Source organism: Sander lucioperca, chromosome 9, assembly GCF_008315115.2.
Source record: "Sander lucioperca isolate FBNREF2018 chromosome 9, SLUC_FBN_1.2, whole genome shotgun sequence".
Classification (NCBI taxonomy): Eukaryota; Metazoa; Chordata; class Actinopteri; order Perciformes; family Percidae; genus Sander; species Sander lucioperca.
In genome coordinates this window covers 36,480,535-36,552,112 of record NC_050181.1, presented here as the reverse complement: position 1 = coordinate 36,552,112, position 71,578 = coordinate 36,480,535, and the positions used below count along the sequence as shown (strand labels likewise).

The 71,578-nt window shown below is 41.7% G+C and overlaps 3 protein-coding genes and 2 long non-coding RNA genes across 15 annotated transcripts in view; 1 reads left to right on the top strand and 4 right to left on the bottom strand.

Annotated features, from left to right (window-relative positions):
* Positions 1-14,843, bottom strand: part of LOC116037213 (rap guanine nucleotide exchange factor 4-like) — a 35,433-nt gene extending 20,590 nt beyond the window's left edge. For 2 of the 3 annotated variants that reach the window (XM_031280998.2, XM_036005783.1), the window contains exons 1-7: positions 14,653-14,843; positions 9,527-9,669; positions 7,958-8,046; positions 6,539-6,685; positions 1,559-1,631; positions 995-1,050; positions 1-58 (exon numbers count right to left, since the gene is read on the bottom strand). The exon at positions 1-58 is cut by the window's left edge and continues 49 nt beyond it. In XM_031280998.2, the coding sequence (XP_031136858.1) occupies positions 1-58; positions 995-1,050; positions 1,559-1,631; positions 6,539-6,685; positions 7,958-8,046; positions 9,527-9,669; positions 14,653-14,720 (634 nt within the window). In that variant the 5' untranslated portion in view covers positions 14,721-14,843. Of the gene's footprint in view, positions 59-994; positions 1,051-1,558; positions 1,632-2,287; positions 2,565-6,538; positions 6,686-7,957; positions 8,047-9,526; positions 9,670-14,652 lie in introns of those variants that run through there. The other variant, XM_031280999.2, reaches the window with a different exon arrangement.
* A 2,156-nt stretch (positions 14,844-16,999) lies between these two features.
* On the bottom strand, positions 17,000-23,637 carry LOC116037216. The gene is made up of 3 exons (XR_004101817.2): positions 23,338-23,637; positions 22,881-22,951; positions 17,000-17,794 (listed from the first exon to the last, which is right to left on the bottom strand). It is a non-coding gene; the product is annotated as an uncharacterized LOC116037216 (long non-coding RNA).
* LOC116037211 (neurabin-1-like) lies at positions 22,717-42,580 on the top strand. Of its 9 annotated transcripts, none has more exons than XM_036005779.1 (21): positions 22,719-22,968; positions 23,444-23,489; positions 24,222-25,622; positions 25,662-26,346; positions 30,480-30,612; positions 30,933-31,053; positions 31,229-31,333; positions 33,345-33,432; positions 33,533-33,676; positions 35,009-35,062; positions 35,576-35,676; positions 35,904-36,032; positions 37,034-37,130; positions 37,220-37,289; positions 38,232-38,362; positions 38,461-38,693; positions 39,005-39,070; positions 39,225-39,429; positions 40,112-40,204; positions 40,365-40,553; positions 41,851-42,580. In XM_036005779.1, the coding sequence occupies exons 3-21, from the start codon at positions 24,508-24,510 to the stop codon at positions 42,103-42,105; spliced, it is 4,014 nt and encodes a 1,337-aa protein (XP_035861672.1). In that variant the 5' UTR covers positions 22,719-22,968; positions 23,444-23,489; positions 24,222-24,507; the 3' UTR covers positions 42,106-42,580. The 9 variants fall into 9 exon arrangements, with proteins under 9 accessions (XP_031136850.1, XP_035861672.1, XP_035861670.1 ...); XM_036005778.1 differs by having other exon boundaries at positions 22,720-22,968; positions 24,222-25,612; positions 25,652-26,346; XM_036005777.1 differs by having other exon boundaries at positions 22,719-22,962; positions 24,222-26,346.
* On the bottom strand, positions 31,552-37,563 carry LOC118495967. The gene is made up of 3 exons (XR_004898428.1): positions 37,553-37,563; positions 33,911-33,913; positions 31,552-31,832 (listed from the first exon to the last, which is right to left on the bottom strand). It is a non-coding gene; the product is annotated as an uncharacterized LOC118495967 (long non-coding RNA).
* Positions 42,581-43,880: 1,300 nt separating the features above from the next.
* Positions 43,881-71,334, bottom strand: itga6b (integrin, alpha 6b). Its single transcript, XM_036005782.1, has 25 exons — positions 71,059-71,334; positions 63,344-63,471; positions 63,152-63,231; positions 60,312-60,573; positions 59,626-59,757; positions 59,138-59,351; positions 58,632-58,825; positions 58,411-58,508; positions 57,753-57,880; positions 57,580-57,669; positions 57,409-57,470; positions 56,646-56,809; positions 55,429-55,572; positions 54,157-54,272; positions 53,882-54,038; positions 52,671-52,754; positions 52,502-52,581; positions 51,094-51,171; positions 50,330-50,432; positions 48,801-48,967; positions 47,254-47,359; positions 47,025-47,135; positions 46,388-46,486; positions 45,254-45,379; positions 43,881-44,450 (listed from the first exon to the last, which is right to left on the bottom strand). The coding sequence occupies exons 1-25, from the start codon at positions 71,232-71,234 to the stop codon at positions 44,286-44,288; spliced, it is 3,264 nt and encodes a 1,087-aa protein (XP_035861675.1). The 5' UTR covers positions 71,235-71,334; the 3' UTR covers positions 43,881-44,285.
* Positions 71,335-71,578: the final 244 nt, after the last annotated feature.

Below are 71,578 nucleotides of genomic sequence, written 5' to 3'. Positions count from 1 at the left end.
TGGACAGGATGACGTTGCGGAGAACCTTCCCCGCTCTCTGCAGCTTCTCTGAAGAGATCTACAGAGCACACAGGAACAGCAGGCTATTTTGGTGAACTGTTTGTTAACTGTAATCCAAGGGTCAATGCATGCAACAATCATTTTGATCATTAACCCACTCTGCATTGGATGTAAATATGTGCATTTCAAACAGATGTCAGTGCTTTTAACATACAGCACCATAGAGTGCTCATACCAGGAAAACTGTATCAAAGAACACAGCGCATACACGCAAACACATCCTCTACAGATCACACCTGCACCTTACAAAGAGAGGTAAAGGACAGATGTGTATACACAAACACACAGCTGCTGTTGAAAACAACAAAGAAAGGCCTGCTAATTGGGCAGATGGGATCTTTTTTTTCTATGTGCGTGCATTAGCTTTGCATTAGCATAACTACAGAGGATCACAGCTGTGAGTCATCACCATCTCTTCTCAGAACGCACACACCTCCAAAATTCATTCTGGCATTCGGATTCATTCACAAACATGAAAGTATGCAGCAGTGCACAATGTTATGACACTGTGGTCTGGTTCACCATCTTCTCTTTGCGCTGATTACAACAAAAAGAACAGCGTCTTTGTTTTTCGTTAAGACTGAAGTACCTTTTGATTTCAAATTATAACTACAGCATTTTCTACTGGCCAGCTCTATCAAACATACAAGGCTAAAATATAATTTTTTTTTCCTCAACCCTGAATGCCCAGTCCACACAGATATTCTGACACAAGTAGTGAGGCGAACAGGACTCCAAGATAAACTGAGATTGCCTGGCCCACAGCATATTGACTGTGAGTTTGGTTCATTCATGCTTTGTGTGTCGCGAGGAAGGGCACAGCTCTCCAAAACGTGCTGGCAGTTTGTTTAAAGGATTAAGTTCCTTCCTACTTCCTCCACGAATCCAAGACGGGCCTTGAGGTTCCAAGCAGTGAGCCAGAGAGAGTATTTACCTTGTTGTGAGCTTTGTTTGCAGAGTCCGAGTTCATGTTGTCTTTGTCTGCGAGTCCTGAGGAGGAAAGAACTGTTGTCAAGCTAGTTCAATTAAAGATTTTTACAGGATGCGGATACTTTTCATTCCAAAAACACAACCTATTCATTGTGTGGCTTAGATGCTAGATCATGCAGGGAGGCGTGTTCTAGTGCACAAGATGTTTTGATAAACAGTAGGTGGGAAATGAGTATAACATCTATAGAAGGAAGCAGGAATACTTGAATGAAAGATCTTCAACAAAGTCTTTACTCTATAAAAGAAAAAGACAAAAATAAAGTGCCCCTTCTTCCTTTACGAGTTATAACACTTAGTTTACCACATTATACTCAATTATGAATACAACCTATTGATTATCTGACCTGTTTCACAATGCTACGTTATTATTTGTATTGTTTTATGTTGAACTACACAGACACACACACAGTTTCTTTCATTTCACTAGTGTGTGTGTGTGTGTGTGTGTGTGTGTGTGTGTGTGTGTGTGTGTGTGTGTGTGTGTGTGTGTGTGTGTGTGTATACTCACTGTCATTGTTGGATCCACTCTCCATAGCTCCATAAGGAGGGGCCAACAGTCCAGCCAAGCTCTGACGATACTTCTACAAGATAAAATACACACACACACATCACAATTTGTGTCAATCTGTGTCAACATTTATCATCATCTGTTAAACATCAAAACCCATTAATTTGTTTCTGTCTCACACACACACACACACACACACACACACACACAGTGTTAATTTTAAAACACACAAGTGCAAATGCTCCTCAAAACAAAGCCCTTTGTACAACCAAGATCATTTACATGCAGTACAACTAACATTACATAACACACACACACACACAACAGCAGCATTCAAACCAGGGTAAGAGAGCATCCAACGCTGCTAAATGTGTACAGATGCTGCTCTTACAGCGGTTAAGAACAATAAACAGTTTTTTCATTTCTATAGCGGAGACACTGAAACACACATAGCAGGTCATTTTGATCCTGAATGTGCCATTAGTCTTTATGCATACAGAGAGAGAGAGACAGAGAGAGAGACAGAGAAAGCATCTGTTTGACCTAAAGATACACCCACATCCCTGTCGAGGTTTTTCTTGCACACAGACTAACATAACAAGAACAAAAATTGCTAAACAACTTCCTTTTGTGAAAAACTAAAATAAATATAAGAAAACATGACAATACTATCCAGCCCCCATGCACACCACAGACTACACAGAGGTACAGTCGAGGTGACACACTCACCTGATGTAACACACTCAGACGCCTAATGCTGGAGGGATTGAAACCCCAGAGAGCTGCCCTCTGCTCCTTTACAACTCACACACAAGCCACTGGATAGCATCCTGCTCAAAACAAGCTGCTCTCTTCCTCCCTCTCTCTCTCTCTCTCTCTCTCACACACACACACACACACACACACAGTCGCCCCAGTGTCTTTCTCAGTCTCTCACTCTCCCTCTCTCGCTGTGATCCAGCCAAGAACCAAACCACTTCTCTCTCACAGGTTACCACGGTGATCTGAGTCTCTGTACGACTGAGCTACTCTAGTGGAGGAGGAGAAAAGAGGGAGGGAGAGAGACATAGAAAGGAAGCAGAAGAGGGAAAGAAGGAATAGTGAGGGTGGTGATGGAGAGGGAGGGAGGGAGGGAGGATAGGAAGGAGGCTGGCAAGACACACAACATGGCCAACAGAGGAGAGAGGAAGTGGGCAGGAGAAGTGCAGAGCAGGTGAAAGGGAAAGAAAGAGAGAAAGACTTGCAATACCAGCCTGCCACAGTACAGGCCAGGCCAACCAATCCACTGTTTGATATGCTGTATGTTTACACATATGGGCCAGAAACAACATGCTGTTCAACGTTTACTCCGTGTTTATTTATTCATCCCACTTTCACTCAGTGTTAGTGTTTTTTTTTTTCTTTCATCCTTTTATCAAAAACATGACTGCATTAATCCTTTGGCTTTCTAGTCACACACACACACACACACACACACACACACACACAAACAAAAGAGGACAACCTCGGGCTATGTTTTATGCTTTATGGCTACTGTCCTAAAATAGACAGCAGATAGGGAGACTAAGTGCACTTAGTTGCAAACAAACACACTACAAGCCCAATAATAAGACAGCACACACGCTTTAATGACCATTGTCTTGTTGTCTTATCTCACTTTTATATCCTCCTGTGCCATTAAATGGAGCTATCACGTTTTATTAAACCCAATTTCTATTTATCTAGTAATAACAGTACTGAAGAGGGTCATTATTTTTTTCATAAATCGCAACAATGGATAGATAAATCTGTTTTATAATGACACCGAGAGCACAAAATTGAATCAAAATAGCATCTATTTTTAGAAAAATTGTCAACAGGAAAAACAATTTAAGATTCTTTTTTTGGGCATTTTAGGCCTTTATTTGTGACAGGAGAGCTTAGACATGAAAGGGGAGAGAGAGAGGGAATGACATGCAGCAAAAGGCTGCAGGTCGGAAACCGCATAGGCCACTGTGTCGACGACTAAGCCTCTGTATATGGGAGCGCGCTCTACCAGGTGAGCTACCCAGGCGCCCGTGCCTACATTTTTTTATGCCGTTATGTCTTTCACATCTTAGGACACTATCACTTAACAATGAGCTTCTACAAATGTTTACCCGTGTATAACACATGGACAAAGTCATCTACTAGAAACTCAGACCAAAACAGCATGATTCAATCAATATTTAAAAACACTGAAAGTCTGTGTGGTTATCTGTCCACAGTGACTCATCAGAGCTGTAGTTAAAGTATTATATACTGTGGCTGGGTTGGCTCAGTGGGTAGAGCAAGCACACATACAGTATACTTAGAGGTTTATGCCTCGACGCAGAGGTCCAGGGTTCGAGTCCAACCTGTGATGTTTTCCTGCATGTCTTCCCCCTTCTCTTCATCACTGAGGGGAAACTCTGTTCCACATTACTGTAGCTAGTAGAAACAAAAGCCTACACTTAAAAAGAGTACTCCATTGATTTAACATTGCACTCCTGTAACATTGTCAGACTCGCGATGGACGGTGAAAAAAAAAAAAAAAAAGATCAAAACTGATGCAGCACAACCAGATATCACCTAAACGCCAAAACCTGGCGCCTACATTACCCACAATGCAACTCAACCACCGACAGTTCGGTCAAAGATTCCAGTGTGTTTTGCCAGTAGTGGCTAATGTAGCCTTGGGCCGCTAGCCTCGAAGCAGAGATTCAACTGACATCACTTAAGGACATTTATCAAACTTCACACAGCTTCCTCTGGAGCCACAAAAGGCTTTATGCAACTTTTCCTGAATGTAGTCAGCAGACTCTGATGTGTAAAATCTGTGTTGTAAGTCCAACCGGCAGCATTTCTAGTCAATAGTGTGCATAAAGTTACAATTCAAAGAGCTCTGTTTTTTTCCTTTTTGCAGTTTTTGCAGGTGGGTTTTTTTGGATCTCACCTTCCCTTTCAACTGTTTTTCAAGTTTATTTGTCTGTAGCAGTGACTGTCAATATAGTCTGCAGTCAGGACTCTTTTGTTTGGCCATAGTAACCGCATGGCTAGCAGAGACCGGAAAAAAAACAGTATGCCGCTGTTGAAGAGTGAGTGTGCTCTGCCTACCCTCTCTGGTGTACCAGCCACTGCGGGGTAGGGGTGGGGGAAAAAGTCGATACAGCATAGTATCGCGATATTTTCTGTGGCAATACTGTATCGATACACAGACGCCAAATATCGATCTTTCATTATATATGTGTTGGTCAGTTTGTCTGCTTGACAATCCCATGTTGCAGCAATACAATTGAAGTGAGATGAACAGACAGAGAAATTTATCTTTTTAGATAAAGCAGATGGTGACAAAGTTTCCTTTTGGGGACCTCATTTGAAAGTGGGAAAAATTTGAAGTTGGAAAAAAGTTAATAATTGCAATATATCGCAGAATATTGCAATATTTGTAAAATCGCAATAATCTTGTATTGTGACATAAGTATCGTGATGATATCGTATCGTGAGGCCTCTGGTGATTCCCACCCCTACTGCGGGGTGATGAAAAACGCATCACTAACTGTGCGCCGCTTGTGATTTTCCCCCAGAAAGTTGCCACAAACACCTAGCTGGTAATACTGCAAATGAAAGGGCTTAAATCATAGGCTCAATCACCATTGTGTTACCTCATTCGGCAATAGTGACTTAACAGACATTTATTTAAATAAAAAAATCTTCAAGATTATTACGTTAAGGCAGTAAGTGTCCTTCAGCGATGTGGACCAAGACACACAGTCCTTCCAGAAAAATGCGGAGTTTTTTTGTGATTGTTGCGGGCAAAAATCCTTGATTATGCGGCACGTTTTCTTAAAAAATGCGATGGAATATTTAGGATATTTATATATTATATTTATTTATTATGCATTGAATTATGCGATCGCATAATTGCGTTTTTCTGGAGGGACTGGACACTCAAAATATTTCTGTAATTTGAGCCTGGCCTCTGAGCTAAAAATGCTCCTACAATTAGAAATAAAATGCCCTGACAATTCTAAGTACAGTATGACCCTAATGTGTGTATAAAAAAAAAAACTAGAGAGAAAAACTAAATTAATTTAGAATCTCACTAATTTGGATTTGACATCACAAAATAAAAGACAACAGGGCAGCCACGTCTAGTCTTTGGGTGCCGACTGTGAAGCTACAGTAAACTCGACTGTGAATGGAGAGGGTAACCTCGACAAGGAGGCCCACGAAGAGGCAACTACTACAACGCCAACTCTCAAAGAAGACACCAGCGTCCAGGTCAGAGCCATGTTACTGATGCCGAGTGCTGATTCTTCCAGCTTGTATCATACAGTCTCTGTTTGCAATATCGGATATATCTGCAGACTGTGACTTTTTATGTTCTGGTCATCGAAGTCATAATTCCCCTCCTAGGTGAGATGTGTTTTAGTGATCTGCAGCATACCAATATTAGCCAGAAATATCAATACTCCCAGTGTATGATCTTTTCATGATTAAGCCCAAAAAGGAGAGGTGATTGCTGCATGATTGTTTTTGCATTTTTATTTGATGCATATGTACTGCAAGTTAATCCCAATGCTATCACCAATCTCTATATGTCATATATTCATGAATCTGAATCTCTCTCTCTCTCTCTCTCTCTCTCTCTCTCTCTCTCTCTCTCTCTCTCTCTCTCTCTCTCTCTCTCTCTCTCTCTCTCTCTCTCTCTCTCTCTCTCTCTCTCTCTCTCTCTCTCTCTCTCTCTCTCTCTCTCTCTCTCTCTCTCTCTCTCTCTCTCTCTCTCATATAGGTGGAGCAGAAGGCACTGTTATGGTGGACAGCCCTCTTGTGGTTAAAAGCACAATTACAGTGGAAGGTTGTCTGGAAATTGCAGTCTCAATAGGGAAACATTTTCAAAGACGGAACGCTTTAGGCACGCTACTCAGACAGCGTTCATGCAGAATCATGCTGTTCCAGCTCATACAGTTTGTGTCTCACCTCCCAGAGGCTCTTGAATTCCCTCTGCTCGATACGGAGCAGCTCGCTGGTCTCTCTGCTGACAATGGTAGCGTGGCGTGGTGTGTTGTCCAGGATGGACTCCCCGAACGCTGTCCCGATCCCCAGTGTGCAGATAGTGACTGCATCCTGCACACAAACACAACAGATTTGTTTCAAATACTGCTTGTTAGAGCACTTAATGTGTGGGAGTCAATAATGTGCTCAAATAAGCTCAAATGAGTCCTTCCACGCAGGAGTAATGGTCAAATATACTGCTGTGACACTGCTGGGGCTGCAACAAGCCATTCTTTTCATAATCAATTGAACTGCATTACATATATGATTTATTGTTTGGTCTGTATAAGATCAGAAAACAGTTAAAATGCCAATCACAGTTTCCGAGAGCCCAGGGTGATGTCTGACTAACAGTCAAAAACCCACAAATATTAAATGTACTAACATGTTAAGACGAAAGATGACGAAAACAATGAATCGGTTATCAAAGTTGTTGATTCATTGTCTGACTAATCGTCACACTAAAGGTAAACACAACACAGCAGTAGCTAAGAGATATATCAAACGGTTTGCTTTATAAAAACAGACAAACATGAAGAGCAGACAGATTAATATATGGTAAATTATGCAAATAGATTCAAATATGAGGGATTGGTGAACGAAGGAAAATATCTCTGGGTGCTGTATATAATTGGACAGGCTAGGTGCGCACACACACACACACACACAACTGGTTTAGACTAGTATTCTGCATGCTATAGAAACCTTTTCAGCTGTCCAAACTGACATTTCAAATATAGCCACAGAAACTGGGCCACCAATGGCACTTTAGAGCTACATACTGTACATGAAAAGGACGTTTCACAATAGAGGGGCTTCTTATCTCCGTCTTTAAACTGGAAACAAAAATATCTCTCTCTCTCTCTCTCTCTCAGAATGACCCTATTTCCACACTCTGTCATAAAGAGGATGACATGCAGCGGAAAGCACAATTCTCAGTGGACTTGTCTTCTGTGCTGCGGCAGCTTTGCTCTGGCATATTTAAGCAGGGAGACAGACATGAGCTCATGTACTGGGACTGTACTGGTCAGCATGGAAGAGAGTCGTACAGGACACGAGGAGCACTTGTACAGTAGAGCAGTCAGGATCCTGACAGACAAGGTTATGATAAAAAAAATAATACAAGAGGAAAATGGTAGCCATGAAAAATAACGCATCTTCATAAAAATAGAAAGGACATTACCGAATGCACCCCGTAGTGTCCATGATTTAAGATTCAATTCATTATTCATTCATTTGTGATTCACATGATTTACATGCAACACAGAACAGACACACAGCAGCACAAGTGAAACTAAGCAAGTAGTTATGTATGAAGCTCCAATCGGACTTAGACTCTCTTACCTGGTGGTTGGCAGTTTCTGACACTTTGACATCCAGAGAACCAGACAGGACTGCATACCAGCTGGTGCCTATGTCTCCCTGTCGAAACACTGTGGACAGAAAAAATACATTAAACACTATAGGGGGCTGAGGAAAAAACTGTTTACTCAGACTTATATATTGGTTTGCTCCAAGTTGTATTTCTTAACACACAAAGTTTCTTTTCCAACAATGGAAAAATCTTTTTCAAAACGTCCTTGTGTCCTTGACATTCCACTTCAGGGACTGCTCCGGTGCCGACGGATGTCTCCGGGCCTTTCTTTGTGTTGGCATTCTAAACTCCGGTGGATTTCTGAGGACTATGGTTAACTGCTCCTCAGATCTCTGCAGGGTAAATCCAGACAGCTGGCTAGACTATCTGTCCAATCTCAGTTTTCTGTTGCACGACAAAAACAACTTTTGAACGTACACATGTTCCGCCAAAACAAGTTTCTTCCCGAGGCTATTTTGTAGAGGCACCGTGGCTCCGTCCGGTGCTTAGCACCGCCCAAGATGATTGTGATTGGTTTAAAAAAAATGCCAATAAACCAGAGTACGTTTTTCTCCCATCCCGGAATGCTGTGTGGACTAGCCTCCGCAGCGCTGTGGAGGAAGGTCTGGCAAAGCGAGACTAGTGTGACTCGAATCCAAAAGGTCCTAAATATGTGGCCGGTTGGCTCAGTTGGTGGAGCGGGCGCACATACGTATCAGTATGCTGGATAGTCCAGTATATTAAGGAGAATTTAAATAATGCTTTATATATCATGTGGATAGTCACTTTTTCCCAAGTGGTAGACTTTTTTATTATATATGCTCAACTAAAAAGGAAATGACCACTGTAAGTTTAAACAAAAACAACAATGGTTGCAAAGGTTTAGCGCTGAAACAACTGGTTTATAACTGGTTTATTTATTGATAAATTGAACAATCTCTGTAAGTCATTTATTAAGCAAAAATGCCAGACATCCACTGGACAACAAAAACTATTTAAAATAGACAAAACGATAAAGCTAAAAAGTAATTGACAGATTAAGCGTTAATGCCGTAATCATTAGTTTCAGCCATACAGAGGCTTCTCATCCATATACTATGAACATGTTAAAAAAAGGGATTGCGGTTCGACTCCGACCTGCGGCCCTTTGCTGCATGTCATTCCCCCTCTCTCTCCCCTTTCATGCCTTCAGCTGTCTAGGCCTAAAATGCCCAAAAAATTATCTTTAAAAAATAGGAAAAAAAAGGGACTGCATGATTTGTGTGGAGTGGTGTGTACACATGAGTTACAATGATAACAGTACTTTGCAATTAGAATGCATCACATTTTAAAGAAACAGGAAAGGGATCTTCTGCAGCACGACTGTCATATAATAAGAACATATACTGTATACAGTACTGTATAATGATGCTTTGCTATAGAGAGCTAATCTGAGCATGACAGCATCAAAAGCAACCATTGTCCTACACAAATTGTTTTATAATCCAAATGCATTGATAGGTTAGAGGGTTGTGTGTGTGTGTGTGTGTGTGTGTGTGTGTGTGTGTGTGTGTACATACACGTGATGCCTTTCTCCAGGCATTCATAGAAGGCACATGCACAGATCTGCAGTAAGAGCGGAGGTGGGAACCTGTGGAAGGCTTTGACCTCTCTCAATCTGGTCAGAATAATGTCCACATCCTCTCCCGAGCGCTCCGAGGGCCTGGGCAGAGAAGAACCATCATTAGATCTAACATTAGGTGTTGAAGAACCATTTCAGTGGTTTTTCATGTTCTGGCCAATTAACTGCCAAACTATTTTAAACAAAATGAATTAACCACATGATGACTGTGATGGATTATCTATCTCAAGAGAGTCCCTTTCAGCAGGAGGGTAAGAAATCAATCAAAACCCTACAGTGTGCTTTGAAAATGGTTAACAGTAATGTTAAATATTTGTAATTAGCGGTTAATGGACTAAAACATGAAAAAAAAAAATTCCTATGTATTTGTGTGTGTGTGTGTGTGTTGCTTCATTGTTCGGCCTTGTGTCTTAGTGATGACAGTGGAGAGCTGCAGGCGTTAATTCTCTCGGCTCAGACTCCCCACAGGGTGTTGATGCAAGATCTCATTTGTACTGCTACTATTTCTAATACGCTTAAATCTGAACACACACACACACACACACACACACACACACACACACACACACACACACACAGCGTTTCACTATCTTTGTGGGGACCAGTCACTGACATAATGCATTCCCTAGCCCCTTACCCTAACCCTAACCATCACAACTAAATGCCTAACATTAACCCTTACCCTAACCATAACCTAATTCTAACCCTAAAACCAAGTCTTAACCCTCAAACAGCCCTTTGAAGTTGTGGGGTCCAGCATTTTGGCTCCACAAAGCTGTCCGGACCCCACAAGTATACTGTATTCCCGGTTTTTGGACCCCACGAATATAGTTAAACAAGAACAACACACACACACACACACACACAAAGACAGCGAAGCACAGCGCACAGACACAAGAACCCACAGAAGTTTGATCCGAGAGCTTAAACATTCTGTTCTGCGATGCGGTGGAGGAAATACAAAGCCAAAATGTCTCAGAGTAACACACTCTGCAATTAGCACCTTTCATTTACTTATTTTCCTTTGCTAGTGACTCATCCTGCACATGTGTGCGTTCATACAGAATAGCTAATGCACTGTGGGCTTCTTCCTTCACAGACGAGAGGCTGTCTTCCCTCTCTCCTCCTTCAGCTCCTTCCTCTTCCCTTGCTCCCAGCTCTCTTTTCTTTGACTGCCTCCACTAAACATTTCTCTAATCTCCATCCACTTTTCTCCTCTCTCAAGACTTGCATGTTCCTCTCAGGAACATGATAAGCAACATGGAAAAGAACAAATGACACTCTTTCTGCTTTAAGCTACCCATTTTCTCCTCTCCATTACTGGCACCTCCACGTTTGCCTTCATCCATTAAGTCCCACCACTAACACACCCGCACTCACCATCCTCCCATTATTATCCCTTTATTTCTGCTTTGCAAGCTCACAGGCAACAATGACTCCCCTTTGACCCACATGCACATGTACACACAGAGGTAAACACACATATATTTGTGTCCCCGAGCAGTAGTAGATTGTCCTCCGTAGCCAGTACTCCCGGATAAACAGACTTAGCATAAAGGGCTGCACTGCACAACACATCTTCCAGTCCCACATCTGCCACAAGCTCAGGGCCATTACAGATGGGTCTATGCTTTCTCTCGGTCTTTTTATCTCTGACTCATCCTCCCATCATCCTCCTACTGCCTGCGTGTTGGCCCTCTGTGCGAGTCATATCCCAGTGTAGGCTTGGTTTAATGGTTTAGACAGGTGGACTCCCACACACTGCAATTGGGAGAGACAGGGAGGTTAACTCTGCAGGGTTGAGTGGGCAACCCTGCAGCATCACCCTTCACCTATCCGTCCACTCGAAACTGTTAAGATCCGTCAGTTAAAATCCCCTGGTTGAATCCTTGTCCGCTCGCCTGTTCTCTTTGTCACTGTCCTGTGCTTGCTCGCTCCCCGCCTGTCCAGAGGAATCTGCCTCCCCTGTTGGTGGGAGACGGATGTGACCTAAGAGCTGTTCACCTTATCCCACTCTCCCTCCATCCCTCTTATCTCTCTTCCCCTGACTCGCACTCTGAAGAGAAAACCAAGAGACACCAGAAGGTTCTGCAGATCCATCTGGGGGGGAAAAATCACTGTTTCCAGACAAATAGTTAAGAGGTTAATTTGTGGCAGCCAACCAAAATGTAAGACAGCCTCAACACAAACAAGGTTTCCAAAGCTGGCAGATTAACACGTTACTGTAGCAGAGATACCCTTATTGTATGTACACAGCTCAGGGATGTGCACAGACATTTTGAGAGGCTGTTGCTCTAACCTGAATGTGCAAGGGAGAAACATTTGTGATAAAAAGAAGCTCTGTCAAGTTCTTCAAAAAACAACCAAATTATGCAAATATTGTGCCAGAGCCACATGACATGTGCACAGAGTCACATGACAGGGGCATAGGACATCACGTTTGTTTTTTTTCGACTTTGGGCCGCCCCATCTCTGTGTCCAGCGGAAGCATGCCTATCAAGCAGTGATAAAAGTGTGGATGATATGGTGATTATTCTAGAGCAATTATGGGCTACTCCTATTTATGCAAACACAACAGCAAAAATAAAACATTTTTTTTTTTCCTCCACAGGGGCAGTTTAGCCAAAAATGGCAAATGGGCTTGGGCCTGTTGCTCAGGCAACTTTATCCCAACCTTTCAACTCCTATCTGCATCACTGCTAAAAACCTGAGATCCTGTTAGAAACACTGAATATTAAATTAGCGTAAGCACAGCTCAGTTTACAGCATGTATGTGTGTGAGTGAGTGAGTGAGTGAGTGAGTGAGTGAGTGAGTGAGTGAGTGAGTGAGTGAGTGAGTGAGTGAGTGAGTGAGTGAGTGAGTGAGTGAGTGAGTGAGTGAGTGAGTGAGTGAGTGAGTGAGTGAGTGAGTGAGTGAGTGAGTGAGTGAGTGAGTGAGTGAGTGAGTGAGTGTGTGTGTGTGTGTGTGTGTGTGTGTGTGTGTGTGTGTGTGTGTGTGTGTGTGTGTGTGTGTGTGTGTGTGTGTGTGTGTTGACTATGCCGTCTATAACCTGCCTGGCCCAAATCAAATCTGATCTCATCTCACATACTTCACACTCATCGGCAATAAATGTCTTTGGACAGATATATTAAAGACAGTCGTAGCTCAACCTCTGTCTTTCTTTTAGCGTCCCCCTCTCCTCGCCTCTTACCCTTAACATCAACAGTTACTGTAGATGAAATCTCCCAAACACACTCACACAAACACCCACACTAATGGATATTGATTGAATGAGGAGGTGCATAGCTGAGGAGCACTGAGTGCTCTACAATAAGATCCTGTCCAGTCTAACTTACGACCCTGGCTGCCCTTACTGACACTGCCTACTGCTGCATATCTGCTGCATTGGGTTTAAGGTAGGGCTGGGCAATATGGAGAAAATCAAATATCACAATATTCTTGACCAAACACCTCAATATCGATATTTACACAATGAGATTTGTGACAAATAATCAACAGTAATGTGGACATAATGACTAAGAGGGTAAAGACAAATGATAGAACAGCTAGAATAGTCTGGTAGGTTCAGAAAATGACATCACTTTACTGTAATGCAGCCTTTAAAACCAGGAAAAGACAACACTTATGCCATATCACAATATCCAAAATCTAAGAAGATATCTACTCTCATGTCACAATATATATATATATATATATATATATATATATATATATATATATATATATATATATATATATCCCAGCTCTAGTTTAAAATATACAGTACAGTAGCGTGCGGTTTAGGTTGATTGCAGTACAGTAAGAGTCACACCCCTCTCACAATGACTTTGTCATGTGTTACCCAATTCTTAACATTCAACATCAAATTACACTCCACTAACGCTGAAACAATAAGTCAACTAATCGATTACTCAATCAACAGAAACTTAATTGGCACATTTAAAAAAAAAAATCAATTCAATATGATTGAATATGACCATGAATTTAATATGAAAATAATCACTAGTTGCAGCCCTATACACTTTACTTCCACTAATGACAAAATACAGCAGCACACTGTATTTAGACCATGCATCCAGTCTTCTTACAGGTGAGGATGGGAAGACAAGATGGTAGTTTCAGGTTGCCAATAGTAACATGGGGATGTGTCATAGTGAGGTGTGTACACTATGTGTGGGTGTGAGCTGTGGGGCGCATGTCTAATGAATTGTTGCTTGTTTTAGGTGTGAGGTGCATCATCTATACAGCAATTAGTGTATATCTGCCCTTTCATCGTCTATTTTTATTCAAGACCTCTCCCCCCTACTAAGGCCTGCTATGTTTTTCTGGCACAGTATGCACGCAGCATGGGACTTTTAATGCTAACTGGCATAACTGGACAGATACAGTATGGACTGAAAGGTTTTTTTTGCAGCTTCTGGATTGTGAAGTGTTGTTAATAGGCTACATATTCTGTAATTGGCTGTCCAGTTGTTCTAACCTGTTCAGTCAGATCAGACAAATATAGTCTCACATGCAGCACTGTGGCAAAAAAATGGAAGTGGGGGAAAAAAAAAAAAAAAACAATGCACTGACCTGCCTCTCATTTATTATGAGAACATCACTATAACATCCACGCCATAGTAGTATTTTAAAAATGTATGGCAATTTGAGTTCTGCAGACAGACATAAACCATGTGCGTCTCATCAGGCATTTATCAGACCCATGCAGTGCAGAGACATCCCGGTGAACCTCGAAGCCACCAACGCCTTTTTGACCGTGCAGATACACAAAAACAGGATCTTTATGGGTGTATCCTATATTGTTATGCACTGCCGCCTTTACTATCACTGCATGAAGGGTATATACATTCACTGAAAATGACAGTAACCTATCATAGGCTAAAAACAAGGCGTATCATGCTATTATTGCACACTCACACACACAGTGCACGCGCAGCGATCGCCGGTTGCGATGGATCACGTTGCCGCGGATGAATGAAAGAGAAATGTTTGAGAAAACACAATCGTTGCTGTGTGTGAATGCACGGCGTGGAAGTGTCTCGTGGAGTGTATTCACCCACCTTTTATCCAGACAGCAGATCCACTCCGCGGACGGAGACGAATTGGGCGACGTGTGCACTGCGACCATCTTCCCCGGTCGTGTGTCGGTGAACGCCGTGATGCTACCGGAGGAGGCTTCCCGGTTGTGTCGGTGGTCGTTAATGAATGTGAGGTCCGACTGCGCCCCCTCCCCGCCCCTGTACTCTGCTGCTGCTGCTGTCGCTGTTGTCATCATGGCATGCAGATGACTTGTGTCAGTCTGTCTGCATGTATGGGCTTTTTAAGGGCAACAGGAACTGCCTGTTGTTGCAATTATTGCAACAACATAGAACATTCTAAGGATAGAATAATATAATATATGAACAGGTCAAGTTCATTCTAAAGATAATGTGTTTTCATAGAACATGGGAGCCTTTTATGTCCTACATTGGAATGGATATTTCCACTACTCTCACCAGGGGGTTTATGCAGGACTAAATTCTGTATGTACGTCTATGTCTATATGTTTAGGTTTATATATATATATATATATATATATATATATATATATATATATATATATATATATATATATATATATTATATAAACCATAAATATATGTACATGTATATGTATATGTACTGCAGGGTACAACATTAACTTTGTCCATCAGCCAAATGGCTAGTGAATGTTCAAATTGGACCAGCCACTCAATAGATTACCATTGTTTTTTTGGCTGGTGAGTGAATTAAATCTACTGGCCACATGCATATTTCACCAGCATTTGGCTGGTGGATGGTGCTAATTTTGTACCCTGTATGTATATAACATGATGTAACACCTGAGTCTACCTGAGTCATTACGTTTTGTCTATTTCTGCTTGTTTTTTGTTCAGGAATGCCACTGAAAGTGTAGAAAATCAATAAACATATTAAAAAAAAAACTAAAAATATAGGACATATAGTGCTCATAACTACAATTTAGGCCTGCTGTTGGGTATTCAGTCAATCACATTAAAGGTAGACAATATCAACAAACTAAACTATATTGGGTCAAATATTTCAAGTGCTTTCAGAGAATATGTATATGGCCTACCATTGGTGTGCACATGGGTGGAGAGTGCAGGGCAGCTTAAACGTGCCCCCTGTCATTCTGGTTAGCCCAAATGCCTTTCTAGTTAGCCCAGATGTAGTCTTGCATTGCCAGATCTTACTCTACAGCGCTGTGCAGCAACGTTGGCTCTGCAAGATAGTCTCAGGAAGGAACTTGTTTTGGTTAAACATTTGCACCCCACAAAAGAAAACGCCACATACAATATTAAATGAAGTTAACTGTTCACACAATATAGTAATGTGAGCTATTTAAAATAGCTGGATACACGGTTAAACATTTACTCTTACCAGTGTATCACCGTGTATATTTTGCCCATAGCAAATCCCCGACAATCAGTCCCAAAACGTCCCAGTTCGAGTAAATGCCGTAAACATATTCTTTGTAAATCTTTACAATCATTCACAGAGAGAACCAAGCAGGCCTGCCTTGTTGCACCATCCACATTTTCTTCAAAACTTGCCATTTTCAGCATGTAGCTTGCTAGCCTAAAGTTTTTTGTTTCCCGAAGAGAACGGAGTTAGACAGCGGCAACACACATCGTAACTGTCGTCGATCCAGACTAGCCCAGGTGCTTCTCTAAGTGTGACTCTGGGGTGAACATCCAACAGAGCCGCTAACTAGGATGCTACAGAAAACATTGGAATGTAAAAAAAAATAGTGGCATCTCCTTTTTTCACAAATGACTGTCACTCACAAATTGTAGATAAATCCCACAGGGCTCATGCTGTATGTATGGCATTTGATTTGATTAGTGATACATGTCAAAATGAACAGATGAGGAAAATATCTCATATTGCAAATCGCAGCTCGCATGTTGCAAATTTGGTGAAAAGGGCCCCTTGTATCCCCATCTTCTCTGAAGTCCTGGGGGGGGTCAAATAGTAGTGTAACACAACTCTGGGGATTCTTGAAAATGCTGCGTACTCTGGGTCAAAGTTCAACTAATTTGCAAAAAAATTGGCACATAAATCAGAGCAGAGCTCACCACACCACATTGAAAGCAGAGTTTCACTTCTGCCCCCTACAGTAAAAACCCACCCAGTGCAATGCAGTGCAAGGAAATCTCTGTTCCTATTCAATTTCAATGAGTGTGAGTCACCTTGCAAGGCATTGTGAGATAGCACACAGCACAAAATTGGCATGCAATATTAGGAAAAGGGAGGGATATAAAAATAGACATTTTTAACGTTAGGCAAATACGGGGAACTGGGTCAGGAAGTAGCAAAGTGATCTACCAAAAGCTCATTAGTTTGGCCCTTCAATTCAACACTGTCTGACTTATTTACTTATTTATGCAATGCGTTGTAACAATTGTTTATCTGCATAATTAATTGACACAACCACTGAAGCAAGAGAGGATCTGCCAGGATGTTGCTCAATTTCTGCTTAAAGCAGGCCTTTTTACTTAGACAGTGTGTACACACAGCTGATTTAAACCCATATGATCATTATTAATGTGGATATGTTGACCAACAGGACAGTCTAACCAGTAAATGGTATTACAGAATAAGAAGACATAACCAAATTCAAGATATGTTCAATTCAAGATAATATTTTCTACTATTTTCTTCATTTTTTTTCTTCACTATTTTCTTTAAAATATTCTTAACCAAATTATTATAATGATAACGGGATTTGGTAAGACCAAAATCTTGATATTAGAAAGAAGGAGAGGAGCCAAATCAGAGCATTGTCAGTATTAGTCATCCATATACTGTAAGGCAACTAGCATGAACAAGCTGTATCTGGACATTGTTTCTGTATGCAGATGTTTATGTGCCGAAATAAAGATCAGTGCGAGATGCGACTGCTGTGATCTTGAAGGATGCCTCATGTGGAATGGTGTATGAACAGTAACAACGTAGTTAGTTTCACTTGTTTTGTTTCAACCCAAGTGATGACAGAGAGAGAGGCGACGGCAGCAGCAGAGATGCAGCTTGTCACCAGGATGACCGCAGCAAAGGGAGGAAGGGAGTGAGAGAAGGAGGGTGGATGAGGAGGAGCAGGGAGGGTTTGAGCATCCAGCACTGCCGAAAACCATCACATACACTATGTCCCATGCATACTCTCTGTAATAAATAGGGAGAGGGCAGCAGAGAGAGGAGGGAGAACAGAAGATGCAAGAGGAATTTAGGGATTAGCTCTGTGTTCAGTGTCTGCTCTGGTAAAGCATGGCAGGTCAGATAGAAAAAGGAGGACAAGGGGTGTTTGTAACATGACAAATGACTCAATGAGACCCAAGGGAGGCAGGAGAATCACTGTTGTATCTCACTCTTCCAAAGTAGAGTCTCTTTGTCTCCCTTCATTCTGCATGCTGACATCATTAAAACCATTAGTTGTACTGCATCAGGTGAATAAAAGTGTGTGTGTGTGTGTGTGTGTGTGTGTGTGTGTGTGTGTGTGTGTGTGTGTGTGTGTGTGTGTGTGTGCGTGCATGCATGCGCATGTGTGAGTGCGGATGCTTACGCTTCCTTTACTGCATCTGTGTGAAATGGCACTTTAGTATGCTTGACTGTGATACTGGAGGGTGATTGAGCAAGTTTTCACCATATTGTTAAAACAAAGTGTGTGTGTGTGTGTGTGTGTGTGTGTGTGTGTGTGTGTGTGTGTCTCAGAATTGGTAACGGATTTTTAAGATGCTCTTTCGGAAAAATGTTGAGAGAAGAAAGCTAAATTACTAAACTATAGCATGAAAGATAGTAGTAAAGTAAAGCCTTATCTATCAGTATTCAAAATGTGTCTTGCATGTAATGTATATTTGTGAATCCATGTGGAAGCTTCTTTCCAAAGCACATGACAGTGTGATGAAGATCAGTTTTTATCGTGTTTCACCCTAAGGAGAATTGAATCCAAACTCTGTCAGTGTCAGTGCAAAGCTCTACATATTAATCTACACAGATTTGCATTATTATTGCTGATGTTGTTAAAGTAATACATGTGCAGTACACACATTTAGACACAAAGTGGCAGCAACATTGTTTATGGATTCATAGATGCACCAACACTTGAGGTATAAACAGTGCAGTTTAATGGACATGTCAGACTGATTCACAGCAACCAATAACCTAACTGGGCCGAGCTGCAGAACTGCTACATCGTGCTTTGCTCATTTAAACTGCTGACTTGCAGTGGTGGAAATGTAAATAAGTACATTTACTCAAATTTGTAAGTACAAATTTGAGGTACTTGTACTTTACTTGGGTCTTTTCTTTTCATGAACTTTCTACTTCTACTCCACTACATTTCAGAGAGAAATATTATACTTTTTACTCCATTACATTCATCTGACAGCTTTAGTTACTAGTTACTTTTTACAAATCATGATTTTTGCATACAAAACACATGTAGTTCATAAAATATATTATATATAATATAATAAAATATATGTTTTATTATAAATTAAAATATATATGTTTTATTATAAATTAAACTATCCAACAATATAAAGACCCACAAATACAGCTTAAATGATTAGATGATTATTGGATCGTTTCCAGTTTCAAAATGTGAGGGATTTTCTGCATTGTGTGTGTGTGTGTGTGTGTGTGTGTGTGTGTGTGTGTGTGTGTGTGTGTGTGTGTGTGTGTGTGTGTGTGTGCATTTAAATGTTCAGAGGATTGAGTGCAAATCCCTTCTGAATCTTGGAAACTCTAAATATGGTTGACTGAACAGATAACCATATGGGGCATGACTATGACTGTCTGCCAAATGCAGCCTACATGACATGACACACACACACACACACACACACACACACACACACACACACACACAGAGCTAATATCATCAGCTGTCAGACAGTATCTCAGCTTAAAGAAAGCATCTGTCCTTTCCAAATAATTTTACTCTTTGAATTGAACAGTGTTACTGTAGTAGCAATTTATTAAAGCAGGATTGAAAGCTATAATTAAAAAAAATATATATATATATAATTATGTACAGATTGATCTTTTTTTAACATAAATATGGAACATAAACATTTTACAGGGGTCCCTTAAATGAAATAATCTTATGTGGGACATTTTACAGTTCAGAAATAAAGTTGTTAGTGCTCTCTGGTGGACAAACTATGTAATGGTGACACTAATCTTAAACATGTTTGTGTCTTGTCATGTATCATCTGACATATACCTGATACTGATATACAGTGTCTGTGATGAGGTGATATCAGCCAATATATCTGTGAGGTTCTAATAAAATCAACAAGAGGGACAGCAAAATGTGCTAGTGTGTCATCAGAATCAGAATACTTTATTGATCCCTTCAGGGAAATTGTTTAGGTGCAGTTGCTCAAAGTCAGATTCAAGGTAAAAGTAAAAGTAAGAGTAAGATAAGAGCTAGACAATAAGTGTATAAAGTAACATAAAGTAACATAGCTACAGTGCAAGAAATAAAAAGGTAAGTAGTTAAGTTAAGAAGTAAAGTAAAAGTAAGACTGGGTTAAGATTATGTTGCTAAAACAATGGATTGTAAAAATGCTGTGTGAACATAAATAGGTACACTGTCAAGTGTCAACATAAATAAAGTACAGTATGAACATATATAAAGTACAGTGTGAATACAAGTAGCAGCAGTGAATAAATAACAGATATTGCACATGTAACTGATCAATTATTGCACCGAGTAATTATTGTACATAATTGTCAAAGGATATTGAGATGCGATGTGAAAGCTACGTGCTGTGAATCCTAGTTTTGACATTTGTCATAGATTTGTGTCTACTAGATATGTGTAAAAGCCACAAATACTGATTTATTTTGATTTGCAGTCATTAAAAGGCTTATTAGCAAAAGGTGAAAACAGTTCATTTCTACAGGCACCCCCAACATCCCGTCACCTGCCCAAGCATCTTTATCAAGCTCAACACTATGACTGTCCACTAGTCCGGATCAAGGGAAGTACATTTCCAGGATAATTGCCTGACATCCGCCATTTGTGTCACTTCCGCTCTGGCAAGTTGGCAAGTTTTGAAGAAAATGTGGATGGTGCAACAAGGCAGGCCTGCTTGGTTCTTTCGGGGAATGATTGTAAAGATTTACAAAGAATATGTTTACGGCATTTACTCTCTAAGGCTACATTCAGACTGCAGGCAAAAGTGGCCCAAATCAGATTTTTTTTGGGGTCAAGTGATCAGGTCAGACTTCTTTAGAAGAAGTGTGAACACTCAAATCTTGCCCAGATCAGATTTTTTCAAATCAGATTTAGACCACTTCCATATGTGGTCCTGAATCACACCCAGGTCTGATTTTTTTTTTTCAATGCGACCGCAGTGTGAACAACCAAGGCGGATTTGATGTGACTTTTACGTCAATCTACATCGACATTTGTCACAGTTATGCGCCGGCGGGAGTTAGCCCTAGACACAGACAGTAAAATTAAAAACTTGACTAGGCCTACAAAATGGAGAACAGTGATGGAGCAAGTCAATGGAGGGAGAGGGAGATACTTCAATTCAATCAAAACTAGAAGGATCATACCGTAACCGCTCCGTTTCTGAAAAAAATAGCAAAATGGAAGAACTGGGACACAGGAGAACGTGACGAATTTGGCTCTCTTTCTCTTCATTCTTCTCCTCCTCAGCACCTGCTCATTAATGTTACGGCTGCCATTACACACACATTTTGAAATAAAAGCAAAAATGCTTACTTCCGCCATAACCTCCCTAACTTTAGTGCAACAGCGTGCTGCGTCTGATGTCATTGTTCTTTTGCGCATGCGGGTCAGTTCGAAACCGCAAACAGTTCACACTGGAATCTGATATAGGTCACATTTTAAAAGGTAATGTGAACAGCCAAAAACAAAAAATCGGATCTGACCAAAAAATCTGAATTAAGCATTAAGACTTGCGGTGTGAACGTAGCCTAACTGGAACGTTTTGGGACTGATTGGCGGGGATTTGCTACGGACAAAATATACACGGTGATGCACTGGTAAGAGCAAATTACGTTTAACCATGTATCCAGCTCATTTAAATAGCTGCCGTTACTGTATTGTGTGAACAGTTAACTTAATTTTATATTGTATGAGGCATTTTCTTTTGCGGGGTGTAAATGTTTCACCAAAATAAGTTACTTCCTGAGACTATTTTGCAGAGCCACCGTCGCTGCCTTTTTTTTAGACGATTGTGATTGGTTTAAAGAAATGCAAACAACCCAGAGCGTTTTTTTCTCCTATCCTAGAATGAATGTGTGGTGTAGCCAGACCTTACTCCACAGCGCTGTGGAGATAGGGCTCGCAATGCGAGACTTACTGTCCACAAACCCAAACGGACATGACTGTCATCATTTCAAAAAGAAATGTGAGTTTGAGGAGGGAAGAACACAAAGAAGATGTGTGGAAAGAAGTGTAAAAAGTCAAGGTGACCTGCTGCTGGTGAGAGAAATGGGAGTTGAGGATTATGTCAGCCCACACAGATCTCTGTATTTCTAACCCGCCTTTAATTACCACTGGTGAGGGTATTTGCTTTTATTCTGAAGCAGCAATCATACCTGTCATTTACTGCTCTCTCCAATTGTACCACTCAATTCATATGCTTGCCACCCACTTTCACATTCCCACTGCTCCTACCAATCCAGGTTAAAATTCTGCCTCCAGTCTTTGTCTCCGTCTACTCTGCCTCACTCACTTTCTTGCAGCCTATAACTCTCTAAATTTACTTTGCCACCCACCCTGACATCACTCCCTCATTTTCCATCTCTACTTCAATTCACTTTGCCTCCCTCCCCTCCCTCCTTCGGTTAGCCTCATTCAGAAGAAGGCTTTTGTGATTGGCCAGTATTTATATCAACTAGGTCCCAGTGCCACCTGGGACAATGGTCACCAGTCAGATCCAGGTCACACTGAGCAGAAGAACCATTCTTTCGGCTTTGCACAGATCAGTTCAGTCCAGTCGAGTCCAGTCCATTTGCCACACAAGCCAGCTTACAGACAGACATAGGTACTGCTCCGACTTACCCACTGGCATCACACACACACACACACACACACACACACACACACACACACACACACAGGTAGGTAGGCACAAACACATACATCAGCAGGTGCTGCATCACTGCTCTACTCTGCCTCACACACACAGGTAGACAGTACAAGATCTGGCTGAATGCACGAACCTGCATCATGCACACAGGTGAATATTCACACAAAGCTTACCTCTGAGCCCAGGAGAACTTCTGTCAGAGTGATATCGGTTTTCACAGCAGATGGCAACGCTGGCAAAGATGCTGAAAGACAGGTAAAGGTAAGTGAATGTAGCAGTAACCTGCATGTTTTACAGTAGTGTAAGCTACAACTACAGTAGATCACATAGCCTATACAGTGTATGATGCCAAAATGTAAATCACTGGCTATTATGGAGATAAAATGGTAAAAATGGTAATAAAGGCAGTATCTGTTATAATAGAAGGCATCACTGTCATTATATTAGCCTTCCCACTTAGGCATACTACAAATGTTCATTCAACACATGGCAATATTTTTAACAGGCTGGCAGTAAACTGTGACTAAATGTTCAGACTTCCTGCTGTAGGTGAATAAATGATAGGGCACAGATGTAACAATTGCCCCCCCAAATGTAGACTAACTTGCCCCAGTGCTGGTACCCGCTCACCGTCAGTGTTTCACAGTTACCGGAGTAGTTTACACAGGATTACATGAGGATAATCCATTTACAGTATTTAGAGACATGAGTCGCCATCTGTCTGTATTTATCACAGTGAGGGAGCCGTCAGCACCGACTGACTGCAGACAAACTCTTCTACGGTAAGATGAAGCTGTCGATAATACTGTACCAAAATGCTACATAGCTAGCATTATTGTACACAGGCTAATAATTCAGGTTAGTTAGCGGTTTATTGCCACTCAGAGCGACCCAACGTTCATCATGATGAACTATGGTCACGACCTTTAAACTGCGCGCGCACTCTAGCCAGCTCGGTGAGATTTGCTGCCTTTATATGCTGTCGTAAACTCCTGGACCTCAGCTCAATAACTTACCAAGTTCAGTAAACAATACTTAAAACGTACACATACTTGCTTCAGTTTTTTATTTGACGCATAATGCCAAGACGTCAAGAGCAAAATATGGCTAGATCACAGCTGTTATTAAATGCGCATTTTATCATGTCCCAGTGTAGGCCCACTGTTAGTTAATTCCCCGACCGCACGCGAATGCAGCGGTTGTGCAGAGGACTTTATTGCTGCTCCAGACAGGTTAATTGTAAGTAGCCTAGTTGTGTAACAGAAACGCCCAATCTGTCAACGTTTGTGTTTTTGACGGCGCTCACAATCGTTAATCTTCCAATTACGCACTGAGTGTGAGTACTGAGCAGCCTGAAACGTTGTTGATTTTTAAGCATCGATAGCTGCAAGTCATAAAGTAAAGCACTTGACAGTTTGACTCGGCAGTAATTTGCATGAATGACCCGCTGAGTTGTGTCAGTTCAGCTTAGTGAATGTGTTGTACTTTACTTTTTTCTCAAACCACTCTTCCAGGAGACTTGCTGTGGTGATGGTGAATCAATATCTTAAGACTACCTGATGACAATGGAGTTTCTAGGGCCTGCCTTCATCCCCTGTTATCACCAAACAGATGCAGTATAACCTTTTTAAAACCCATTAGCCCTATTATCCAGCATATTTCTTGCCTTACTGCTACCATTCCACTGTACCAGCACATCCTTAAACATTATCTACCTGCTCAACGCTTGCCCAGGTGCTTCCATTAGCTGTGAAAAGCTCCTCCAGTTTTTTTCTCCCTTCAGAGAACCTCCATTCCCAGATGATGCGGACGGACATTAAAGGCCGAAGCGCCTCCCCTCACAGGATAACCTATAAGTCTGACTTCCACGCCATCAAATGTTCATTTGACACTGCGACCAGTCTACAACCAGCGACCAAACCTGCTGCTGCCCAGCACTCTGCTGTGCACCCAACCAGGCTGCCATCCAGCCTGTCAGATCCAATGATGTCCCACAGCAGCACTGGCAGCAGAGGGAGAGTCCACAGCACCAGGGGGACCAAGATCCGAGACAACATCTTCCTGCAAATGGACAACCAGCAGCTGAAACCAGATGGAGGTCCGGTGCAGAGTTCTGGCTCCACACCCCTCCTTCCTCCCCATAATCCCACCCTACAGCTCCAAACGTCACCTTTCACTGCATCCAGACGTTCAGTCGTCATTTCCTCGTCTGTTCTGAGCACCACGGCCAACATTTCTCTTCCAGAATCTTCCCTGCAGGATAAATCAACCAGATCAGAGGAGATGGCGGATATTGACAGAGCTGCTCTGGCTCAGAAGTTCTCTGTTACCCGGAGGTTGTTTGAGACCAAGGTGATGGAGGTTGGAGGTGGTGGAGGGCAGGTTTCGAAAGGGAGGGGAAGCAAGGCAGATGGGAAAGAAGAAGGGGAAGAGGGGATAGTAGGAGCCAGCCAGGTGGAAAAAGAGGGGGGTGGCTTTGATAAAGACAAATCCATAAACCCACCCATCGTAAATGTTTCCTTGCCAAATCCTCCTGTACAGGCCTCGCTGACAAGGCACCCTACATCTCCCGTATCCGATGGCCCGGGTGAATCATCCAACAAATCTCCCTCCTGTCTTGACAAACATGGTCAAACCACAGAATCACAAACCGAGGAAGAAAGGACAGCAAGTGCAACTCTTAACCTCGACTTGACTCCTGAGGAGCCAGTGAGGGCGGAACTAGTGGACGTAAAGAACGGGTCATCAGAAAGTGATGAGAATGAGGAAGAAAAGGAGCGGAAAGAGGACAAAAACTGGCGTAAGGATGAGGGGGGAAAGTACATGAACAAGGTTGTAGGAGAACGTGTGCAGGAACTAGTGGATGATGTTTTTGAAGAGCCCAGCATGGAAACACCTGGACCATGTATGCTGGAAAACAGAGTGGAACCGAGAGTAAGAAGAGGTATGGCAGTTGTTCCCTCAGAAGAACACCAGAAGGAGTCAGCATCAGCCAGCATGCCATGTGAAAGAGAGACTATGGAAGGCCGGGAAGGTGAAAGAGACAAGTATCAGCAGGTGAATGAAGAATGGGAGGGTGAAAGGGAGGGGCAGAACACCCAGTTCATTGCACGGGTGGAGGAGTCAACAGAAAAAAGGGATAACAGGGAGAAAAAGACTGTGGAAGAAAGTGCTGCAAGGACAGAGAGCGACATCATGCAAGAGGAGGACGATGACAAGGAAGTTGAGCGATACAGTGTGGGAAAGAGGAAAGGTGGTGAAGAAGAACGCAAAGAAAGTCAAGAGAAGGAAAGAACTGAGGAAAAAGGAGGTTCAACATCTGAGCTGCGAGAGGAGATCCAGCACGAGCAGTGCAGAGAAGGCAGTGATGGAAAAGATGAAATCAGAGAAGGCCAAGAGGACCAGACGGGATGTGCAGTTATCTGTGGGATTGAGAACGAGGCTTTTGTGCATGAACAGGAATCCCGCTCTCACCCAGAGCATCCAAGTCAGGAATTGGAAAACTCTTTACATGGAAATCTGCTTTCATTGCAATATGAGGAAATTCCTGGTGTGCCCGAACTGGCCGATCAGGAGGAGGAGGAGGATGCAGCAGAAGTTGCAAAGAGAAAAGTCCGGTTCACATCAGCACCAATCAAGGTAAGGGAAGCCTTGAAAGACAAATGGTATAAATGCAGGCTTTCTGCATTTATTATTCACTTAATTGACAGCTGAGGGTCACATGTCTCTAAATTCATGCTTTTTACAGAAGCTCTTTATGGTAGATTTGTGTCACTGTCACTTCAAGCTGGTGTTGGAATCCATATAAGCAAAGTGTTAGCCCAAAGCCATGTTTCTCATCCATTAGAGTGGGAGGAAAGGCAAGATCCCACATGCTTTGTTCCGCCAGCCCTCGGCTCTGCGTTGTCTCGGTATATAAAGGCACAGAAAACATTTCTGTGGGTGTGTGTGACATTAATCTGGCTCAGTTCATCAAACAACTGTTGTAGTAGCAGCCAGTGTAGTATCAGTTACTGACGTGTGTATGTGTGTGTGTGTTCTTGTTTAACTATATTCGTGGGGTCCAAAAACCGGGAATACGGTACACTTGTGTGGTCCGGACAGCTTTGTGGGACCAAAATGCTGGACCCCACAACTTTAAAGGGCTGTTTGAGGGTTAAGACTTGGTTTTAGGATTAGGGATAGAATTAGGTTAGGGTTAGGGTTAGGGTGAGGGTAAGGGTTAAAGATGAACTGAAAGAATAAACGTTGATAAAGTGTTGGTTATGACAAATAAAAATAAATTACACTAAAAATTGTAAATTTTCAATCAAAAATCAATGTAGCTTTTTTTAAGCAACACAAAAATTACGTTTGTTAGTATTAGAACGCTGACAATTTCGATGACGTCACTGGCATGGTAGGACCTGCGAAGGTATATAGGCTACAGTGCAGCATATTAAATACACATGAAAATGAGTAATTTTAATGGCATGGGTTACACATTTCAGCCTGTGAGGGACAGGCCTGTAGTGTCTGACTACCACCACATGGAGGACAATCTGTTTCAGGCTCCACCTTCGGATCGTTTGGGGGGAAGTGACTGGTGTGTGTGTGTGGGCGCTGCCGGACACTGCAACCAAAGCCTGTCTACGGAAAGCCGTTCCACTCCCTATTAAGCCCCATTGTAACTACTTTGGTTGCAGTTCCACCAGAGTTCCACTGGGGGTGATCACGGTCCAGTGCAAAATGAATGGGACCCTGTGGAGCTAGACGGCTAAATTTGTCTCTTTTGCCTGATTGTCGATGAGAAATCTCAGATTGGATTGTAGTTTTTGCAAGTTCAACATGGATTATAGGTCGAAAGTTGAATGAACAAGTACTTATGCCCTTTCGATTTGTTACAGGTTGAGTCGTTGTTGCCCATAACACGCTAGCATTCTGCTAATGAATGCTGATTGGTCAGTGAAGGACAGATTACGATCGGAGATCCCGCTTGACGGCATCCGAAGCAGAACCAGAATGCCAGAGTGAATATTTCGGCGTGGTCTTTAAAACATTAGCAAACCTCTTTCTAGCACGTGTATTGACAGGGAGAGTCTAACCTGTCAGCTGTGTTGTCGATGCCTCAAGAGAAAAAAGGAAGCGACTCAAAGCTTGCCGTAAAGCAGAATCTCTGGCCGTATATGTGTATGACGTCATTGACATTTTAAAAGGCTTTTTAGAACAAAAAAGCCACTTTAAAAAAATCTAACACCCAGCAGTGTGTATTTTCTTAGCCTCCCCTTTCAAATGCAACATTCAAATTACTAGACAAAAAATTATATCCTGAGAAAAGTGGATTTTGAGGGGTATAGCTCCATAGAGTCCCATTCATTCTGCACTGGCCTGTGAGCGCCCCCTATTTGGAACTCTGGTGGAACTGCAACCAGTTCAGAAGCCGGAAGTAACGAGAGAGTGGAACTTCTTCCCATATTAGAAATTCTTTGCTGCAACTGAATCCATCTGTTGCAGAGAGGTCAACCTGGACCATTTACCTGTCATGCACTCTCATTTATTGTATCCAAGCACATTATGCATTTTAGGGAATAGAGACTGCTTATATATCGTGTGCATTTAGAGAAAATAGAAAAGGTCCTGTGCGTTTTAGAAAATCGAGGCAGATAAATGGAAAATGTGATTGGACGAATTCATCCAATGGGATCGCTTGTTAAGTTAGCTGCACGCAAAATGTTAAAACCAAAATAAATAAAGTAAAAAAATAAAATAAAAAAAAAAGTTTGCTGCACGTAGGAGAGTCACCCCAGGTTGAGGGATGCACGGAGGATTCACGAGTTTTGCCGTTTACTTTAGGCTAGTGCAGAGTTGGCAGATTTTTTCCTTGTGGTCGTTGATGGATACTGCACAAATGGATACTGCACAGATACCTCTTATTATGGAACTAGCAGCTTTTTCTGTGAGTTGAACTCCCTCTGCATCAACAATGTGCCCTGAGACATCAGCTAGCTTCAGGGTGAGTAGAAAGGGACATTGGATTCTGTTTACAGACCCGCTGTTTACAGACCCGTTTAGTTAGCAGCTAGAAACGCATTATTATTGATCTGTGATATCATCGGAGTCATGGTTTATTTATACAGTCTATGGTCGGAGCGCTAGCTTGTGGAGTTTGACATAAGTGCTTGGATCGTTTGGTATCTAGCTTGGTTTTGTGACTCAATTTCAATGAATGCCCAGTGTGTCAGTCTCAGTTTTGTTGAACGTTATAAAGCCTACATGTCAGGCTTTATTTGTGCGTGTAAGTGAAAATGTACGTGTTTTGTGTATGTCACAACAACGTTACATCCATCCCTTTGCCTAGTAGACTTGCTAGTATGCTGGATAACAGCTAAACATACCTCTCTGTCCTCTGCCTGATGTGAGCGTTTCAGCGCCCTGTCTCTGCGGCAGATAGCATCGGTGTTAGTGTCTTGCCGTTGGTCTATCGGTCTGCCCTGTACTGTAGCCTGAAAAATCGATCATTGACGGAATGGCCTCAGGTTTCAGTCTGTTGGACTTAACCCTCACCAGTGACCCTGTTGAATCAAAATTACAGCTCTCTAAATAGCCTGTCGCTAAAAAATGCTCGTTACAGACTCGAAATCTAGGGGCTGTCGGAGGGCTAGCCAGTTTTAAGGCAGCTAGCCATGAGTTGAGGACTGGTTTCCTTGTCAAAGGTAGCCTGTGGAAATGTATCGTAACCCCAGCTGCCTTAGCCCTATACAATTCATTACTGCAGCCAGGGGCAATGCAGTATGACCCCCCCTAGACCTGTTGGTTTCCTCAGCCATGTCCGTTAGCCTCAAACTGTTTACATTCCATGGCTGCTTACCATGCCAGTGACGTAGCCGATTGTGGAATTCCAACATGGCGGCGCCCGTGTAACAACAACAACACTTTGTACCATTTTATCCCTTTTAACAAATTCAGCCATTTTAATCATTGTACCAATGAGAAGAAATAAAATACATCTGTTATATCACCTTTACTCAAATTCCAGTTCAGTTCATCTTTAAGGTTAGGCATTTAGTTGTGATGGTTAAGGTTAGGGTAAGGGGCTAGAGAATGCATTATGTCAATGGCGGGTCCCCACAAAGATAGTGAAGTGTGTGTGTGTGTGTGTGTGTGTGTGTGTGTGTGTGTGTGTGTGTGTGTGTGTGTGTGTGTACACACATTTGAGATTTCCTTTTGCAATCCTATAATTATGCGTGTACAGTTTGCTGAAGTCTCTGACACTCTCACACGCTGAGAGACTTGCCAACATAAACAGTGTCGTGTTGTGTCAATAACTACAGATGGTTGTCCTTCCAGTCTGCTGTGTGGTGAACACATGTACAAGCTATCAAAGCATGGAACTGTATCTTTAGCAGGGCTGCAACTAACGATTATTTTCATTGTCTATTATTTTCTCGATTAGTTGTTTGGTCTATAAAATGTCGGTAAATGTTGAAAAAATGTCGATCAGTGTTTCCCTAAGCCCAAAGATGACGTCCTCCAATGTCTTGTTTTGTCCACATCTCAAACATATTCAGTTTACTGTCATAGAGGAGTGAAGAAAATATTCACATTTAACACATTTAACAAGCTGGAATTTTTTTCCATAAAAAAATGACTCAAACGGATTAATTTAATAGTTGACAAGTAATCAATTAATCTTTGCAGCTGTAATTGTCAGTAGGCCTAAATTGGACATCAGCGTTAACATAATTGAGGCCGTCGCAGTGACTTAAACCGTATGTTGAATGCTTGTCTTTCAGGTGTACAACACTTATTCTAATGCAGAGTACGACAGACACAACGAGGACATTGACCCGGTGTCCGCCTCGGCTGAGTTTGAGCTGGAGAAGAGAGTGGACAGGATGGATGTCTTTCCAGTGGAGATAGAGAAGGGTGTGTACGGTCTCTTTACCATGTCTATCTTCTTGTTTTTGGTGTCCATATGTGTTTCAAGTGCAGGCCCCAGCAAGAAAATAAATCATGTAACGGGTCATATGTAGTGGCATATGGGTAAGCTAAACAATTCAGTGGGACTGTATGTTAAAAAAGAATACAAGGCTGACATATAATATAGGTATTATATGTTATATGTTATATGTATTATATAATATAGTACCAGGTTTCTCCTGAGAGTTGCTTTTAATGGTGCAGCAGTCTTCTCCTGACAATAGTTGTTAATTTAAGGATACATTAGTCATATCTTTTCCTTCTAGGAGAAGAGGGCCTTGGCATCAGTATAATAGGAATGGGTGTAGGAGCTGACCAGGGAGTGGAAAAACTGGGAATCTTTGTCAAGACAGTCACTGAAGGAGGAGCAACACAGAAGGATCAAAGGTACATTTTAACATCAGTCTCTCTTGTTAACTGGGGATTGTGGAGTGTGGCTCTAATAACATGAGGTGTGTGTGTGTGTGTGTGTGTGTGTGTGTGTGTGTGTGTGTGTGTGTGTGTGTGTGTGTGTGTGTGTGTGTGTGTGTGTGTGTGTGTGTGTGTGTGTGTGTGTGTGTAGGATTCAGGTGAATGACCAGATAGTGGAGGTTGATGGGGTGAGTTTGGTTGGAGTGTCCCAGCTGTTTGCAGCCACAGTGCTCAAGAATACGTCAGGCCTAGTCAAGTAAGTGATCATGTGTCAGTATCTTTCCCACTATTCGTAGATGTCTCTGCTCCTTTGGGAGAGAGGTGGAGCGTGAAGTCTTTTTCCCATTTAGTGATTCGGAGGCATGGAATTACAATGCATTTTTGGCCTGGTATTTCATGTGAGTTTCAAACAAACAACTGTCCATCTGATCAGTGACAGAGTCAGGCTTCTAAACGTTTGTTATATCACTGGAGTTATTTAAAGATGGCAGCGAGATAAATATAATTTTTTCCCCCCTAGATGTTGTTTTTAAAAAACCACACCAGTCCTTTTTAAAAACACCATCTAGAATGTTTTAGCCTTTCAACTACATTTCTATCAGGAGAGACTTCATTTAAGAGTGAAATAAGTGTAATGAACATGGTGCATAAAAGGTTGATATGTTAGAGTCTTTGGCAATTAGACTCCATCGCAGTGTTAAATTATAAGGGGTATGGAGGCCGTGGATATATAGGAATATCCCCCCCGATAGGGTCTAGACACTGGTGGACGTGATGAAGAGATATAGGAAGCCTGAAGATCTGGATGGATGTGATGTGGAGCGGAATTCTAATGATGGAGGAATCCTGGGTGCTGGGAATGATGAGAACTGGAGGTCGCATCCATTTTGCCTGAAATGACAACTGACAGCAGCAAAGAGTAGAGCAGATTTCAAGTTTGAATGTAACAACGCGATAGCTCACAGAGATTGTGGCAAAATCCGGTTGGTTTAACTGGAAGAGTAAACGCCCAGATTCATCTGATGACAATGCAGCTGATTAGGATGGGAGAGAGGAATGTGAAGCACAGAAGTCTTTCCTGAATGAACTTATGCTGAGCTTCATGTAATGTATACTTGATCGTACTGCCAACCATTTCTCTCATCATATCAGTGTTCAGATTGTCTGCCAGCCTTTCAGATATTAACGAAAAAGTCTCCATTAGTGGCACTTTCTAGAATGCTTCAACACCTGAGAGTTCAGATCCGGATGCCAGCTAGCATTCTGCCATTCTGTTCGATGGCAGATAATGGACCACATTAACATTTCCTCTTCAAGACATCCGCATGAGCTTTGTCCTCCTGAAATAGGTTTTTTCAACAACAAAACTTGTGAATGGGATGATTTTCTGCAACGCCTCCAAAATGTTGGATATCGGAGTGTCTGTATATGTACCAACAGTAAGAGAGTATTAAAAACGTTATGCTTGCAATGACAACACACTGCAGCAACACAACAGGTTTTTTTTTTGGTTTTTTTACAGACGCTTTTTTCATGTCACAGTAGGAAAAGCACAGATATAAATAAACTAAATGATGGCTGAATTCCATTAAGTGCTTCAGTTTCAGGGTCCTGGGGCACGTTCGGCCTCGACAAAAGGCAGCAAAACGTTAATTTAACGCACAGCCAATTTAATACACGTCTCTGCTGATTGGGCAACACCTTTGACACACCCACCAAACGAGAGAAAACATGCCTTTAAGCCCTATGCACACCCCCTGGGTCACAATGCCCATACTACCATACTATTTAGTAAGCCAGAAAGAGATTTAGCATGTTCACAACACATAGTATGTCAAATGGAGCGTGCTAAAAATAGCAGGATGTCCTACTGCATCCGGTCGCATTTTGCTGTATGCAAGCCAGCATGCTTTTCTGGCTATTCTGAACCACAATCCTTTTGCGCAGCATATATAAACATATGAAGTAGTAGTATGTCCCAATTGTATACACACTGCATTTAACAGTATGTACTTTGTGAGGGCAGCTGCAGTACATACTAAAAGTAAAAAGAAAAGGTATGTGATTTGGAGATTTCGTTTGAGGAAACGTGGCGTTAAACCCGGAAACCGTAGCAATATGGTGCACACGGTTTTCAGATTGAACGTGCCCTTGGTGTTGTGTCCTAACTTCCTATGGCATCGTTAATGTTATACGAGCAACACCTGGGCTTTACCTGGATGGGGTGATTGCTCACAGCTTTGACTGATCTCTCTGTTCGGCTGCAGGTTTTTGATTGGACGAGAGAAGGCGGGCGTGGAGAGCGAGGTGGCGCGACTGATCAACGAAAGCCTGGAAATGGATAAAACATCCAAGGTGTGTTTTTCTAAAAGAAGAGAAGCAGTTGTGATTGTGTTAACAAATTCCATATGGTTTGCTTGTACTGGGTTTTTTGTGTGTGTTTTTATCTATGAAGAGGGGAAGAGCGAGTGGGGATGAGGATAATGACTGTAGCATGTCAGAGATGTCAGTGGCAGAGGAAGAGGAGGAAGATGAAGAGGAGGACGTCTCTGTTCTTTCCGGTCTGGACAACTACCAGCTTTGCCTCAAATACCAGCAGGTACTTTACATTCAACGTGAATTCATTGTTTAACCTCCATAAACCGGGTGTATCCAGTGAAGTAAACAGTATACACCAAACCTACTGTTGGATATCAGGCCAGCTCTAAATACAATAAATAAGATAGGACATTGCTACATTGTAGCTTGTATGAGAATGTTGGTTGGCCTTCTTTGCACATTCTCAGGTTGGAGCATTGGTTTATTTTTCTTTTTAAGGCCATACTGTGTAAACTGCCTCCTTACGTATGTTCTCTCCTGACTCCTAAAGTCACCACCAGGAAATGTAATCTTCGATCATATGGGCAAATCATGTATGACATTCCCCGAATGCAAACTGTCTTCGGTGAAAGTGCCTTTTAAAGTTTTTGCACCCTCATCCTGGTATAAATTGCAGAATCATCTTAAATTAGACTACCTACCAACAATAACACAGTTTAAAATCAGGATAAAGGACTATTTGAGTATTAAATGCACATGTGCTGTTACTGAGCGCTGCTGGTGATTATGTTGAGATGATAAATTGCCAACTGTCTTTTTCTTTGTTTTTCACTGTATATTTTAATATGGAACTGTTATACTGCTGTCTTGGCCAGGGCTCCCTTGAAAAAGAGATTCTGAATCTCAATGGGATTATTTCCTGGTAAAATAAAGGTTACATTAAAGAGAAAGTGGACAAAATGTTCAGGACGGATCTCACTCTGGACCCTTTCATTTTTTTTACTGGAGAAAACACCTGAAAACTTGCTTTCTTAGGACCAACGCTACATGTTACATATTTTGTTAATGATTGCAAGAAAAATGATCACTATTAACTGGATGAAGCCTAGCCCCCCTACAATAGCTCAGTGGATACAAAAAAATCAAACGGGTCCGTACAATGGAAAATATGACTATTTTACAGTTGAAAGTACCTTTGTTCATAAGAAGATGGACTCCTGTCATTCTAGGCCTTGATTTAGAATAATAGCTTGAACATACTGTGATGTGCAATGATTTATTTACCCTGCTTCTATGTAGTCAATATGTGTTGAATGAAGCTCAACCACAAGGTGACCCTTTTTTTATTTATTATCTTTATTTTAATTTTCCTTGTTTTGTTGCTTTAACCTCTCCTTGATAGTGTTTGTGGGTGTGTGTAGGTTTGTGCCAGCAATGTTTAATATGGGCAATAAAGTTAAAAAAAGTAACTTAATAAAAAACATGAAATAAACATTACATTAGAAAAGAATCTCTCAAAACACTAAAAGGTGTGTAAAACTAGTAAACGTATATCTCCCTTTCATAGAAATTGTAATATCAAATGGGTTTTCCACCCTTTCTGTCTTTATAGCTTCAGTCAAAACTACGAAACCGAGCAGCCCAACTTCACCACGCCAGAGAAAAGGTAGGCCACTCAGTCGCTGAGATTGAGATCTCTTCTCTCTCACACGCACAAACCAATAACTGCACTCCCATTCATACACTACCTTTTGCATCCATGTTTGGAACAGTCTGACCCATTTAACTGAGCACGAGATGGCTCGGTGTGGAGTTACTAGGACACGGGCCGCATTCCAACACTTCTCCCCGTCAGCCCTGGTTTTTTTTTTTTTTTTTCTGCCTTTGCCTTGAAGTAATCACCGCTGTGACATAATTGGGTTGGCAAAAGCCTTTCTGTAGAAAGTCTGGCTCTCTTCTACACCCATTGTGTTAGATCAGTGGGTGCTTCGTTTGTGTCAAAACTAAGAGGATTGAAGAAGTGTACAGTTTCTCCAACTCTGAGAATAGTTTTGGCACGTGACGTACACGTAAAATTCTGAAGTTTTTTTTTTTTTTTCCTCCCTTGTGAATATGACATTTGTCACAGACATTCATAAAAACCTAGATAATCTATTCTTTTTACTGTATGTCTGCCAAGTTAAAGGCATGGGAGGAGCAGCAGGCCTGTTGGGAGAGCCTGAGGATTGAGCTGGAGCAAAGAGTGGAAGATGGAGAGGACAAAGCTGACAAACTAGAGAAGTACAATGCTATACTGTAGATAGACTCTATGCTTAGTGACCATTTTTCTACAGCATATGTCATTGAAAGTGTATTTTGCCGTGGTAGAAATGATAGATGACTAATTGTAAGTATATACAGATCTAGCTTAAAGAGTGGGTGGGAGCAAAAGGATAATCATATTAAGAAACATTGTGAAGATAATCATGGTTAAGGTGTTAATGCCCCCTCCCTTTTTTTATTATCAGGTATTGGCAAGAGGCCCAGACACTGTGCAGGGTTGTGAGCCAGCGACTAGCTGATGCCCAGAGCCAATCAGAAAGCTTGGAGATCAAATACAGCAAAGCCAAGAGACTGGTCAGAGAATACCAGAGCAGGTATTTATCGTATCTAGTTATTTCTCTAACAATGTGGAGTAATAGAGCCCAACAGTGTGATTCTGGAAGTGCAAATCCCACTTATTTTCTCCATAAGGATTTAGTTTATTAGCCATAATACTAAACCATCCAAGGTAAAATAACCCGGAGCTAAAATATTGTGAAACGATGGTTTATGGCCCTGTAGAAGCCAGAAGTCTGTATCAGAATCAGAAAGGGCTTTATTGCCAAGTATGTTGCACATACGAGGAATTTGTCATGGTGTTGTTGGAGCATGTCACACATTCAAATATAAGGATAAAAAGAATATAAACAATATAAGTATAAACATACACACAGTATGTATTAATAACGATAAAATAAATTTAAATAGTAAAATAAGTTAAACAGTAGTAAAAAGGAACGCTACAGCAGAGTAGGTACAGTGGCATAAGGAGCCAGAGGAGTAGTTTGGAGAGAGTCAGGGTGGTTTTCCGGGCCTTGTTCATAAGTTTCCGGGCCTTGTTAATAAGGCTAAAAGTCACCATTGTTTTTAAAAATGCGATGTCATGGAGAAGTACTGCACTACCCACAATCCTAAGTGTAACTGCGACATCTCTGACCATGGAAATGTTTACCGAACCTACAAACGGCAAGCAAGCTGTTACCACTGAAGCCTATGAGCGTTAATGTACACGGTCTTAAACCTTTTGCTGTTTTCTAAATGTTCTTTTGCAGCGACCCAAATGTTTTATGGCCACGATTCAGCTCCTAGCTGGTTGGCTTTGTTCCCGGCTTAAAACTCCTTTTTATTTATATATATCTCTCTATCTCTCTCTCTCATACATACATCATTCACACACACACACATTTTCTGAAACATCAATGGTGACATTGAATGGGGAAAATCACTTCTGGAACCAAAAGTGGACGCTCACTGTTGAGCTCTATATTCCTAAATGACTGGGAGTGTATTTTGTAAGCTAGTAAAATTGTGCTTTTCAAATGTTTGCTTTTTTCAGAGAGCAGGAGAGGGAGAACAGAGAAGCAGATTTGAGAGGACAAATGGTGGAGAGAGAGAAGCTGCACAGAGAGACAGTTGAAAGACTACAAATCCAGGTGAGGGGACACTTTCCAGTCCTGTGTGGATTTACTTTACTGAGCCTGCCATTTTCTCTGTAGTCATTGTGTCACACTGCTCATCACAGATAGCACAGCTTGAGGGAGAAAAGCCTGCAGCTGAGAGAGAGAACCACTCTGGGGACAGTTCAGTCACAGGTAAGCAGCTAAAGTACTGTTACTGTAGAGTTTATGTGGCTGTGTCTCTTTGACTTTGTATAGCTGCTGGCAAGTAAACTATTCAAAACCATAAATATTTGACATTTTGTCCAGTGTTTGTTTTTGTTTTTTTGTTTTTTTAGGGATTCAGATTAATTTATTTTTCATAGTTCCTTGTGTACTTGCATACATAAGAAAAATGGAAAAAAAAAACTTCTCCACTAGGGGGTGCACCGATCCGATATGAAGATCGGATATCGGACCCGATATTGACAAAATAATAGCTGGATTGGGAAAAATTAACAGATCCACGGGCCGATCCAGTTTTGTTTTTTTCCCTCTGTCACATGTGTGTTGCATGCTGGAAGAGTTGAGTGTACAAATAAATAAGAATTCAATACATTACATCTGTTATTTTGTCTTAGTTAGGAAAGTAATGTTTAGTTAGGAAAGTCTGGTGTCTTTAGTCTCTTCCACATGGTGGAAGGAAGGTATAAAGTGGAAGGTATAGAGTGTATTATTAAATCAACAACGGTATCTGTATCGGGTATCGACAGATACACAAAGCCCAGGTATCGGGACCGAAAAAGTGCATCCCTATTCTCCACCAGCCACTTGCAGTGCAACAGGAAAAGACAAAGACATCATACAAATGACTTAAAATACATATAAAACCTGATTCAAAATGTAGTAACAGTTTATGGCACAGTGTGTTAGTGCTGTAGTACATTGAAAAGGTAGCAGCGCAGTGTGATAGTGTTATGGTGCCCATAACGTATTTGCAACACAGAATATGTAAAGTCAAGTGGCGAGGTGCATTCAGTTCTTCAGAACAGGAAGAATTCAAAGCTTTTTATATCATTTTTAAACAATGTAATTTAAGTGAGAGAATAAAAACAGCTTTTTTGACTGAGCAAAAGGAAATGTTTGTCTCGCATCCAGACTGGCATCTTCCAGTTCCTGACGCAGGACGTCTAGACTCCAGCGCTCACAAAGCCAAAGCTCAGCTGGCCCAGAAATCCAAGCGCCACCCGCCCTCTCGAGACAAACTCCGAGAGAGCTTTAGAAAGCAGGTACTGTTGGAGACAGAGCTGTAAAAATCCAGACTGATCCATAACTAAATCTGCTGTTGAAACTCACCCGCACACGTCCTCTGTGTTTATTTTTTTAGGAAGATGAAGTTGAGAAACCACAGGAGAGCGTTTCCCTGTCTGCTGCCACAGTTATACAAAGGAGCACCAGAAGTGACCTGTCCAGCACCTCGTCTTTCTCAGCCCTCAGTCCTCAACCTCCCAGCAGCTCCGTCTTCACTCCCCCTCCCATCTACATCACTGACACCGTCACTCCCTCGTCACGCAACTCCTCAACATCCAGAAAGTCCAAAAGGAGATTTCCCGACTTCAGGTGCTGCCGGATCTCTCTCTTTCTGTTGTCTTGGATTTGGGATCATACAATCATATATTCATCTCATATTTCCTGGTTTTAAAAGCAGTAGTAGTTCATAGATTCCCTTTTAGCCGGTGTTGTCTTAGATTTGGCATCATAAAATCATATATTCATCTCATATTTCTTGGTTTGAAAAGCGGTAGTAGTTTATAGATTCCTTTTTCTTACTTGCCACTTGCATGAGTGTTTTTGCTGGTGGTATACTTGTTCCTGATAGGTCTGTTTTTTTTTTTTTTTTTAAATGACTATAGTCTTGTTTTCTTTGTCAGTGGCCTTCGCAAGTCTCTCAGCAAAAGGAGAAGTGAGAAACGCAGCAAAAGCTCCATGAACAGCAGGTGGGACATCGCATGTACTGTACATAAAATCAAAACTAAGCAAAATAGGTTTCTTATCTAGCACTGGATAACCTTTTTATGAAATGACTGACGTTTCAGGACTTTGCTTAAAACGTGCCACATTTTAACTGCAATTGGAACTATTTTCCGCCAGGGGGTCGTGTGGTGACCTGGTGGATGAGCCCGCTGGTGTTTCTCCGTCAGATTCAGTCGCCTCCATGCCGTCTTGCCTGCACTTCCCCTGGTTCGCAGAGCGAGGGCGAGAAAAAGACGCGGCCGCTGAGCGAGGCAGGGAGAGACTTCGCTCTGTGTCCAGCAGCAGCTTACCGTACCTGACCACCACCGGTAGACGAGATCGGGTAAGAAAAGAGATGAATTAGGCTTTCCCTGCGTGATATCCTCCTCCTCTGTGTGAACTTTCTTTTTTTTTTTTTAAGTGCTCATATTATGCTCATTTTCAGGTTCATAATTGTATTTAGAGGTTGTACCAGAATAGGTTTACATAGTTTAATTCTCAAAAAACACCATATTTTTGTTGTACTGGGCATTGCTGCAGCTCCTCTTTTCACCCTGTGTTGAGCTCTCTGTTTTAGCTACAGAGTGAGACATCACACTTCTGTTCCATCTTTGTTGGGAGTCGCACATGTTCAGTAGCTAGGTAAGGACTACTAGCCAGTCAGAAGCAGAGTATGAGAGCGTGCCACGCCAGCAGCTAGGCGAGCATTATAACGTGTGTTACAAAGTGACGCACGTTCATCACGGACTGTCAATAGAGCTGTTTGGAGCAGTTTGTGAACAGTGTTTTCTGTTGGAGATGGTAAGTCCCTTTGGGGTGGACTTTGGGCTTTTTCATTTTGTAAACCTATAACGTGCACAAAAAAGATATATAACACAAAGGAAAGGGGGAAAGCCAAAAAGCATAATATGAGCACTTTAAATACGACTAGATATTTTACAATAAAATCTTTTACAATAAAACGCATGCATAGATAAGCATGCAACAGTATGCAGGCAGCCAAGGTGGTGTTCTCTTGGTTCCAGAGTATCGGCTCTCCAGTGGGCAGCTCCAGCATGGTGGGTCATGTCTCTGGTCTCTCCGGACACTCTCACACTTTCACCTTTTCCTCCACTGAGGTGAGTCTGTCCTGTCCTTCCCTTCCTGTTTCTTTTTTTTCCTCCCCAAGCCTACACTCTGCTTTGTTTTTTTAATTACAGTTTATCTCATTTGCCTGCCTTCCTTCCTTCACCTTTCCTCACTCGCTCTGTCTGCGTATTGTCTCTGGTGTACTGTCAGACGTTGGATGATGACCCAGTTCCCAGCAATAACAACAACCAGTGGCAGAGTCGACCCGTCTTGGAGTGGAACAGCCAGCAGGTGTGTCTGTGGTTAGTCGCCATGAACATGGACGGGTACGCGTCGGAGTTCGCTGCCAGAGGTGTGGACGGGCCACAGCTGCTCAACATGGACAGTGAGAAACTCAAGGTGAGTGGGCGGTGAGGATGGTGAGAGAAATGATCCATCAACGGCACAGATACACTGATCACATTAACCATTAGGGCTGCACCACACGAGGAAAATATCCTAATTGCGACTATTTTGACTGATATTGCAATAGGATTCACAATATTGGGGGGAATGATCATTTTTGTATCATTATTCTCATTTTCACTGAAAATATAAATGATTTATAGTGTGATTTTTGCAAAGACCTGTACCAAACAGATTTTTCTTTAGTCTGTAGGATACGATTTATAGGATAGGACATCTCTGCAATACTTAATCCAGAATGGTTTGACACATATTTTGCCTTTACAAATCTTGCCAGACTTACAAACTCCCAGGCCATGTTCTTATTTAGATTATTTTCGTTTTTTTTATGTATTTTCTTCCATGTAACTAGATGTTTGAATTCTCGTAGGTGACCAAATTTCCTTTTAATTTTTTCCCGATCTGTTCGGTTTTATTTAAACTCTGCATTAAAGCTCTGAATGCTGCTTGTTATCTCTGTTAAATTCAATAATTTGGGCGCCCGGATAGCTCAGTTGGTAGAGTGGGCGCCCATATATAGAGGTTTACTCCTCGACGCAGCGGGCCGGGGTTCGACTCCGACCTGCGGCCCTTTGCTGCATGTCATCTTTCATGTCTTCTGCTGTCCTATCAAAATAAAGGCTGAAAATGCCCAAAAACATAATCTTAAAAAAAAAAACCACAATAAGTTGGGAAATAACTCTAGGTAAATACCGACCAACGCGTTTTGAGACGGATACCAGTATAAAATTTATATATATATTTTTTTTTAACACAAACATGAGGATCGCTTTAAAACAGGTTATTTACAGATGCAGTATGTACTGAGCAGGACATTTCAGTTAAGAACATGTCAGTGCTCTCTGGTGGACAAAGTGTGTAATGTCCACACTCTCTAAATCTCAAACGTGCATATCTGTGCTGCAATGTCTTATCAGTCGACAGGGACTATACGGTGATACCATTTAATCTGTGAGATCATATACAGTATGCCATGTTGATCTATTGGCAAAGCTCTACTGGTAATCTCCTGATATTTAATAATACAAATCCAGTTTTGTTGGAGAATCATTTAACCAGTGTTTGGTGGTTTAAGCCCCCAACGTCACCTTCCAGGCAGCGCTGCCTGGTATGCACTAGGATTAGGCAAAGGTTAGGGTTAGGTGCCTTGAAGTCGATGGTCACAGCGCTGCCTTGAACCTGTATAGACTCGTCTATTTACATTTACACTCTTTCTTTTCTCTGCTGTCAGGCTCTGGGGGTGTGCAGTCAGAGCGACCGGTCCGCCCTCAAGAGGAAGCTGAAGGAGATGAAAAAAAGAGAGGAAAAAGAACAGAGGAGAGGAGAGAAGAGGCCCAAAGAGGAAAAGGAGAAAGAGAAGAACACCGTTTTGGATAAGGAGGGTGAAGACCAAGAGAAAGCGAAGGTGGTGATGATGATGATGATGAAGTCTGTACAAGATGCCAGACTCGGTGGCAAAACCATAAGAACGGAGTCCCTCTTATAAAAGGAAAGAGAGGTGATGTCTGAGATACACCACCAGCATGAGGGCGTGTTTGCAGCCTTAACACGCACAAAAATACACTTGAAACAATTTCTATTTAGTTAATAGAAACAGCTTGTTGTGCACCCATCCTCACACTAGTTCTACTGCACCCATCCTCACACATCTCAAAGGCTATCATTTAGTATACAGAAGAACACTGGTTGGTTTTAATTGATAGATCTTTGGAGCAGAGCAGAGGTGGACTCGAGAACCAAAGTTCACACTCGCAGCAAATGTTTCTTTCCGTATATGTTATGTTATGTACATGTTAAGTGTGTGACTAGCTACTGTTTCACAGTGAAGTTTTTTTAAATCATGAATCTTAAATTATCCTTTAGAATGATTTTAATATTTAATGATGTGCTGATTTAAGCACTCAGGTATTTGCTGTAAATGCTTTTTTTATGTATTAATAAATAATGCTTTAAACTTGCTATTGTCTGAAACATTTATTTGGCCACAAATAATCACAGACAGGACACATGGATATTGACAACACTTAAAAAAAAAAAAAAATGTATTCAAGAAACTATTCGCTCTCTCACTCGTCCTATTTTACAGCCAGTGAATAAAAGTGAATTCTGCAGAGGCTTGGTAGTAGATTTAAGTTGCAGTTTTCATCCACAATGTACAACCTGAGGCACCTGAGTTAAGGCAGATGCAGCTCGATGGTGTTTTGAGCCCCCAACGTCTCCTTCCAGGTTGCGCTGCGACCGTTGACTTCAAGGCACCTAACCTTAACCCTAAAGCCTACTACACACCGAGCTGATAATCGTCCGTCGGACAGTCTGGCGAGGTCAGTGACTCGAGTCTGTTCACTGTGTCCCGTGCCGTCGTCCGTCCGAGGGGCCGTTGGCCTTCATTTTGGCCGATTTGACATGTATAATCGGCGGGGCGGGCAGCAAAATCTTTTTTTGCAGGATGGAAGGGGAAGAACCAAGGGGAATGGCTAGTACTCATTGCCTGCTCTGGTGAATGTCAGGGTAGCCAACCAGGGATAAGTTCCCTAATGAATATTCATGAGTCTTCCCCTACCATCCTGCAAAAAAAAACTCGCGGGCGGGCACTGCCGGCAGTTGGACTCAAATGACCCATCTGATTGGTAGAGTGCTAACCCGGAAATGGGGGGGCGGAATGAGCGTGACTAGTCTCTCAAAATCTGACGAAAATCTCTTAAACTGACCTTTGTCGATCTGAAATGAAGACAGATTCAGCAACTGCATGGCCTATTTCTCGCTTAAAATGTTTTCAGAAACACGTTTTGGTGAACTATTTTAGTACAATAAGAGATCGTATTCTGAACAAGCCGCCATGACAGTCTGTCTTTGAATTTCCGGAGAAAACCAGACCCACGTGACGCGTTCGTCCAATCAGCTGCCGGTTTTCATTTTTGGGCGACAATACAGATTAGGGCCGCCTGCTGTTATGGAGACGTATTACGTCTCGTCGCTTTGGTGTGTTCCAAGGCACTTTTTTGACCAACTCGGGGAGACTGATCATATATCAGTCCAACTGCCTTTTCTGCCGAGGGTCGGCCATCTGGTCAGTGTGTCTGGGCCTTAACCCTAACCATAACCATTGCCTAATTGACTTCAAGGCAGCGCTGCGACCATTGACTTCAAGGCACCTAACCCTTACGTTTTAACCCAAACCTAACCCTAACCATAACCATTGCCTAATCCTGGTGCGAGACGTTGGGGGCTTACAACACCGATAAACGCAGATGCACAGTAGTAAAAATCGCTTTAAATTGGAAAATACAAAGGTTGCATTGCATGACTCTTTGGCCTGTAGGGCATGTAACATAAAGTACTCCTCGCGAAGAATAAATACAAATGATTCTGCAAACCCGTTCAAAGACTGTACAAAAAAAAATTAGAAACACTCCTGCACCCCCTTCCCCCGGTCAACACTGTGAGCGTAGTAAATGTGTAAAACTAATTTCTGACAGGCAGCAGTTGTGCAGGACCATCTCCCACACTGCAACTCTCCTTCCAGTGATTTATATAGACTTTTTTTTTTTTTTTTTTTTTTTTAAATTACTTTTTGTTTCTTGATATTTACAGTCCACGCTGTGCAAAGAAAAGGCAGGGAAAAATCTGTGAAATTGGGACGTTCATCAGCAAGCGACAGGAAATCTGTTAAGAATAATGTTCTTTGTCATGCCAGGTTGTCATCCAGGGCTTCTTTTCCAGGTTTTGCCGCATCCCATTACCGGGGCTTATTGCTCTCTCCTCCCGTTTTATCCAAACAGCATTGTAACTGGGAACCTTTTCTTCATATTTGGCACGCTTAAAAAAGCCACACTGCAGAGAAGGAGAAAAGAAAATCAATATATTCCGTTTGGGGAAAGGGTAACTTAAAAGGCATTCAGAGAGAGCAAAGGAGGTAGAGACATTTAATGCCATCAGACCGATTAACAGACAAGAGCAAGGATGCAGTGAATCCATTAAGAGGTGTAGATAGGCCACCTGCACTCCTCTTAAAGAAAGGAAACAAGTTTGCCCTTAAAACGATAGAGAAAGAAACCTGCCTGCCAAGTGACTGCATGTGCAATAGCAACAAAAGAAAGTGGAAATAGAGGAAGAGAGAAAATCAAAGAGATGCAGATTCATTGCTTATCAGCCATCACCTCCCCTGGCCATGCAGGTAAACCGTAGCTATCCACACATAATCATGTGTGAAAATCTATTAGGCACAAACTCTTTGCAGAAACAATCAGTCAGCTTATATAACAGCATCCATGTCACAGTGTGAGAATTGCCCACTGACTGCCTAATACCAGGAAGCAGTACTTTTGTAGCAAAAAGGATCGAGAGAGAGAAAGTTTCACTCATTCATGGCAGGCCGGGTAATTTTACCCTCTCTCTTTTTCTATGCATTTGTCAGTTTCTCTTTTTCTGACGGGTCCTCTTTATTCTTTTTCCCGAAGACTCCACACTGAGGAGAGGAAAAGGGTTAGAAAATATGTTCAACTGCTGTTATGGACGCCTACAGTTCTGTAAATGACGCTCTATAGACTGCTAGGTTACAGGATACATGAGAATGGATGTGGTTTTTATTAGCTGGGTCGAGGTGCTTCCTCGGGCCCCTTGTCCCTCAGTCCTACCTTCCACAGAAGAAAAGCCAAAAGGCCCAACAACAGCAGCCCAAACAGGATGGACAGCACGATGATCCACCATGGCACTCCTCCGTACTGGGCTTCACGCCTCTCTGGGAACACCGTCAGTCTCACCTGGGGGAACACAACGCAGTGGCACAACATCAGTAATAACATCTCTGGATCTGGAGTGTCAACTACACTTCATGTCTTTTTAGTCTCTCTATATCGTACACAAACGCAGGTTTTTCAGATTGAGATTTGAGATGTATTTATATAAAATAGGGACAGTGCATTTACTTTTCAGTCCCTATGGCAGGTAAATGGGAAAAAAAAATAATGTTCCAACACAATAAATGAATAGCAAAGAAATAACAGTAAAAGAGTAAATAAACAGACAAATAATAAATGTTGCTCACGACAAACCAAGATTTGGGGGACCAAATGAATTAGGTGTAAAGTTCTAAAGTGCTAGGTATTAAGAGTGCTAGTGTTATTGCACATCGCCCTATTGCAAAATGTAATAACATGCTGATATAGATTGCACAATGCCCCATTGCACACACAGATGTGTGTGTTCATGCACTACAATGACATCAGCATTTCAGACCTGTTTTATAAACCGTTATGCGGTAACACTTTACTTGAAGGTATCTACATAAGAGTGACATGACACTGTCATGAACACATGACACTGTCATGAACCCTAACCCTAACCCCCTAACCCTAACTTGTCATGACAAAAACCGAATGACGCTTAATGACAGAAGCGTTATGTCATAAACGTTTATGACTTGTTTATAATGTTTACGACACATTCATGACAGTGTCATGTCACTCTTATGTAGATACCTTCAAGTAAAGTGTAACCCCTTATGCAATAAATTATCATTTCCTCTTCTTTTTTTAAGATTATTTATTTTTTATTTTTAGGCCTTTATTTATAGAGGACAGCTGAAGACATGAAAGGGGAGAGAGAGGGGGGAATGACATGCAGCAAAGGGCCGCAGGTCGGAGCCGAACAAGCGGCTGCTGCATCGAGGAGTAAACCTCTATATATAGGGGCGCCTGCTCTACCAGGTGAGCTTCCCAGGCGCCCTTCATTTCTCTAAATACTATTTACTATTTTCTGTGTTTAATTACCTGTGTGTCAGCATTTTTCAGCATTATGTTCTTTGCTCCGCTGCTGACATGCAGAGAGGCACTCATTATCAACTCCATGTGATGGAGCTTGGAATAATGCTGTTTGAAATAAATGGAAGAAGATCAAGTTTAGATTTTTAGTTTACAGTGCTGGCAGTAATCAAAGAAAACAATAAAATACCCATTCATTTTGCTGCAATAACCCTTTTCCTTTTAATTAAAAAAAAAAACTCTACATAGAGGTTTTCTAATGAGTACCCTCATTTACTAAATGTTTATAGTGTAATGACTACAACATGTGAGTTAAAGTCAACATGTTAATGATCATTATGGAAGTGATGGCTATGTTTTTATAAGGATGTCTGGTGAAAACTTGATACTGCTCTATCACAAAATTATTACAATTAAATTGAATTCTTTTCTTCTACGTAAGTTATAAGTTAATTCATAATAAGTTAATAATTCAATTCATATCACTCAATTCCTTGTGTTTGTGTGTTCAGTTAGTAAGTGCCAAAACCCAATGACTCATAATAACCCACGTTTGAGTAATTTCAATTTTAAATATACAATATATATTTGAATCGGCTGGCAGTTTGGAGTAAAAACAATGAATTCTCCTGCCGTCTGTTGTTACCTCTATGAAGGTGCTGTTAAAGAGGCGAGAGCTGAGAGTGATGACTGCATTACTGTCCAGGCCCAACAGGGTGCACGTTATCGGCACACATTTGGCCCCATCGCCACAGGACTGGCAACGGAGAAGGGAGCACAGAGTTAACAATGAGATCCCCTTACTACTGGTTGCAAATGTGCACACAATCTAGTCATATAAAACAAAAGAATAGAACTCGGTTGTGTGGTGTTACCAGAGTTTCAGATTTCTTCTTGTCAAGTAAACGTGATAAAGTCCCCTGGTCAATTCCATGGGTGTTTTCTGCTGCTCTTCTCCTCCTGGTGTCGCTTACTCCCTTAAAGCAGAGAGTATAATAAATCATTAAAAAGTACATTTAAATATTACATGAAATGAAAACATCTTTATTTGTTTCAATAAATATAAATCTATAACCACATAACTCTGCCTCTGTTAAAAAAAGAAACACCAAGTAAAAAAAGTATCCGTGCAGGCTGAGTGACCACCACATCTTAACGTGTTGTGTTCCAGTGTTGTGACCAATTCATCTTTGCTCAACTCCCAAGTAAGTCTCAAGTCATTTGGTCCAAGTTTCAAGAAAGTCTCGAGTTACTTTTTCGGGGCAAGTCAAGTCAATAATCCAAACAAGTTCATTTAGCCTACTATTCAAATTTATTAGTGAGTTTTTCTTATACAACAGGCTTAAAGTTTTTTGTCATACCTTGACAAACATCACCTGTGTGATGGAATGACAAAAACTAAATATATTACACCCACAGTAGACGTCACAGCAACATCACGTGACGCTTCTGAAGATGACTGCAGAGTCAGCAGTCGAAACTGTCAAGGTATGACGAAAAACTTTAAGCCTGTCGTATAAGAAAAAATCACTTATAAGTCAAGTCAAGTCGAGTCCTAAGTTAAAACAAGTCAAATCCCAAATTAGGTCACTTTTTTTTTTTACACCCAAGATAAAGCACTCTTAAGACCCTGACACACCAACCAGACGGCGACCCTCGGCAGAAAAGGCAGTTGGACTGATCAGTGTCCCCGAGTTGGTCAAAAAAGTGCCTCGGAACACACCAAAGCGACGAGACGTAATACGTCTCCATAACAGCAGGCGGCACTAATCTGTATTGTCGCCCAAAAATGAAAACGGGAAGCTGATTGGACGAACGCGTCACGTGGGTCTGGCTGCTCCCGGATGTTACAACCGGGCATTAATGGCGGCTCATTCAGAATACGATCTCATATTTTACGAAGATAGTTCACCGAAACATGTTTCTGAAAACATTTTAAGCGAGAAATAGACCATTCAGTTGCTGAATCTGTCTCTATCGTCAGATTTTGAGAGGCGTTAGTCAGGCTCATCCTGCTCGTCATTTCCGGGTTAGCGCTCCACCAATCAGATTGGCCATTGAGTCCAACTGCCCGCCTTCCGATTCAACATGTCAAATCGGCCCAAATGAACTCCGACTGACGACGACACGGAACACACCGAACAGACTCGAGTCACTGACCTCGCCAGACTGTCCGACGGCCGATAATCGGGTTGGTGTGTCACGACCTTTAAGTGTAATATCCAGTCTTTATAAAGAGAAAAGACAAGGTATTTGTAGCCCATCAAATAAAATGAAATTTGTACAACTAGTTCAAAGAGTATGACAATGAATTCAAAGTGTATTATACTAAAAAATATAATAAGTCAAGTTGCATCAAAACTGTGAGTCGAGTCCAAGTCACCAAGTCTCAAGTCCACATCTCTGGTGTTCACTAACCAGTTTAAGAGGGTTGATCTCCTTTTTAGGTAAGCAATCCACATGGTCCAACCCAGTGGAGCTGATCTTCATCAGGTAGAGCAGCCACTTCCCATTCGTTGTCTCTTTTGGCCAGTTGATGATAAGGGTGGCATTGCCAAAGTCTTTCAAACTCTTTCCTAGATTGATTATCTGGAAATCAAAACATGATCAGTGTCCTACCCTCAGATGATAAAAGCTATTTCCCAATATAGGGGCTGCAGCCTTCGGAGGCCACAGCCTTCCAAGTCTACCTCGGCCGCATTCTTCCAAGCCCCTGAAGGCCGAACCGAGATCACAGTCTACTTAGTCTTGCGTTGCCAGACCTTCCTCCACACCGCCGCAAAAGAGGGTCTGCCTAGTCCACACAGCATTCCGGGATGGGAGAAAAACGTGCTCTGGTTTATTGGCATATTTTTAAACCAAACACAATCGTCTTGGGCGGTGCTAAGCGCCGGACAGAGCCACGGCGCCTCTGCAAAATAGCCTCGGGAAGGAACTTGTTTTGGTGGAACGTGTACATTCAAAGGTTGTTTTAGTCGTGCAACAGAAAACTCAGATTGGACAGATAGTCTAGCTAGCTGTCTGGATTTACCCTGCAGAGATCTGAGGAGCAGTTAACCATAGTCCTCACAAATCCACTGGAGGTTAAAATTCCAAAACAAAGAAAGCGGAAGGTGACGGACATCCGGCGGAATTTCCGGCGGCACCTGAACAATCCCGGAAGTGGAACGTCGTGGATATAGACTACAGTCTGGTCTACAGAGCATTTCCTGTTTGCTTCGAAGTGCCGCTCCTGTCGCCTAGCATCCTTGATAGCTACAGCTGATAAGTGATCAAAACGTTAACTACAGCACCGAAATGGAGCCACAAGTTGTTCTTTTTATTTATTTATTATTTTATTGGGCTTTTATGGCCTTTATTAACAGGACAGCTTGAAGACAGGGAGGGGAGAGAGAGGGGGATGGCATGCAGCAAAGGGCCGCAGGTTTGAATCCGCTGCCAAGGAACAGCCTACATGGGGCGCACACTCTACCGGGTTAGCTAGAGGTTGCACCCTCTTTTTTTATGTTATCATAACATCTACACAGTTAAGTTCTCGCCTAAAACATTCTCAAAAGTGAATTTAATGATGAAATAGCAGACAAAAATTGTAAAAGAAATCTTGGTTGTTGGCCGAAACGAATGCTGGGAATCCTGGGGCTGCGAAGGATACAACAGTTGGATCCTCCGAATTCTGTAAAAGGAGGATGCATTTGTGGACCGCATTTGAAGGAGCCTGCAAAATTAAATTAAATGGGACAGCCTTCTTCGCGCCACTGTGACACAATCGGTCAACTAATGGGGCCTCCGAAGGCTGCAGCCCCTAAATTGGGACATAGCAATAGTCTAATTTATCTAAAGCACATGCAGAATGCTGGAGTAATAAACATGTCAATGAAATAGAGGAGATACATGAGGAGAGCTAGCCACTCTGTAAAAGTAAATGACTTCCAGTAGCTGCTCTGTACTCACTCTAAACTGGTGTGTGATGGGACTGCCGATGTCGCTTTCAGTCTTCATGGCCGAGTCACTTTTGACCGCTCCTGTGAAGTAGACCTGAGACGGCTGGGCTTGTCTGGAAAAAAACGGAGAAGCACAGTTAGTAGCTTGAATCTATGCATACTTATGTGTTTTCGGATATAAGCTGTGTGTGTGTGTGTGTGTGTGTGTGTGTGTGTGTGTGTGTTAGAGGATGGATACCCGACCCCAGGCCGACGGTCCCCGACGGGCTGGGTTTGGACAGATATTTAGAAATGATGTCCGGGTTCGGGTCGGGCTCGGTCACATCAGCGCGATAAGACATTGAACATTTTAAATTTAAAACAGCTTATTATGTAGCCAATGGGCCTGTTTCACTTGATGCAAAGGTTAGTTTTTGTGATCAATGATGTATATAATATGATTGGGCCTCTTGTGCGCGCCTGTGTTAACGTGCGCTTGTTGCCCCATGTGCGCTGATACACGGGACATTTCTGAATGCCTTCCTACAGTTGCTTAATAAAAGCAGGCTTTCCACACAAACAAACGTACATATGTCATTAGTATGAGATTTTAACTGTGTCGGACACGGGCCGGGCTCGGACAGAAAAATGTGGCCCGATTTGCACTCTACTGTGTGTGTGTGTGTGTGTGTGTGTGTGTGTGTGTGTGTGTGTGTGTGTGTGTGTGTGTGCGTGTGCGTGTGTGTGTGTGTGTGTGTGTGCGTGTGTGTGTGTGTGTGTGTGTGAGATTCTTACCCTGATACAGACAGCTGCAACACGATAGCCACCTTTACTCTTGCTTTGACAGAGAGCATTTCCTCCTGGGAGCTCGTCCTGTCGGATCAGAGGTTACACACAGGCCAAGTCAGAAACTCCTCTAATGGAACTACAAATGTTAACGCATAATTAAGATGAGTGCATTTTGTTTATTTGTTTATTATAAGGTTCCCTATTAGCTGACGGCCAAGACGACCAGCTAGTCTTCATGGGGTCCAAAACAACAATAAATCAGACGATATTAGAACATTTCATGACACACACAGGAGAGGAAAAGAAACAGAACAAACTCTAACAGGTATACTGTAAAACAGATAACAAGAAAAAGAACAAAAGATGATCCCCCAAAAAAATTACATTACGCTATATTACACAACATGACACATGGGTTTAGAGTTAACATCTAGGTAGTTCACAAACACAAAGAATGAATATTTATTACAATAAAGAAAATAAGATATAAAACCTCAAGATAAAAAATGTAAGTTGAAGGTGAGATTTAAAGCTACATTGTGTAAGAATTTCTCCCATTTAGCGGTGAAATTGTATGATAAACAACTGAGTATTACTTTCTTGCCCCTCCCATTCCGATTGCGTTTTAACTCCTACGGTGGCTGTATTATTCCAAGAAGTACGACTTTGTCCGTGAGTGTTCCTTCCAGTGTAATGGGTTTTACGTTTTAATTATTTTGGTACCATTTCATTGCTAACATCAGCTATCAGGTTCCCAAACGAATGCAAGCTAATATTAGTAAAGTATCAGCGTGATCCTCCATCTTCAACAGGCTTTTAAAATCTGCTGGCAGATCGAGTATTCTCCCCCTGGCATCCGTCACGGTGCCACTGAGTGTAAAAGCGCGAAACGCGGAGGTTTGTCCCTCTTTGGCTAATGTATTTTAAAGATGGAGGCGCAATATGGCAGAATACACACAAGCTCATATGTATTCTGAATGGCTGATTCTATGCGTACGAGAATACTTTGATTAGTTGTTGGAAATAATTACACATTAACGAGCACATATTTGTGAAAGAACAAAGGGGTTTTTGCTAAGAATCAACTCAAAACATTACACAACGGAGCTTTAAGTTTCCTTTTTAAAGTTGCCATTCCTTTGATAAAATGTATGTTACTTGGGAGATGGGAAAATAGCTCTGTATATGACATGTTTTTTTTTCAGGAATTTGGATTTTGGTAGAGGTAGAGTCATCCGCCTGCTACTGGCTCCTCACGTGAAATAAGTGTAGCTCTCTAAGCTGTAATTTATAGTATCAAAACTAAATGATGATGTCTGAGTTTAAAGTGCATTAATTACATCTGCTGTATCTGAAGTATTCTCTATCCATATTATGTATTGCTTGATACAATTGCAAGCTTAGATTTACTCACGTGTTTAGCTGCAGATCAATCTCCAATTCAGTAGAGTTGGGAGAGATGCGCGATGTACCCAGTATGATGTAGAAGGTCGTCTGTATGCACAAACGCAGAGACATTATATAAAACAACGCCGTGTGTGCAAAGGAGGCAGCACAATGTCCAAAAGGGGATTTTCCCTTACCTCAGCGTCACGTCTGAAGGGGTTCCCAAGCTCACAATCAGCCTGAGAGCCGGCTTTATTGGCTACACATGTTACCTGCCTCTCCTGAAATCATCAACAAGTTCCAATTAGAACCACAAATTGGAATGTGTGATTTTATGTTACAATATGTGTGCGGTGGTGGAAGAAGTATTCAGATCCTTTACTTAAGTAAAAGTACTAATACCACACTGTAAAAATACTCTGTTACAAGTGAAAAAGTCCTGCATTGAAAATGTTACTTGGGTAAAAATATTTTAGCATAATCAGGAAAATGTACTTAAAGTAGTGAAAGTATAAGTACTCGATGCCGAAAAATCCTCACATTTTAGAAACTGGAAACAATCACAACAGGTCTGTCAATTAACTACGTAAGTGTTTAATCATCTAATCATTTCAGGTGGACTTGTAGCCCGTTATATTGTTGGGTAGTTTAATTTACAATAAAACATCATATTTTATTTGTTTTGTGTGCAAAAATCTTAATTTATAAAGCAACTAGTAACTAAAGCTGTCAGATTAGAAGTAGAAAGTGGCATGAAAAGAAAACACCCAAGTAAAGTACAAGTACCTCAAATTTGTACACTGTGTGTGTGTGTGTGTGTGTGTGTGTGTGTGTGTGTGTGTGTGTGTGTGTGTGTGTGTGTGTGTGTGTGGAGAGAGATAGACAGTCAAACACTATTTCCTGCATTCTGGTGGCTTTTATGCAACAATTTATGGTGCAAATGTTTCTATTTATGTACAGGAAATTATTATTCCCCTTAATATTCAAAACATCACACGTGTTTCAGGATGTCTTTTTTTTTTTTTCTTTTTTTTTTTTAGGAATCATGTACAGTACATCTCAACAATAAATCTGTTAGAGAATGAGACCTTGTTAAAGCCAGAGGCTGCAAAGTTTAAATCTACATGAAAGACAACAAAATCACATTTTTATTTTCACCCTCCCTGTTGTGTTCTTTCCCCCCCCCCCCCCCACCTCCTGTTTTTTCCATACATGTTTTGAGCCCCCTGAATGGTTATTTTTTCCTCTTTTGGGGAGTGGGTTGTCTTTCATATATTCTTTTAGGGGGACAAATCTACCTCTTCTAAATGTGTGTGTGTGTGTGTGTGTGTGTGTGTGTGTGTGTGTGTGTGTGTGTGTGTGTGTGTGTGTGTGTGAAAAAGAGAGTGACAGAGGAAGAGAGACTCACACCAGGTAGACTGCGGGAAGTAGAGTAGGTGAGGGAGTGCGGGAAGGTGGCCTTCAGCGAGGCTTCGTGCGCATCGTCTCCATTCAGATTGGACACTTTGACCTCCAAGACGATGTCCTTCTGGTCGCTGAGCGAGATCACCGGCAGGCCGTCCTCCCTTCAGTCAGACACAAGTTATGAGCCCGTATGCCACGGAAGTAACACACGTGATGTGAATAAAGGTGTGCGTGTGTGTGTGTGTGTGTGTGTGTGTGTGTGTGTGTGTATCATCTTACAGATGCAACGGAGTGAACGTGTCGTCGTCCTTTGTGCTGTAGCCGTAGCGATATGTCACCTTCAATTTGCTTTGACAAACACTGTCGCTGCCACATCCTTCCTTCAGGAAATTCACCTACAACCACATTCACACGCAAAAAAAAGATTACAGGGATGCAGCGGGGAACATCAAACCTACTGCATGTCATAGCTTTCATATTAGACCAGACTTTGTATAATGAGGGAGTAAAGGAGAGAATTCCTTGGTTAATTGCTACAGAATGTTTTTTTTTGTTATTTAGATATTATCTTTTACCTGATACACTGGCAACATTCCCAGGATGCCCACTCTTAAATTAATAGACCTTAAAATGTACTGTTTGGGGGGGTGACACAGAGTGGATAGAGTGCAGAGAACATTACTAAATGTGCATTTACTTACTTTATTTGAACTTAACTCTCGTACATTCTATTTGATTTAATATGATTTTGTAATATACCACAGTTGTTTTAATCTTATTTTTATTTTTTTATCAACTTATTTATGTAATTATTTTTCACTATGGTTGCCAATGGTAATTGTTATTGTTTTGTATGTTTCTCATTTCTTGTATAGCTAACATCCCTTTTGTAAAATGAAAGGTCCCATGACATGCTGCTTTTTGGATGCTTTTATATAGTGGTCTCCTAATACTGTATCTGAAGTCTCTTTCCCGAAATTCAGCCTTGGTGCAGAATTACAGCCACTAGAGCCAGTCCCACGATGAGCTTTACTTAGTATGTGCCATTTCTGTGTCTGTAGCTATTGAGGAGGAGAGAGGGGGGGGGGGCAAGGTGGAGAGTGGGGGGTGTGGCCTTGACCAACTGCCACTTTGCTTGTTTGCAAGCCATGATGTCTCTTTTTCATGGCGGTCCAACTTCTCTGGGTGGGAAAAGCAGAGAAAGGGGAGGTAACCCATCTGAGCTTTCATTTTCTCAAAGGCAGAGCAGGATACCCAGGGCTCGTTTTACACCTATCACCATTTCTAGCCACTGGGGGACACAGGCTGGGGGAACTCATATTAATGTTAAAAAACCTCGTAAGTGAAATTTTCATGCCATGGGACCTTTAAGAAAAAAAGGTATGAGGACATAAAGAGTCTCATGGATGTTTGAATGTGTATCAGTAAAAAAAATTAAAAAAAAAAAAAAAAATATATATATATATATATATATATATATATATATATATATATATATATGTGTGTGTGTGTGATTATACATTAAAACGTCTATCTTTTGTGCATACGCACCTCTGATCGAGTTACGGCTGGCTCGTTGGCGTCCATGACTGGGGAGAGTTGAGGAGTTGAGCTCTGTCTGCGTTTACGGTTGCTGTTCAAGATGCTCACGGACACATCGACAGGGATCCCGCGCAGCTTGTCCCGAATATTTTCCTGTAGAATGACACATTATTCACTACCCACAATGAAGGCTATCAACGAATATTCTAAATTCAAATATATATTCGAATAGTAAAAAGAAACAGACATTTGAATGTGAAAATGTATATTTGAATATTATAACAGAGTAAAAAAAAAACGGGACTCCAGTGGCTATGTGCCTCGCGCAATCGTTCGCGGGCCTGGGTCACAGCTTCCTGTCTGATTGAGCCTAGTCTATATCCACGATGTTCCACTTCTGGGATTGCCAGAAATTCCGCCAGATCTCGCTCTTTATGGCCGGATGTCCATTACCTTCCGCTTTCTTTGTGATTCTTTGTAATTCTAAACTCCGGTAGAGTTATGACGACTACGGTTAACTGCTCCTCAGATCTCTGCAGGGTAAATCCAGACAGCTAGCTAGACTATCTGTCCAATCTGAGTTTTCTGTTGCACGACTAAAACTACTTTTGGACGTACACATGTTCCACCAAAACAAGTTCCTTCCCGAGGCTATTTTGCAGCGGCACCATTGCTCCATCCTGCGCTTGGTGCTGCCCAACACGATTGTTATTGGTTTAAAGAAATGCGAATAAACCAGAGCACGTTTTTCTCCCATCCCGGAATGCTGTGTGGACTAGCCAGACCCTCCTCCGCTGCGCTGTGGAGGAAGGTCTGGCAATGCGAGACTAGATTGAGCCCAGCCGGTCTGGAAGAAAATTCACAGCGAGCGAGTGGGCGTGTTCTATCATGCGGCTGCCGCTACCGGAAGTGAACAAACAACGAGGGAACAAGAAGAAGACCCCACAAAGACACTAAAGTAAATCTTTAACTGCAGAGACAACGAGAAAATACCATCAGACAAATTCATGGAACAGCAAGAGACTCGGTTGTTCATGATCAAATTGGGAACGGCTTCGTGACAGAGGTGTAATCCGCAGCCTGTCCTGTCTCCTACACGCTCCAGAGAAAGCGAGATTATGTACATAATGCGCGAACATAGATATTCAAATGATATACCTCTGTGGTGTTTTAGAATAAATGTTCGAATGTCAGGAAAAAAAGGAATGTCCGGAGAGAGTCACTACCTGTATGACAAGCTGACGCTTAATGCACTGTTTCTTTCCTTTGCTGTCCAAGGTGACTGTTCCGCTGGACTTGTAGGAACCCTCCGAGGGCTCGGAGATGGTCACCCTGGGGATGAGACCGTTCTTCCTGTGGACAGCGTCCGCCTCGAGGGAGTATGACACCGCTAGATGGGACGGAAACAGGGAAGTGAGAGAGAGGAGGATAAAGAATGACAGATGAAAATGCCTGTGCATAGCTTCTTGCTGTTGAATCTCATTATAAGAAGCAAAAACTCTATAGAGACGACATGTTGCTTTAAAGAGCCCCTATTATACTCCTTTTTCAGCATCATATTTGTACTATTGGGGTCTACTAGAATAGGTTTACATGCTTTGATGTTCAAAAAAACATATTATGTTTCTCATACTGCCCATTGCTGCAGTGCCTCTGCCTGAAACACTTTGTCTGAGCCCTTAGCCCACCTTCCCGGAAAGCCGAGTCTGCTCTGATTGGTCAGCTGGCCCACTCTGTTGTGATTGGTCAACTAAATTCAAACAAGCCACTGGGCGGGCTGTGCTTGCTTTGGCATCACCAATGGGCAGCACATATAAACAACTGGGCAGGCATTCTCAATCAGTGACATCACTAATTGAGGAATTTCAAATTTTTTAAACTTTATACATCTATTACATACACAAAACCCTATATAACAAACTAAAAGACAGGGAAAAAACTAAAGCATAATATGGGCTCTTTAATAAAGAGAAAGATGGCTCAGCTTACTCAGTCTGGGAGAGTAGCTCTCGGGGTTGGCAGTGAAGGTGAAGCATACATCAACGTCCAAACTGGGCACACAATGCAGTTTATCCACAATCAGACATAGTACTGGCAAAGTGTTTGACAGTTTTTCCTCATAAGTTTGATGAAGGTCCAGTGTCAAAAAGACAAACTTACCAGAATTTGTTTCCACAGTTCTTTTTGGTGAGGTCGATTACCTCCGGTGAGAACTTGATTTCCTTCTTGATGTTAACAACTGGACGGGCTCTGGGGAAGACAGAACTCAAGTGAGCAACTCAATAACCACAATCAGAGATGTACAGTGAAGAGAAATGTGCCAGTCCACTCACCTGTAGACAAAGACGGAGTCAGAGAGGGATCCCACGGCCAGGTCAGGGTAGGCATTCTTATCCAAGTCCATGTTTCCTGCCAAAGAGTAGCCAAACAGCTTCACTCCTAAAGGCTTGCCGGACAGAACCTGAAGGAAGAGAGACACACATTTTGGTAGAGCGCGCGCCCATGTAAAGAGGCTTAGCCCTCGACGCAGCGGCCGCGGGTTCAACTCCGACCTGCGGCCCTCTGAATGTCATTCCCCCTCTCGCTCCCCTTTCAAGTCTAAGCTGTCCTGTCAGAAATAAAGGCCTAAAATGACGGTTGTAATTGGTTTAAAGAAGTGCAAACAACCCAGAGCATTTTTTTCTCCTATCCCAGAATGTATGTGTGGTGTAGCCACAGCGCAGTGGAGATAGAGCTGGCTAAGACTAGCTACAACCTAACAAAAGTAGTAATCTATATTATGATGGACAATATCCCCACATTTGACGTAAATTAGATTTTTAGGAAGCTCTTAAGGTTCGAGCATGACGGTCACACAGATTTAAGTCCTTTATCATTATTGAAACAATATCTTTATTTGGATTTAACTTTCTTATAGATGGAAACATTACACATTTGGACAAAATGTATATGTAAAAATTAAATCAGCTATACCACCGGCTTATTACATACCTGTGCAGCATTTTTAGAGCTGAGACCCGTGGCTGATCCATGGTAGATGTGAACTTTCCCTACACCAACATCCGAATGGGGAGCTCCCACTGCAAAATCTGACACAAGAACGACAACGGTGTCTAACAGTGTGGTTATACAGGTACATTTTTTGATTCAACGAGGGACACGAGAATGATCAGCTGACAGTCTATGAACAGGCAAACACATTGCAGCCTCACCCTGGAAACCGTCCTGATTGATGTCTCCTAGGTTTTCCACAGCCAGGCCAAACATGGAGTCCTGAGGTCCGTCTATTCTGGTGGGGCTGACTTTGTTCCACTTTCCCTTATTGTTGACGTAGACGTAGACAGCTCCTCCGATTTCCCCGTCCTTCTCAAAGTACTGCGGTGCTCCCACCACTATGTCCTGCCAGCTAACAAACAACAGCAGCGCTAGTCCGTGAGTATGCAGTAATAGCGACGGCCCTGTTTTTTTTTAGATTATTTTTTTTGTGGCATTTTTAGGCCTTTATTCGACAGGACAGCAGAAGACATTAAAGGGGGGAGAGGGGTAATGAAATGCAGCAAAGGGCTGCAGGTCGGAGTCAACCTGGGCCCACTGTGTCGAGGAGTAAACCTCTATATATGGGCGCCCGCTCTACTAACTGAGCTATCCTGGCACCCGCGATGGCCCTGTTTAAAGCAGAAGTTACAGGTTGTGTGCTGCATCGCCCTGCGTCACTCACCCGTCCCCATTGAGATCCATTACGGTGAGATCGTAGCCGAAAGACGAGGCCAGCCCTTCCCCTTCCAGGGTGTACTCCTCTACCATGATTTTGCTTGTTTGCGGGCCTTTCTTCAGCAGCACCACCGCTCCACTGTGGTTCGCTCTGGGAGCTCCCGCCACCACCGTCAGCTGGCCCTTCTTGGTCAGACTCTTCCCCGAGTCCAGAGCGAAGCCTTGGAGACAGAGACAAACAAATGCTTGCTTACATAGCGGAGGTAGTCAGGTGCTTGAATGCGCTTCCTTGGGGGCTTTTTTTTAAAAAAAAAATGTTATCAGATAGTATAGACCGAATGGGGGGAGAGAGAGGGGGGATGACACGCAGCAAAGGGTCGCAAGTCGGATTCGAACCCGGGCCGCTGAAAATGACTGGGCCTACGACGATGGAGCAACTGAAGTGATGGTGTAATATTGGTAATGAGGGGGTGAAGACAGCGAGCGGCGTTTTACCCAGATAGCTGTTGGGAGGAGCGGGGACCAGGTCAGGGTTCTTTTCGTTCTCATCTCCCACCTCAAAAGGACCGTCATCATAGATGCCCATTTCTAGGAGGGTTTCGTTGTTTTGCTCCAAGCGTACCACACCTGGAGGACACGAGAGAAAAGGAGTAGATGGGTTAAGACAGTGGGAAGATCTGGCTTGGAATAAAACCATGCAAAACCCATTACACACACATTCTAATTAGCAGTAGTGTTGAACACATTACTGAAAAAAAGCATCACTGGCAAATTCCTTTGTAATAAAAGTGGACATCATAAATCATATAGAATAGATGGTAACACTTTACTTGAAGGTATCTACATGAGTGACATGACACTGTCATGACACATGAACCCTAACCCTAACCCTGACCCCCTAACCCTAACCCTAACTTGTCATGACAAAAACCGAATGACACTTACTAAAAGAAGCGTTATGTCATAAACGTTTATGACTTGTTTATAATGTTTATGACACGTTCATGACAGTGTTATACCACTCATATGTAGATACCTTCAAGTAAAGTGTAACCGAGATTGATAATGAAGGACATGTGCAGTTAAGTTCTTTTACAGTACATCCTTTTCATAGCTTACTTACTAACTGCAAGCTGCTCTCACACACACACACACACACACACACACACACACAAGACTACCTTTCCAGTTGTACGCTCCAGGAGCCCCAAAGATGAGGTAGTGGTAGTCCTTGTCGAATGTGGCAGAGAGGCCCTGCTGGCAGGAGCCGAACAACTCGTGGCCTCTGTTCCTGCGATCGCAGAAATGCCAGCTCTCTCCCTCCTCAGGCGATGAGGGGTCGACAGTCAAGGACTGACCCATCACGACGCAGCGGCCGATAATATCGCGGGACTCGAGGGGTTTGCCCACATTGCTCCGCCGTTGGTAGCGATGGGCACAGGTCTACCGTAGAAACAGAAACCCACAGTTACGTTGAAATGTATGTTTTCGGGTTTAGATGCCACGGTGATTAGCCATTTGAACTCCAATTCCAGTTGAATTTCACCTTACAGTTTTTCACGATCGCTATGACAATCTTTTCAATACACTGTGTCTACCAAAACAATGCAAACATGTCTCAAAATCAAATAATTCTTCCAAAACACTAACACATGTTCTTTTCCAACAGGAACATTTAGTCAATCATAGCACAATGTCTGCATAACTTCAATCAGCTGTTTCTCAATAAATGCACGTATAAAATGTAAAATGTATAAAAATGTGTGTATATATATATATATATATATATATATATATATATATATATATATATATATAAAATATATTTGGGTTTCAATTTACAATATGAACAGCTGTTCACTTTGACTTTCACCTATAAATTAGGTTTAGAACATGATGTTATCTGTTCTGACATACAGTGTGAAAGCATTTGTAAATTTGGCAATAAAAATCCATTGTTTTGGTCTGGGTTGAGCTTGTGTGTAAAAGAAGTTCAAGCATTTCAAATGTTTGTTAACTGTATTCATTTTGTGTCAAAGCAACAAGAAATGTTTTAATTGTATGGCCTACAAAGACGGATGTTGTTCTGTGTTAATAGTTTAGGAAAGTTGATAAAAGTATTGAAAAAATTGTCATAGCGATCGTAAAAAAACTGTGACTGGCTTCAAAGCCAGAAAAGCCAATCACTCATATATTTGACATAGTAAGTATACATTCTGCAGGGCTGACATTTTTAGTAGATCTCCACTGTTTACACCAGTTGTTTGAGCCATCTATCAAACAAAAATGCTGCTGTTTATAATTGTAAATTGAAAGAATTGAGTTTTAAACTGTTGGTTGGACAAAACAAGCAATTCGAAGATGTCACCTTGGGCTCTGGGAAAATGTAATTTCATTTTTTGGACAATTTAAAGACTAAACAATGAAGTGATTAATTGTTAATTATTATGAATATTATTAATTATTAATAATTAATTAATTAAGAATTGTTTAAATCTTAATCTTGAATGCAGCTCTAACATGTTGTCTGTGCTTGATTCAGAGCTTCATTGAATATCACTTATTTAACTGACTTGCTCAAATCCAAGACACAAATATTATGGCTGTACTATTGGACGATTTTAAATGTTGTTTTACATGTCCCTGTAATCCAGCATGGTATTTAATGCCCTTGGAAAACACAGGGTGTTGTGTGTTTAAAAATATCTGTAGGGCTGAAGCTGATGATTATTGTCATCATCAATTAATCTGCCAATTCTTTTCTCAATTAAAGGACAAATCCGGCACAAAATGAATCTAGGGGTTAATAACACGTGTCCGAGTTTGACCGTTTTCTGTAATATGTTTTCATGCTAATGGGATGTGACCAGTTTCATCGCAAAGCGCTAATTAGCTTATAACGCTAGTCGTCGGGGCACGGCTAAAGTAAAAATATTTTTTTCTATATTATTCTATACCACTAACAAGGCTCAAAATAGCACCACACTTCAACGGTAGCATAATGAGGGTCCCTACATGTAAACCGAAGAATTGAGAACTGTGTAAGTGTACAGACTTACAAAGTTTATTAAAAAGATAGTTTACAAAGACCGGCCGCCATCTTGGGAAAACAGTCCGACCAGTCGAACGACGAACGCCATGCATATATTTTAATTCATGCATTTCCATGTAATTACATTTCACAAACATAATTCCCATTGGGAAACCACGGACCATGGGAGATTTCAAGTGACAGTTCAGCTCATGTTGCACGGCGTTCGTCGTTCAATTGGTCGGACTTGGTCGGTCGTTTTCCCAAGATGGCACCCGCCTGTATACGTGAACGGTACTGTCTTTCTAAACTATCTTTTCTTCTTTCTCAATGCTTCGGTTAACATGTAGGGACCCTCATTATGGTACCGTGGAAGTGTGGTGCTATTTTGAGCTTTGTTAGTGGTATAGAAATAGCAAAATTTCTTTTTACTTTAGCCGTGCCCCGACAACTGGCGTTACAAGCTAATTAGCGGTTTGCGATAAAACGGGTCACATTCGATTAGCATGAAAACATATCCTAGAGAACGGTTGACTCAGTACACATGTGTTATTAACCCCTAGGTTCATTTTGCGCCGGATTTGTCTTTTAACTGACTAATAGTTTAGTCTACAAAATATCATAAAATAGTGAAATATGCCTGTTACAGTTTCCCAGAGTCCAATGCGACCTTTGAATGTCTTGTTTTATTGAACCAACTGTCCGAAACCCATACATTATTCAGTTTCCAATGGTACAAAACAGAGAAAAACAGCAAACACTCACATTGGAAAAGCTGCAACCAGAGAATTTTTGCCACTTTTGCTTGGCGCAAATGACTGAAATGATTAATCAATTATCAAAATAGTTGCTGATTAATTTCCTGTCGTCGACTGACCAATCGATAAATCAACTAAAACAATGTTTCAGCTCTACAACTGAGTTTGTAATATCAAACTGAAGTTGATAAATTTCACTGTCATGGTCAGATACAAAGACACGCAGTCTTACCACAATCTTTCCTCCTGGCCCCTGGCTGTTGACCGACACTCCCATCCACTGGTTCTCTTTGCTCTCTTTGGTTAAATCCTCTACACAGAGACAGGGACAGGAATACACACAAAAAGATGATATTCTAACTTAAATATTGGGGAGGAAAGTGTATGAATAGCTTAAAACTACAGATGCCAGCAGATATCTCACCTTTGTTGTCAAAGATAACTCTGGTGCAACCACCTGAGGTGGAGGTCATGTCACAGTTGTACAGTCCTCCTGTCACTTTAGACTTTTGGCCAACCAGGGCTTTTGCTCTCGGTGCACCAACCAGCAGCCTGCAACAGACAACACAAATAAATCTGTTAAACCACATGCAGCTCAATCAGAATGAGGAGCATTCTGACATTTTTTCCACTTGCACATTATATTATCACACATTCCAGTCTACTGTGTCACACAGCAGCCACATTCACACACACACACACACACACACACACACACACACACACACATCCGCCACCAAACTGATGTTCCATGTCCTCACGGTCCGACTGAATCAAAGACCCCTTTCAAACGCCTGCTGTGGTTGATTGTACATGGCTGTCTATCTCTATCTCTCCACACACACACACACACACACACACACACACACACACACACACACACACAGAGGTTGCCATTGTGGACCAAGGACAAGGACAAATGCCACACCCAACCCATCATTACCTACTTTGAGAACTTAAAAGAACTGGAGTCCGAACCCATATGATCTACCTTACATTTCCACTTAGATTTTTTGAGAATGCGCGGTGCACAGGCTAATGCTCATAAAACACCTACTTTTATGCTATGATTTACTAAGATTATTACTATCAGTATTATTATGGCATTTCGATATGATACCTTGATGTGTCCCCCCCCCCTTATTTATTTTATTTTTTTTTACATTTTATTTTATTTTAGATTTTTTTTTACTTGTAGTGTTGTAATGCTAGTTCAATGTATTTTGATGAATGATGTTTATGATGGATGTTTAAAGAAAAAGGTAAAAAAAAAAAAACTATACTGATTCTACTGATATACATTTTATTCTATGTATTTCCTGTGTAATTTCCATCAACAAAAAAAAAAATGACACAGCCAAGTCTTGACGGTGGGCATCATCCATGTCCGAGGGTTTCCTACACAGTAAATCAAACAAGTCCTGGATGTCTTCCTTTGAACTGATGCTTCTCTCTCTCTCTCTCTCTCTCTCTCTCAATGTTTTTAATTCAAAGGGGCTTTTTTTAAGTTTCACTAACAGTGTTACCAAAGCCTCAACATACAAGTTGTCCAAATATTCGGACAGAAAACAATAGTTATATGAACATTAACATAATATTAGGATGGATTCATATTAATTATATACATGTATTTGTATGGCAAATATGAAAACAAAAGTTATTGAGCAATATGAAAAATAAATTACAATTAAATTATAATACAAATGTAAAGAAATAGGAGTGTGTGTGTGTGTGTGTGTGTGTTCCAGAAGCTCTTTGGCTTGCTTTGTCTGTCCAGAGTTAACATTGCGCAGCACACTGTCTTCACCAGATGAGATTAAGCAAAGCCATTTTTAGCTGGAACACAAAGCGTTCTCAGATACGCACACCAGCTGGGAGGGAATCATCTACAGAGACATATAGTCAGAGTGAAGTCTAGAGCTGAGGCCTAATGTGATCAGCATGTCGGCAGCATAGACGCCACTAGTCAACACAGCAAACACTAACTGCATGTGGGAGAAGATGTCGAAAATAGAAAGCGCAACGGCGTAAATCATCGTGAATATTGACTTGAGAGGGCGTGATGGGGATTAGCAAAGGACAATAAATCTATTTATGTGACATACAAAATGATGGCTTGTTAAATCGCTTCACAAAGTTGTCCACAGTTTAATATGCTGTCGTCATGACATGAATTTAAATGGGTTTTAGAGGAAATATTGAAAAAGTATGAAGAAATATCTCTTAAATAAAATGCTTTACGATAAGTCATCACAATGGAAACAAACTCACACACTGTTTATCCACTGTGAACCACTGGATTGGTTTGGCTTTGTTTCACAAACCAGAGCACTATAATTTGTGCCGTTACCATCCAGTAAGTGTCCAATCTTGCTTTTTTTTTTTAATTACTAGGGAAGGGAATGACACTTGACACAGAAGTCAACTCACCCCCACCTATGTGCGCTACCGTAGCGAACAGAAAAACATGTTTTCACACCGAGTGGAATTGTTGGGGCATGTGCTTGTCTATCAAAGATGAGTCTGATTCGTCACTTTAAAGATGGCTAACAGTGAATCCCAGGTGGGCACGTCTTCACTCCCATTGTCCTCGGAGACACAGGAAGTCAGGAGAATAGACGGAAAGAGCTCTGCCAAGACACGTTGAACTCTGGGAAACAGGGTCACTGGGTCTGGGGTCTCTGCTGCATTAATGGATACTGTAGTTCCTACTTCTACATAATCCCATTGTGATACTTATTCACTGTCTCATTCAGGTGTTTCCTTTGAGGTAATGCAAGCAACACTAGTACACAAACAGCATCAAAAGAGGTTATTATCTTGTAATTTACATGCAACAGAAATGTGCTCGGTCCGTCGGTCACTTTCTTTTTTTGGATTTTAGTCCTTCTGTTGAATGTGTAGGTCTTTTCTTAGCAGCACAGTCACTGACTGAAGCATTTCGTGGACGCGTCTTTGGGTTTTCAGCCGTGCCTTGACCTGTTGCAGCAGTCCTCTTCGTCTCCAAAGCTGAACGCTGCTGTTGTCCTTTCTCAGCCGTGACGTAAAACGCATCACTCGAGCTGCTGCACGTGAAAGTCGCATGGCTACACCAATTTGTAAACTTTCTCAGATATACTGAGAAATACAGAGAGAGTTATGTGGAGCCGATAGGCTTAAAGCTATAGTGCGTAGTTTCTGTCGCCCCCATGACGAATTCTAAGTAATGACAACAACACTGTCGGCACGTCCACATGATACAAGCCTTACGTGTTCGTGCACGCGCCCCACTTCCCCCAGCCCTCTGCGATGCAGTTGCTTGCAGCGAAGGAGGACAGGAGGATTAAAAAAACATGATGGACCCTTCAGAAGAGGTAATTATCTTCACTCGAGTTTCTGCGCGGGAAAGTCACCAGACGACACAATCTTCTGAACATAGTCATACTGAGAAATACAGAGAGATGTGTGGAGCTGATAGTCTGAATTAGCTTTGTAGCAACTCATTTGGCAATGGCTGGAATGGAACAGACTTTCAGTAATATAAAATAGTCGCGCACTATAGCTTATAAGTAGTTGCTTACAAATGATGCAAATTATAAAAAGCCTTGTTTGAGAATCTAAATTGGAGACTAATCTTAGTACACACATATTATCTTTATTGCTACACATTATTAATATGTTTTGCTATTGATGAGCGAAGTGCTCACATGCTGTGTCAGGGACTAGCACTGTGATGAGGTTGACCGGCCGCTGCTGTCACTGATAGGGACTCTGCTGTAACCTAATCGTTCACCACCAGCAGAGGAAGCCCCAACACACAGTCTACAGGAAGGACAAAGACAAACTGAGTGTGTGCGTGTGTGTGTTTGGGTGCAAGTGTGCAATCACTGGCAAAACAGACAAACACATACTGGCAGTGGCACTCAAGACACCCAGGCAGAGTGACCATTACAGAGACATCCCATTGAGAGAGGTGTGTGGGTGTTTTTCACAGCGGCAAACTGGCTGTCGGCTACAACACAGCCCGTTGCTTAGCGACAGCCAGCGGCACCCGATCAAGTAGACCTCCAAATGGGTTGCAGATCCAGAGGTTCATGTCATGTGTTACCCAACTTCTCTCTCCATCCTGTCTGCCAGGATCGAGCCCGCCGAGTCTGAATAACAGCTGATGTTTGGTGCCCAGATGTAAAACTGATTTATATTCCTCTCAGCATTCTTTCAACCATCACCACTTTCTTTTCCTCACTTCTTTACTCTATCTCTATCTCTGTTGGATACCCTCAACTAAACAGAGGGGAAAGGTGGTTGGGAAAGGACTAAATTAGAGTCTCTACACTTGTACACAGACCAAATACACACTCACACACAAAGTTGACTTACTGTAAATTCTACAGTCTCCCTATCTTACCGACCATTTGACCTAGACACAGAGTGACATTGACATTACTATTTAACATGCCGGATTGTCCGGCTTTCCTCTTTCCCACAGCGTGTCCCTATATATCCTTCACTCTTCTTGCTACCTCTACATTTTCCTAGAGCCAGTTTTATTGCTCAGAAACACACACACACACAAACACACACACACACACACACACACACACACACACACACACACACACACATACATGCATTTACTTTCTCCCACACATTTCTCAGACTCCATCCAAACTCTTAAACTTCCCTAACCTCTCACACCATCTCCTCCTCCCTCCGCTCCCCGCTCATGCATTTTGCGCTTTCCCTCTTGATTGTATTATACAGACAGCTCCTTCTGGCAATTATGACCAACCATGGAATGCAACACACACACACACACACACTGACATGTGCACACATGCACATACACGATCCCACCAGCTCCTGCCCTCTCCTGCAGGTACATGTAGCACTGGAATATATAAGTCTGAATTCAAGTTGGCATGCATGGCTGGCAAAGGATTGTGACTCAGTGTGCACACCCAGCAGTGAGCAGACACATACGGGGGGGGGGAACACAAGCACACACACACCAACACTTCGTTCTTGAATTTCCCCTTGGGGATCAATAAAGTATCTATCTATCTATCTATCTATCTATCTATCTATCTATCTATCTCTATCTACTTATCTCAGCACACATGTTGTTGCAATGTACTTTAGTGAACTCAAATCACCGTCGGCACATACAATCTATCTATCTATCTAGCTATGTATCTATCTATCTATCTATCTATCTATCTATCTATCTATCTATATATCTATATATCTATTGTTTCTTTTTTGCCTCAGGTTAGGAATTTATCAAGCAGCTTTCTGACACTCTTCCAAGTGACTGACAACAAGGCAACGCCTCAGTGCTAAGCCACAGCATGCATCAGCACCATTAAAACACACCGTGCACACACACAAATACACAGTCCACACAGTGAGAGCACATTCCACCTCTATAACAGCAGTATTAGCACCATCACTTGCAAAACGAACATCTCATCTCAAACAGCTCATTCGTTATGATGAGCTTGGACTGAACCATTGCTGATTAAGGACAAGACTATATTGCAAAAGACTTGTTCCAAAAACTATTCAACTATGTGGAGTATAATTGTACTTGACAACAGATTGGGGCAAATAGCTCTGCATGATGGTAAATAAACCTGAAAATTACTCTCAAACTGAATCAATTAATTGTTCCATAAAATGTCAGACAATAGTAAAAAAAAAAAAAAAAACATGTCATGGCACTTTCCCAGAGCCACTATTGCCGTATTGAAATAGCTCATTTTGTTTGACTATCAGTTCAAAACTCAAAGTATTCAGTTTACTACCACAGACGACGAGGAAAACCAGCGTATCTTCACATTTAAAGAGCTGGAATACGCAAATGTTTGGCATTTTTGTATAAAAATGACTTGAGTAATTAATGGATTATCAGAATTGCAGATTCATTTTCTGTCTATCTACTTCTCGGTTACAGTAATTGCCTAATTGTTTCAGCAGTTGACACCTCCACTGACAACTCAATCTACATTTCTGTATCTACACTGATGTCTGTTGCTTTCCAGTTCACAGAATCTAACTGTGTTCTGTTTTCTTGTATTTTACTTTACAACCTGAAGCAGAGGGACTCTGTGGTGACTTTGGTCTTGTGCTGATCACCATGTGTCTTTCATTTAGACACAGCCTAAAACTAGGACAGTGTGTGTGTGTGTGTGTGTGTGTGTGTGTGTGTGTGTGTGTGTTGTGTGTTGTGTGTGTAAATAAGTTTAAAGAACAGGTTTTAACCTCTGTGGAGAAAGTCATAGACCTGGGAATTCCTAATAACTCTGAGCCTTAATAGTTTGAATATCTTCCATTGTGTATACGTACTGTTGTGACGTTTTGGCATTAGTTCCAAACTCAATCCAAACTGCTAGGCTACTTAGAGCACAGTTTCATCCCATCTGTTGACCAATTACAAAAAATAAAAGACTGTGTATTGATAATTTCTGAGTGAAAAGCCAGTTAATAGCAGCACAAATAGTTAGCATTTATCATTACCAGTATTAGATGTGGATCCCCGCCAGAGGCACTCTTGCTGTTGCTGGTATTGTAAGTAAGGACCCCCTCTTGTATCCTGTATTCCCTTGGAATAATTTAATGTAGCCTTTTTTTAGACTCCTATAGTATTAGTTATGTGAAGGAACAACACAAGAGAAATGTATTAAAAAAGATATTAGACATGTATTAAACATGTTTGCAGATAAGAGTTATATATTTGTTAGATTAGAAAGTTATCTAGTAACTATTATATTTTCTTTTGTAAAAATAAATTACATTTATAAAAATACATCACAAATTTTCATAGCATAGTAAATTAAAAGACTGAATCTGAAAACATTTCACGGACCCCAGAGTGCTGCTGACCCCACTTTGAGAATCTCTGTTGTACCGTCGGTTTAAATGACATAATCTAACGAATTGCATTTCAAATACAGCAGTTATAAAATCAGCTCCACCTCAACCAACTACAGCTTTAAAATTCTGCTTACACATCCATGCATCAGTATTAATAATCCAACTATATCATTATTTTTTCTGCATTGAGTACTTTTACTTTCTATAGTTTAAGTACATTTTGATGGTTACTAACTTATGTTACATTTTCAATGCAGTACTTTTACTTGAGAGTATTTATAAAGTGTGGTATTGCTACATGTAGCGTACTTTTAATCTGAATACTTCCTCCACCACTGATTATGGACCAGCAAAACAAAAAGTCCTTCAATCATAAACAGAGGAACACATTTCTGCCTGGTCCATTATACTCAAACAGACTCCCAGATTAAAGAATTGGACTGTTCTGATCTCAGGTCAGTTAATATTCAGGCTATTCAAACCAGTGACCACTTGATGGCAGTTAGCCTTTATGCAGAATGACAAATCCCTGTGAATCAATGCCCATAAAAATTCCAACAATGATCCAGTGAGATGTTTTGGAACAATTAACGCCAACGCTCGGTCTTATCTAAAACCACTCTGGGAGAAAGTCAGCAAAAAAGACAGAGAGAGAGAGAGAGAGAGAGAGAGAGAGAGAGAGAGAGAGAGAGAGAGAGATTGAGAGTGAGAGTGAGAGAGAGAGTGAGATTGAGAGTGAGAAATGTGGCCGCGCACATATAAGTCATATAACTCACAAATAAGGAACCTGAAAGGAAAGACTCAACAAAGATGGCCAAGGGGTAGGCTTATGGTTAAACTTACAACAGGTGTACATACAGTAGCCTACAGTGCATTCTTTTTAGAAGCTGAAGACAATGGTTTGTTGAAATCTGGTGGTAGGCCTAAACAGCCGAATGCTTTGAAACTAACGTTACCTGCGACATAGGCTAAAGTTACCTGAGCTCAAATCATTAACGTTAGCATTTAGCACCCGTGACATTTCTACAGTAACTTATTAAATGGTGCGGTTCTCGAAAGTAGGTTAGAAGGGATTTTTTTTCTTTATTCCTGTAACAGCTGAAACACTCCAAAACTCCAGGCGTCTACGTTGCTGTGACATTTTAATTACATGGTCCCAGAAGTTATTTTAATCACATAGACCTATATAGCTTGTTTCCGAGGCGAGGACGGTGCAAAAGTAACATTAACTGCTTCCAAACATGTGCCCCCTTTAAAAAAAGAAAAAAAAAGTGTGGCTCTTACATTCTCTTATCCACCGGATCAAGCTGCCAGTGCATGGCGAGAGAGAAGCCGAACAAACTGCCTGGATCTCCGTTCTTCCGCAGGACATTCTCGGTGTCCAGGTTGAACGCCGACAGTCGCCCACATCCCATTAGAAAGGCGACCGTCCACAGTCCACAGGTGATCCTGCCCTCCATTAGATACAATCACATACAATGCACAGTGCACTTGGACTGGTGAAAGGTGAGTCCTTACTGAAGGAGGTGCAGAGTGCGACTGACTGACTGACTTGACTGCTGGGGGGGTTTGGATCTTGTGCACTTTACAGCTGCCCCTCCCACTGGCCTCTCCTGACACACACACACACACACACACACACACACACACACACCATCCCACTGTACCACACCCACCTAGTTGCTTGGATATCTGACTTATATTGTCAAGTATATTTTAGAGGGAAAAGATAAATGTCTTGTTTGTCTGTTGTTAGTTTGCAGCAGATCAATACTGTAATATAAGCAGCTCAATGATGCCTGAG

Bases quoted from the DNA above. Each gene is read 5' to 3' on its own strand.
- LOC116037211 (XM_031280990.2), top strand. From the start codon at position 24,508: ATGATGCGGACGGACATTAAAGGCCGAAGCGCCTCCCCTCACAGGATA. The intron at 31,334-33,344 runs GTAAGTGATCAT...GTTCGGCTGCAG, and splicing joins AATACGTCAGGCCTAGTCAA to GTTTTTGATTGGACGAGAGA. The intron at 35,063-35,575 runs GTAGGCCACTCA...ATGTCTGCCAAG, and splicing joins TTCACCACGCCAGAGAAAAG to TTAAAGGCATGGGAGGAGCA.
- itga6b (XM_036005782.1), bottom strand. From the start codon at position 71,234: ATGGAGGGCAGGATCACCTGTGGACTGTGGACGGTCGCCTTTCTAATG. The intron at 59,352-59,625 runs GTAAAACGCCGC...TCTGTCTCCAAG, and splicing joins TCCTCCCAACAGCTATCTGG to GCTTCGCTCTGGACTCGGGG. The intron at 45,380-46,387 runs GTAATTAAACAC...GTGTTCCCCCAG, and splicing joins TGAAAAATGCTGACACACAG to GTGAGACTGACGGTGTTCCC.